Source organism: Dipteris shenzhenensis, chromosome 14, assembly GCF_047967505.1.
Source record: "Dipteris shenzhenensis isolate YYH24624 ecotype China chromosome 14, Dip_SZ_1.0, whole genome shotgun sequence".
In the NCBI taxonomy this organism is placed as follows: domain Eukaryota; kingdom Viridiplantae; phylum Streptophyta; class Polypodiopsida; order Gleicheniales; family Dipteridaceae; genus Dipteris; species Dipteris shenzhenensis.
The window spans coordinates 43,146,610-43,218,698 of record NC_141609.1 but is presented as its reverse complement, the minus strand read 5'-3'; the positions used below and the strand labels follow the sequence as shown (position 1 = coordinate 43,218,698).

The 72,089-nt window shown below is 40.4% G+C and overlaps 1 pseudogene; it reads right to left on the bottom strand.

Moving 5' to 3' along the window:
* Positions 1-43,300: 43,300 nt before the first annotated feature.
* LOC147894672 (protein NRT1/ PTR FAMILY 8.3-like) lies at positions 43,301-70,302 on the bottom strand (annotated as a pseudogene).
* Positions 70,303-72,089: the final 1,787 nt, after the last annotated feature.

Here is a 72,089-nt window from a genome sequence, read left to right as displayed (position 1 = left end):
CTCAATAAAGCTAAATGTCTTAAAGTAGGTGGAGTCTACTAATCCTTTGGAGATCCCATTTAGCAAATGAGAAAGTATCTCCATTAGTTCTATTGTTGGATTGCCTAGCATGACGAGGGCATGATCATGGATCGATTGAACCAAGATCAATTGATATCAACCAATGAAGATGTTAAAACATTGAATTCGCAAAGCTATTTGTGGAGCATATTTATAGGTTGTATTGGCTACCAAGAGTGTTGTTAGAAAATTTAGCTGTCATTTCGAGAGGGGTGTTTTTATGTGGTTGGAAACTATCTTGAATATGAGCACTAAACACACTATTCAAAATTTTTGGACTCTCTCTCCCGGTTTGGACTTTTTTTTAGAGCATATCTTCTCCACTCAACTTCACTTAGTGAGCTAAAAAATTGGGTTTTTTAGAGCACTAAATGTGTCACTTATATACAAATATAGCCTTACTAAGCTAAAAAGCCAAGTGGTGACCTCTAATTTTTAAAACAATGGCTCAGTGAAGCTATAATTCCCAAACTCATGCATGGTGCCCCCATCCAATAACTATAATAATAATAATAGTAGTCTCCTAACTCTAGTTCAATTTTAACACTATGAAGTGAAAATATGACACCGTATGAAAAGAGTTTGTTGAATTCAACATATAAGTGGTGTATAGATACACCATTTTTTTGAAAAAAAAGAGTTTGTTGAATTCAATATATAAGTGGTGTATAGATACACCCTTTTTTTGAAAAGCAAACCATACAATAAATTATCTTATTGGTGGTGTATAGATACATCATTTGTATGGGGAAAAGCATACAAAACATTATCTTATGCATCTAAATCTTGTTCAAAGTCATCAAATTCATGTAATGTATTTGTGCTTGATGGGTCAAGTCTTGCCAAATGATGTTTAATATGGACACGACTTGGATTGTGATACATTTTTTAACATTGTATCCATGCTTCTTTTTAAAACTTCGTGTCCTCGACTTCCAACAATGAATAATGCTACTGACTTCCACCTCTGTTAATCCCTCATTATTTGGAACCCATTCATGTTTCTTTTGCAAGCATCCCTCATAGAGTTGTTTTATTGTATATCTTCTTGAGAGATTTTTCCATGGCTTTGGTTCATACCATAAAGCTATAAATGTTATAGGAGTTCCCTTGTCATCCCTTTCTATCTTAGCAACCTTTGCAACCCAAATTGGGCCACCTTGGTCATCCAACTTTGAACCTGGATCAGATGCCCAAACTACAACAAATAGACCCTCTTCAATCTCATTAGATGGTATAAACTCTGGTAAGGGTTTGTCTCCCTTCCTGCCACAATATTTTCAAGGTAAAAGGCAATCCTCTGCTTCCTCCATATCTACTAACATATTTATATCCAAAGGAAAACTTGGTGACCTAGCTTGTTTCGGCCAAAAGGATTCACAGTATTCAATGCTCATTAAGTTTTCTTGTCTTTCTAAAGATTGGATAAGTGCTTCAGTTGATTTAATTGTCTCCAAATTCTTAGTTGATTGCTTAGGATATTTTTGCATCATACTTTAAAGATGTTTAATGAAGGCTTTTAAGCCTTTCATTTCATCTATGTCAAGTGATTTGTTTTTTGCAAGAACAAATCTAGTTTCCTCCAATGGAATTATTCGTTGTAATAAAGCATATGACTCACTCCATAAATGATCTCCATCTACTGAGTAGTGCTTCCATTGCATCACTGGAATATTGTTATGCATGTGAAACTGAAAGTAGTGTGGATTTGTGTGTCCTATTAGGGCATCATCTCCTGTTTGTAAATGTGGCTCTATGAATGCTGTCCAATCTACCATCCTCTCTAAGATAGCCACTTCTGATTCTTCCTTGTGAGAACCTCCAATTTTTTTCCCAATTCGAAATAGCATATCCTCCATTGTCAAAACATCCATTGCCTTCAACTCACCAGAGATAACACTGAAGATTTGATCTATGTCTTCATGTGTATGGCCCACAAGAAGAAAGCCAGCTTCCACTTCTTCAAATATTTTCAAACCAACCAGCATAGAGCATAAAGCAAATATATATTTATTCTTGTTCTCTCTCCAACAATTATTAGCTTGTATTCGCAATGTGTTAGGTAAACATCCGTGAGCATCTCTGACCTTTCTTATTGCTTTCATGATTGATGTAACAACCTGGTTACTATCATGGTCATGCAAACTATCAATCCATACATCACAAAAGATTCGGTATCCATGTACTAATACTCCACACAAGTGTGTTTTTAGTCCATGTTTGCCCTCCAATGCCAGTCGGATATGTCTATATCATGGCAAAGTGATTGTATTCTGGTCCATGCCATCAATGGTGATGCACATGGACTTATTGACATGTGAAATAGCTTTCTCTCTCCAAGAAGCATACAACTTTCGAGCATCCTGCACATGACGTAAATGGATTGATCACAATTTAATATATCTTCCTCGCTGCTGCTCACATTTACTATGTTCAATGGCATTTTTTAATTCATCACATGTCTTACATTTTGACATCCTTTGCTTTGATGGTGTCTTGACATGGCAAAAATCTCTACGCCAAATTTTGTACAAGGTTGATCGCGAAATCATGCTCTCGTCTTTGTCTTGTAAAGTTTTATTGACAGTTTCTAGGACGACCTTCTTTGTCATTCCCAAAGGAAGATGTTGTTGGCATTCAACACATCCATCTAGCATTGTTTGTTGAAGATGAGGGTGTGGTAATGCATGGTCTTCGAGAACTTGCTTTAATGTTGCAGTTGCATTTATAGTGCTTCCATGGCATTTAAGCTTATAGGTATTTCCATGAATTGTATGAACCACTTTTTCTTTCACCTCTGTCTAGATGGTCCAGTATGTGCCATGTGATAGTCCAATTAACCATTGATATCCTCGATTGCAAATGGGTCTCCCATTAACCATGGGTTTCAATCTAGGTTTACAGTGTCTTGTGCTCAAATCTTGATTAGTGCCTTGATGAAGAAAGCATGAAAACTCTTGAAGAAGATAGTTATGTCTATTAGGTGCTCTGTCTTACTCCAAATACCAAGGCGTATGGCTGCACAATCATCTTTCCCAACTTTTCTAATGCAAAGTCTCGTGCAATAAACTCGCATAAGCATCCTTTCCATATTCTCCTCAGATAGCATTACATGTCTCTTTGGTTCTGGAATTGATGCCATGATTCTTCGCCTCTTCACACTCACATACTTTCTTTTTGTAAATAGTGTCTTGCGTTTTCTAATTGTAAGACCATCTAACCTCGAATCCATTTCCCTTGAATATTCATCTTTATAATCAAATGCTGTGTGGGCTTGAGAATTATTTGATACCTTATAATATCTTGGAAATGGCAATCTGGTAGACATGTTCATTGATGTCAATTTGTTGCCAATGCCTCTTGAATTTTGTGGTTGAACTATTTCTCCTTCGTAACTCAAGATTCTCCCATCTATATTCTCTGGCATGCTAGCAACAATATTACAAACATCATGACAAGTCTCAGATTCTTTACCCCTTTTGCCTTGTGTTCGAGTGGTAACATCATGATCATTGTCACTAATATCATCAATTCCTGTTATTGCATCACTTATCCCATCGATCTTTGCGTGTATTGTTCTTTGTGGTCCCATCTTATTATTCTCAACACAAGACAAGTCTTCTATATCAGTAAGCATGTTTGAGTCACTTGCAACACAAGACAAGTCTTCTATACCAGTGAGCCTGTTCGAGTCACTTGCAACACATGACAAGTCTTTTATACCAGTGAGCTTGTTCGAGTCACTTGCAACACATGACAAGTCTTCTATACCAGTGAGCCTATTCGAGTCACTTGCAACACAAGACAAGTCTTCTATACCAAGTATATTTGAGTCACTTGCAACACAAGAAACCTTTTCTACATCAACATCTATTATTATAATGTCCTCAACACCTGTGAGCATGCCACTATGATACTGTTGATCACTACTATAGCTTCTTATCAATTTGGATCCCATTTGTGTTATAGTATTTTTCTTCTGATAATATTATGTTGTGTCTTCCATGACATTGAAGGAAACTATCTTGGGCAAACTTGATTTCAAGAAAGCTAACCCCCATTTACAAGTACTATGAATTTGTAGTTGAGACGTAGTATTATGGACATCTAAATGTGAAGTACTATACATGGCATTTTGAATGACACCTGCACTATCAACTTAATTATCTCCACTATACAGAGAAAACTCTGAGCATAGCCCTTAAACTTGCCAATTGCTAAAACTTCTCTGGAGCAAGATAACATCTCTACTTTTTTCCCCTCAAAATAAATTTTCTTGATATCTTGAAAGTATGTCTTTGGAACAATTTCGTCTTGGTCCCAGAGTGTTCTGTGTGCTTGCATATCAAATATGTCACATTGTAAGATATCTCCCAATGTTTCAAAGTCTCCATGTAGATATTTTAGATGTACTTCAGGATTTACAATGTTGGTGATTATCACTACACATCTTCTCTCACCACAACGTTGGAAATGACACACATTCATAGGATCAGGACCATGAATTCGTCCAAAATCCACCACTTCATTCTTCTTATATAACACCACATCCATACCCTCTGTTAGGGTGAATACCTGTTTTACGTACAAAAATAGATTAGCAACTCAAAATGAACATAATAAATAATCATTGAGCTTATTATTACTTAACAACTTCTATATCAAAACTAGCAGAGAAGGCATTAAACCTAAACCCTACATCCTAAACTTTAAATAATTAATACCAAAACATCTTAACCACCGTAAATCCTAAACTTTAAACATTTAATTCCTAAACCCTAAACTCCTAAACAATAAATCCTAAACCTTAAACCCTAAACTCTAAATCCTAAACCCTAAATCTTAAATCCTAAACCCTAACCCTAAAATACAACCAAAATTTAATGAATTTTTTTAATTTATGCAACAGGTTGGATATATCCCCCAACCTGTTGCTTGAGCAACAAGTTGGGGGATATATCCAAGCTATTGCACAAATCAAGAATTTTTCTTATTTGTGCAACAATTTGATATACAGTTGGGGAATATATCCAACCTATTGCACAACTCAAGAATTTTCCAAATTTGTGCAAGGTTGGATATACCCCCAACCTGTTGCTCAACAGGTTGGATATACCCCCAACCTGTTGCTCGAGCAACAGGTTGGGGGGTATATCCAACCTGTTGCACAAGTCAAGAACATTCTTGACTTGTGTAACAGGTTGGATATACCCACAGGTTGGGGGGTATATCCAACCTATTGCACAAGTCAAGAAAATTCTTGATTTGTGCAAGGTTGGATATACCCCCAACCTGTTGCTCGAGCAACAGGTTGGGGTCACCCCAACCAAGGCCTGTTGTTGGATATATCCCCCAACCTGTTGCTTGAGCAACAGGTTGGGGGGTATATCCAATCTGTTGCACAAATCAAGAAAATTCTCAATTTGTGCAACAGATTGGATATACCCCCTAAGCTATTGCTTGAGCAATAGGTTGGGGGGGTATATCCAACCTATTGCACAAATTAAGAAAATTCCTTGACTTTTGTAATAGTTTGAGTGCAACAGGTTGGGGGGTATATGCAATCTATTGCACAAATCAAGAAAATTCTCGATTTGTGTAACAGGTTGGATATACGAGCAACAGGTTGGGGGAGTATATCCAACCTGTTGCACAAATTAAGAAAATTCCTTGATTTTTGCAATAGGTTGAGTGCACCATTAAGAAAATTCTCGATTTGAGCAACAGGTTGGGGGAGTATATCCAACCTGTTGCACAAATTAAGAAAATTCCTTGATTTTTGCAATAGGTTGAGTGCACCATTAACCTATTTCACTTGCAACAGTTTGGGGGATATATCAAACCTATTGCACAAATTGAAAAAAATCATTAAATTTTGATTGTAGTTTAGGGTTAGGATTTAGGGTTTAGTATTTAGGATTAAGGATTTAGGGCTTAGGATTTAAGATTTAGTGTTAAGGGTTTCGGGTTTATGATTATGTTTTTACGGTTTAGGATTTAGGGTTTAGGGTTTAGGGTTTAGGATTTAGCATTTAGGGTTTATGATTATTGTTTTAGGGTTTAGGATTTAGGATTTAGGTTTTAGGTTTTAGGGTTTAGGGTTTAGTATATAAGATCATGAGCTTAGAGTCTAGAATCTAGGGTTTAGAATTGAAAATTAGGTTTTAGAATTTAAGTTATAGGGGTTAGGGTTTAAGTTTTAGGGTTTAGGGATAATAAATGTTATATAAGTTTAAGAGCTTAGATTGTATAACCTAAGATTTAGGGAACTTTAGGATTTAAGATTTAGGGTGTAAGATTTAAGGTATATAGACTATATAAAATATGCATTCCAAAGTATTTAGTTTAGAGATATATAGCCTATATGTTATATGCTTTCCAAAGTGTTTTGTTTATAGGTATGATCCTTTGCAAAGGCTTTACTTTAAGTAAGTATAGGTCTACCTAGTCAAAGTATCCTACTGATTAGGGACAAGCACATAGGCTAAAAGCACACCGATTCATATTTTCTTACATTCATGCTGCATGGTGTATCAGAAGGTACGATCCTTTGGAAAGGCTTTACTTTAAGTAATTATAAGTCTACCTAGTCAAAGTATCCTACTGATTAGGGACAAGTACATAGGCTAAAAGCACACCGATTCATATTTTCTTACATTCATGCTACATGGTGTATCAGAAGAAATGAAAAAGTATGTGATAAGAAATATTCAGAAGAAATCTGTATTCCATATCATGGATACCATGGATATCTGGTGGTTGCTAAAGTAAAAAAATCATATGGATGCAATGATATTGTAGTTTTGTGCAAAGCCTTAAACAAAATTTAAGGCTTTTGCAAAGTATTACACATAGTAACAAAGATAAGTAAGTATGCTAAACCTCTTCTAGATTCTATGGTTTTAAATACCTACCTTACAAATACATTATCTAATTTTTCATTCTTTGACTAACTAACAAGTATTATACACATGGAAGAAAAGCATACATGCTAAAAGGAAGTGTGTAAATGTTAATATTTTCTTATTTTTTAAATTAATTCAATTATTTAATTGACTACTTTTTAAAATTGAAAGGTTAATAGTATATAATCTACATAATTTTAAATGTTATTAATGTATAATATTAATAATTTATATACTTATTTAAATTTATATAATAATTAATTTATATTTATATTAGTTTTTAAGTTAATAATGTATAGAATAGCAATATATTCACTAATTCTTCATTGTTTTAAGAATAAGTATTATATAAAGCACATATGCTAGAAGACCTCCCTTTCAAGTTATATTCTTTTAATTAATGTATTTATATATTTATTTATATAATAGTTATATAATATTTATATTAATTTATAGATTAATAATATATATTCTTAGCAGAATTATATTTTAACATTAGTTAATAAAAATTTATTATATTATGGAGTAAAAATATTATAAATGGATTTCTTATATTAATAAAGTATCGTGAGAAGAGTTTTTTGGAAAGATTTATGATTAAATTTTGTTTTGAAGTTGTTGCATACGCAATAGGTAGAGAGGTTTGAGTGGTTTTGAGGTTGAGAGAGAAATTTATAATAAAGTGTCGTGAGAAGAGTTTTTTGGAGAGATTTATGATTAAATTTTGTTTTGAAGTTATTGCATACGCAATAGGTAGGGAGGTTTGAGTGGTTTTGAAGTTGAGATAGAAATTTGTAATAAATTGTTTTTTTAATAAAAGGAGTTTTTTGGAGAGATTTATGATTAAATTTTGTTTTGAAGTTGTTGTGTACGCAATAGGTAGGAAGGTTTGAGTGGTTTTGAGGTTGAGAGAGAAATTTGTAATAGATTGTTTTTTTTTGTTGAGGAGTTTTTTGGAGAGATTTATGATTAAATTTTGTTTTGAAGTTGTTGCATATGCAATAGGTAGGGTTTGAGTGGTTTTGAGATTGAGAGAGAAATCTATAATAGATTGTTTTTTTTTCATTGAGGAGTTTTTTGGAGAGATTTATGATTAAAATTTGTTTTAAAGTTGTTGCGTACGCAATAGGTGGGGAGGTTTGAGTGGTTTTGAGGTTGAGAGAGAAATTTGTAATAGACTTTTTCTTTTTGAAAAATTATTGCGTGCCCAATAGGCTAGGAGAGAAATTTTTGAAAATAGGTTGTGAGAGTTTGAGGTAAAGAGGAAAATTTATGGGAAAAAAGATTTAATGCAAAAATGGTTTTTTGAAGTTATTGCGTACACACAAGTTTTTGAGAAAAGAATTGGATTTGAAAAAAAATTCAAATTTACAAAAACTTGATTCTTAGCAGTTCTTGCATACGCAATAGGTTAGAAATGAACTCATCTCTTGCAACATTTTGAAAATTTTTGAGAATCTTGCAACAGGTTGATGAGAGGAGAGAAGCGTGGAGTGTAAAAGAACGATCTTCGAATGAAAGAGAGAATGAAGAATGCTCTACTTATAGTGAACCTAAAAGAACTAAAAAAACCTTAAAAACTAAAAAAAGCTGACTTGACCTAAAAGCTACCCATTTCCTATAAATCTCTACTTCTCCTCATTCTCTCTCACAACTTTCCTGGAGCTCCACCACCTCTCCACCCAGGTACTCCCTCCCTTCCTCTCATTCCTCCCCTCCTGCTTCCCATCCCCTCTCCTCCTGCTTCCTCTCTCCCCTCCCTTCCCCTCTCCTCCCTCCTGTCCCTTGCCCTCCCCTCCGCTTCCCTTCCCCTCTCCTCCCCCTTCTTCTCCTGCTTCCGCTCTCCCCCTCCCTTCCCCTCTCCTCTTGCTTCTCCCCTCCCTCCTCCCGCTTCCTCTCCCTCCCTTCCCCTCTCCTCCCCCTTCCCCTTCCCCTCTCCTCCATGCTCTCCCTTCCCCTCCCCTTCCTTGCCTCCCCCTCCCCCTCCCCGTCGGCCCCTCCCTTCCCCTCCTCTCCCTCCCCGTTCCCCTCCCCGCTGGCCCCCCCCTCTCCCTCCCCCTCCTCTCCCTCCCCCTCCCTGCCGGCCCCTCCCTCCCTGCCATCCCTCCCTTCCCTTCCCCGCCAGCCCCTCCCTCCCTGCCGTCCCTCCCTTCCCTTCCCTGCCGTCCCTCCCTTCCCCTCCCCCTCCCCCTCCCCGCCAGCCCCTCCCTTCCCTGCCTCCCCCTCCATCTCCCCTCCCCGTCGCAAGCGGGAGGGAGGGAGGGAGGGGAGGGGGCCAACGCGAGAGGGAGGCAGGGAAGGGGGAGGAGAGGGGGCTGACGGGAGGGTGGGGAAGGGGGAGGGGAGGCAGGGAGGGCAAAGGGAAGGGGGAGGGGAGGTGAGGAAGGGGGAGGGGGAAGGGAGGCGGGGAAGGGGGAGGGGAGGTGGGAGGGCACAGGGAGAGGAGGGAGGGGGGGTTAACCCCCCCACCTGTTGCGCACGCAACAAGTGGGGTGGGGGGGGTTAAGTATACCCCCCCACCCCACTTGTTGCAATGCACAACAGGTGGAGTGGGGGGCGAGGCAGGGAAGGGGGAGGGGAGGTGGGAGGGCGGGGGGATGAGAGGAGGGAGGGGGAGGGTTAAACCCCCCTGTTGTGCATGCAACAGGTGGGGTGGGGGTAATAATACCCCCCACCCCACCTGTTGTGCATGCAACAAGTGAGGGTAAACCCCCCTCCCTCCTCTCCTATAGCCCTCTCGCCCCCTCCCTACCTCCCCTCTCCCTTCCCCGACCATTAACCCCCCCTCCCTCCTCTCCTCTTGCCCTCCCCTTACCCCCTCCCCCTTCCTTGCCTCCCCTCCCATCGGCCCCCTCCCTTCCTCCCTCCGTCCCTTCCCCTCTCCTCTCGCTTCCCCTCCTCTTCTCCCTCTTTTTTAAGGCGGGGAGCGGTGAGGAGGACGGGAGGGGAGGGAGGAGGGAGAGGAGAGGGTAGTCGGGAGGGAGGAGGCAGGCGGGGAGGTGAGAGGGAGGAGGAGAGGAGGTAGGCGGGGAGGTGGGAGGGCGGAGAGAGAGGAGGGAGGCAAGGAGGCGAGAGGGCAGGGAGGGCACAAACGGGAGGGGGAGGCAGGAGGGAGGGGAGGGGGTCAAGGAGGAGGCAAAGAAAGAGTAAGGAAGAGGCAGACGGGAGGAGGAGGCAAAGAAAAAGGAAGGAAGAGGCGAGATAGGGGAGGCAGGAGGAGAGGAGGGGGTTAACCCCCAACCTATTGCGCACGCAATAGGTTGGGGGTTAATCCCTCCCCTACCCTAAGCCCCCAAAGGGCTTCAAATTTTTATTTTATTTTTAAAGACAAAAAAATTAATTTAATTTAATTTAAAGAAGGAAAAAAAAGACGAAAAAAATTAATTAACTTAATTTATTTTAAAAAAATAAAAAAAAGTTAAAATAAATAAAACTTAAAAAATTTTTTAAAAATTAAATTAAATTTTAGATATAAAAATAAATTAATTAAATAAAATAAAATAATTTAAAAAAAGATGAAAAAAAATAAATTTACTTATTTTATCTTAAAAATTAAAAATAAATAAAACTTAAAATAATATTTAATTAGAAATTTATTTAAGATTTTGAGTTTGAAAATCATTGTAATTCTCATTTTTATTTTTGATTGTTTTTCAGAAAACTATGGCTTCCAGTTTTGGTTCCAAGGTGTCTTTCAAATACCTTGAACATGCTTGGTATTTCATGGAGCACAAATCAAAGTATTTTTTGGTGATCACTGCAGAGACTGTGTCAAGCATGAAATATTCTCCAGAGGTAGTAAGAAATGGTGGCATGGTCTCAAACATCAACATTAAAGAAAACAATTTGATAGAAGTTGTGTGCAAAGGAACGAATGACTAGGTGGTTTACAAGTTACGAGTTATGCACAAGCACTTCTTGAAGCCCTTACCAGATTCAATTGAGGGATCCCAAGAATTACTTAGTGCCTTAGAAGCATTGAAGAAAATGTGGGATGCATTTCCAAGTGGTGGTGTTGTACCTTCAGCAGCAGTAAGTGCAGCAGTAAGTACACCATCTATAACATGTAACCCTCAAGTTGTATCGCCAATATTTGTGGCGATAACTATAGTAACTCTGGCAAGAGTAACTACAATATCTATGATAGTAACTATAGTATCTCCAACTTTACCTACACCATCGATTGCTGCAACTACAGGAATAAGAAGGAGTGATCGTGGAGCAGATTCAAGTTCTACAACTATTCCTAGAAAGAGAGCAAAAATAACTCCTACTCCACATGCAGATCGTTCAAGAGCAGGTTATTTAAAACCAGGTGAAAAATTGGATAGCGATGAACAAGAGAATCCGCAAGAAGAAGAAACAAGTCTCGAAGACTTTTCTATAAGTGTGGTAGACTTACATCCTCCAGAGGATGAGGGGTACATTTGGGGATTTTCACAATTCAGTGTGGCCACAATGCTTATTGATCGAGCTTCATTGTTCACAAATCAAAGAAAGCTAGATAAGACATTTGCACAAAAATTGTATGAAGATACGAGGAAAACAAGAACTCCAATTGCCACTAATATCACTCTTCGTCCTATGGCATTTAAGAGACTTCAAGAAGATGATCCTACATTGCCTGATGTCACATTTCAAAAGCGTGTGGACTTTCTTGATGCTTTTGAGAACTTTAGAAGGAGTGACTTGTTCGTGGAGAGGCTTTGTACCAAAGCCGGGACTGACATCGAGAAGAGATACATGCTGGCAAAGAATAGATTCTTGGAAAGATGTAGGTTTGAGCCCATTGATGGGCAACACTTTTGTGAAGCTTGCGGGATCGCCCTTGATGAGGGAAGAAAAGGAAACTTGCCACAGATTGAGTGGATGGAAAAGTTTCAATGGGTCATTTGTCATATATGCATATTTAATGATGACTCGAAGTACATTCTAGAATCAAAAAGGCTGAATTCTGCTCCATTTAGGTTGAAAAAAGGCTCTTCTCTTTCTGAGATCTTGATAAAGGCAAGGGAGTTATGGATGGGCTATGGAAAGCCACAAACAGTGAAGGGCAGGAGACCTACATCTGAGTACATGGCAAAGAGGACTCGGTTCTATAGATTCTTGAAAGGTGTTGTAAGCAATATGCAAGGCATACCAAGTAATAAGGTGGAGGCAAAGGATTTGAACACCGCCGTTGCAAGATACAGGGATGTTACTTGCATTGTCTTCCGCAAGGACTCAGTGTTTCAAAGCATGGTGGATGTTTGCCAAGCATATGAAATAGGGAAGATATCCTTTGAGGCACCAGAGCACACTGCAACTCAGAGGAAAGAAATAAAGAAACCGATGTCTATTGTTTGGTGGAGAGCATTAAGGTTTGTTCCAGATGCAATAACAAAAGAAGTATGCAAGAAGATCCTAAGTGGTGACTACTTCTTTGGAAAGAAGAGCAAGCATAGCAACTTGGATGAAGTGGTCACTCGAATGATTCAAAGTGAGCTGCTCTCTTGGCACTATTATTTTTATTGAAATCTGATGATGAGTTAGCTAGCAAGTCAATCCTTGTGCCAACCCTCCACTTGTCCTCCTAAAGATTTGAACGTATTATAAAATTGGGAAGAGACCAAGGGAGTATCATAGACTTGAGATATGGGGCTTGATTTATGTGGAAAAATGAGGCAAAGGGTTGTCGCACACAATTGAGAGTGCGTAACTACCTAGCCCACATGGGAGACTTTTCCACACACACCATGCATGTGGGAGGATGCATTTATTGGGAGAGACCCCCTCTCTTGGCTATAAAAGGAGGGGGCTATTCCTTGATGGGACACGCTCATTCTTGTAAAGCCACCTAGCTAGTACTTTGATTTCCCCCCCATCTTTCCAATAAAGCATGACTCTCTTCCCTTGATGTCTCCATCTCTACATTCCACCTCCCATCATGTACATGCTCCTCTTCCCTCTCTTCCTTCCCCCTTGTGCCATAGTCCCCCTCTTCATTCCCACCCCTCTTAATCTTTTTCCCCACCTATGTTAACGCTTCTTCCCTCATGTTCCCTTTTCCTCCATGGCCCTCGAGCGTCGCCATGCCTAGCGTGTAGCCTCATGCATTGAATTCTTTTCTAGTTAATAGTATATATGGCATTTGATATTTTAAAAGGGGTCTTTTTTGTTCTAATAATGATGTAGGGAATGCTTTGTGTATGGACATCACAACTTTAATTCTTTTATGTGGCATTAAATCTTTTTCCTTTTTTGCATCGATTCATGCTTCAGTGACATACATATAATAGGGCCTAAATATGCACATGTAACATGGAATTAACATGCTTTTGAATACAAAAACAAGAGACATTGACACACATACAATAACAATGAAATGTAGGAATAGAATAAATAAATAGTCTTGCATATGCACATGCACATGCAAAAATGGTAAGTCATGGGCATGCAATAGTTTTGTAGATGCATAAGCAAAATGGTTAGTCATGGACATGATCATTAGCTATATTATATAATATAATGAGTTAAAATAATAATAGAGTTAATCAAAACACAAGGCCCATGTCTATTCACACACAAAGTATACTAGCATACATATCTTGTGTCTTGCTGTATGGAGTACGTACATTTAATTTGCAACCTTCTATGCCCAAGTGGCATAATATGCCATAACTTGTAAAGATGGGCTCTAATATTGAGATGGTCGAGCCTAAGTGCAAGGCTTGGAGCAAAGTCCAAAACTTCAGAATGCAACTTGTAAGATAATTATGAACAACCTTTGACAATAGTGTTTTGCAAATATAGATATCATTAGTACAGGTGAGATACACTCTTCATAAGGAGAGGCCGATTAATATCAATAATAAAGTGCTTATGAAAACAAAGCATAATTTATATTTGGAGGAATAGAATGATCTAGAAAACTCGATGCCATGAAATATAGCTAGGAACTTTTGGTTAGAGAGCATGCAAGGAGCATGACAGGAAATGCCAAGACACAATCTATTAATGCATATGTAGGAAACTAAGTGCATTTGATGCTGCCAAAGATGTGAATGTATATGGTAACAACAATGGAGTTGACCATTTTGTCAATTATAGGGCAATTATGCCAATACGGATTTGGCTAAGGCATGTTGAATAAAAAATTTATTCTTTGTGACATATCATCGAGAGTGAAATCGAGTTTGGCTTTAGAACTTATAGAATATCTACAAATTTTAATCTATAAGTTCTTTGTGGCACATTTTTTGTGCTATAAAACACTAAAGGAAAACAATGGAGCTCACATCTCGAAGGCAAGGAGAAACATAGTGATGTAAATTTTTATGTAATGCTTATAGTGACATTTCTAAGAGAGTCCTTGTGGACAATCACACCATGGTGGAGGGGAGGTTCATGTGGTGCTAGGTTGAGATACTTTTGAAGGAAGTCAATTGTTTCAACTTGAATACACCAAGCATAACACAAAATAAACTATAGGTTCAAAGCAGAGGATTACATAGGTTTAAAATAACTATAGGTTCAAAGCATAGGATTACATCGATGAGTTTCTCACAATCCTCTTGGATGACTTCTAAGTCTATAGCACAAAACAAGCACACCTAGAGTACCTCCAAAAGGTATTCCAAAAATATAGGGAAACAGGGATTCTCTTAACTCATACAAGTGTGTTTTCTAGGTGTTATCAGGAGTCTTACTGGGCACATGATTTACAATGAAGGAATAATGACTAAAATGTCCAAGATAGAGGCCTTCCAAAAGATGAACCTAATAACATCAACCAAGTATGCTCATTCATGGGATACCTAAGCTTATTGAAGGCCAACACTTTAAAAGAATCAAGAAAAGAAATAATTTGCTACTACACAGGAGATAGGATAGCATATATTAGCATATATCTAGAGGAGATCAACTAAAAAAAACCAACTGACCCCTAGCCCTAACTCAGCCTACTGTTTCCTATCAAAGTTATATCTTTCACACATGTGTGGTTTCATACTCATCACATTTGTGAAACTCGAGCACCTATAGAATAGTGAGTAGACTTCATGGAAGATAGAGACTTTGGCATAGTATTAGTGGGTAGATTGTAGCTTGTTTATCTTGCACTACACATGCCTTCATTGTAAAGCCTTATTGTCTATTTTTATAGCATATCGTGCACATTTTCAGCCTTGCAAATCCTTTGTAGAATATTCTCAAAATATTCCTAACATCTTTTACCGTATTAAGCCTTCTAACAAGTTTGAAATGGATTGTAGTTTATAACTTCACCAAGACATCATGGTTTACAAAGGTAGCATTTTTGCAGGTATTTTGAGTACACTTGTATCATGTCTACATCATAAAACTTGAATTTTGAGGCATACAAAACTTCAACTATGGTACTTGGAAGTATTACATGGAGACCATCTTGTACTATAAGACAAATAGGAGTATGTAGATGGGTCTATCCTAGATCATCTAGTGATCCCACTAGAGATCTTTCCATATGAACAAACACAATAAGAATGAGATCTTTCCATCACTTGAATAATTACAATACATTCAAGTAAATAAAATCATTGAAAATGACATGCATTTATAGCCTCAAATAGAGGTATAGGAATAGGTAAATAATCATCTCAAAGATGTTGAAATTAGCATCATCAGCATTCAAGTCAACCATGGAATAAGAATCATGGAAAAAATCAACATCAACATTCAAGAGATAATTATTGAATAATAGAGATGACTCTTTAGGTAGAGGAAAGTTTCAAGGAAAAGGAAATTCATCAGCAAGTCAAACATATCAGTTGACTGCTACCATAAGTCTAGAAATTATGAGATAGATTGCCACAAGAAGAAATATGACCAAGGAGGTCATTCCGACCAAAATCAAAGGATTTTTTGTGAAAGAGGAACACATCATGGAGGACACAAAGTCATAGTTATTATGCAATCTTACACAATGTACCTTGTTAATGAGAGATGCAATTGATAGTGCTTCCATAGGCAAGTGCAATTATCATGTTGACAATGTAATAGGTGTTATCATGTTGACAATGTAATAGGTGCATATTAGGATCAATGGTACATTGGTAGTGGTACATTATGGATAATATATCAAAGCCTATTAAAGGGAGCCCTATGGATAATTAATTGGAAAGAAAGGATTGGCCAATGATGTACTCTATTTTCCTAAAAGTAAAAAATAATCTCTTGCTAATTAAATACATAATGGTACATTGGTAGTGGTGCATGATCACATATGAAAGGTCCCCAAGAATGGTTTACATAAATCAACCATTAGAAGGATCTCAAAATGGTATCTACACTAAGGATAATATATCAAAGCCTATCAAAGGGGACCCTAAGGATAATTTTACTGGAAAGAAAGGATTGGTAAAAAATAATCTCTTGCCAATTAAATACATAATAATTGGGTCATCTTTTATGGAGATGAGTGTACAATCTAAGACAAATTCAAATGAGGTTAGCTAGTTGGAAAAGTGGTAAAATGAGGGTACTTATTCAAAATGATGTCTTTTTTACCTAAGTTTGCATGCCATGTCAGCTGAGTATCAACATATGCCCTTGTTTGCAATATGGAACAAGAGATATGGACATATCAAATTCAAGGGTTTCATGCAATTGAGAAATCAAAATATGGTCATTAATATTCCAAAACTTACATTTCTTGGAAAAGTTTGTGAAGCATACTGCTTTAGCAAACAATCAAGAGAGAGCTTTCGAAGAAGCACCTCTAAGGAAAGAGAGAATCATGATTTGATTCATTCAATTGTTTAGTGTTATGCACAAACCTGTAGCATAAATGGCTCAGTATCCTATTTGACTTTCTTCAATGACTCTAATAGATATTGTTGGGTCTATTTCCTCAAAGAGAAATTTGATCAAATCAAATCAAGGAGGTGAATACATGTCTTTTTCATTCATGAACTTTTGCAAGAGTTAAGGTAATTACATGATTAAATTCTCCTCAATATAATGCAATTATTTGTTGCGGAAAGGAAGAGTAGAAATTTTGCTAATGTGTAAGAGAAATGCTCCTTCCAAGTTAATATTGGGCCAAAGCAATCAACACTACCAATTTCTTTCTTAATTGAATTTTGACCAAACCATTCAAGATATAGCACCTTTTGAGGAATTCTAGATATAATCCAAGGAATCACCATCTCCAAATTTTTGGATGCATAGCATACGCTCACATACATGGTGATCATCATAGAAAGCTACCCTACACAATTTTAAAGATCAAGTAGAGAACTGGCCATCCAATCCTTTCCTATCCCAATCCAAAGATTTATTAGAGTAGCCATGACACAATGGAGACCATATATCAAGGAGGAAGACTCTAGGATGATCAAGTTCAGATAACCCAATGACACGTAGGCTCAACATAGCATGCAACCCCACAACTTAATAGAAGGAGATGAAAGAGAAAAAGCCTCACCTTCAAATAACATTGATGATGAAAATCGACAAATAATTTTGTCCACAAGGGATGAGCCAATTGGAATTAGCCATGTGGTAGATAATGGTTAGGTTTGGTTAGCTAGATTTGGGTAAGTTTACCATAGAGTAGGTTAGATCAAGTGTGGGTAGAATTGGTCAACTTTGTCATGTGAGCATGCCATGTGGCACACAAGCCACATCATTAGCACATGTGGCAATCCATGTCAACATTACCACATCATCTTACCACCTCATCATTGCCAGGTGACAGATAGTGTCACCTAAGCACTATTTCCCCTAAAATAGATACACTATGAACTTGTATGGGCGCACACACACACACACACACACACCACATCATCACTATGGTCTACAAGGACACATCTTCATAGGCACATATTGCATGTGCACCTAAGTGCTACATCACCTATTTGACCCCTCTTTTTTATCAAAGGTTGGCAAGCCATAACTTTTGATTCAAGAAGAATTTCGAGGTGGTTCAAAAATGAAAAGTGATAGCTTTTCAAGATATAAGTGCTTGTTACGTTACATGCAAGTTTTGGCAAGTGCATATGACCTTGAGAAAAGATTTGATGCATCAAAGGAAGCTTCTGAAATTTGGTACAATAGACTTGATTTTTTTTTAAAAAAAATTGGTATACATCAAGTCCAATGCAATCATACACTCTACTACAAAGTTCAAGAGAAAGACATTCGCACTTTAGTATGTAAATAATTGAATTGTGATAGGAAGCCATGAAAACTACATCATCGATCTAAAACAAGACTTATTTTTTGAGTTTGATGTGGAATTGTTGTTGACCAATCACTCTATCGATGATTCATAGTAACACACTATTCAAAATTTTTGGACTTGTGTAAAGTCCAATTTGAGAAATGGACTGAAAAACGGTCCAAAAATTTTGAATATACTAGTAATGTTATTTTTTGAACTAGATTTGACAACTCAAAACAAAAGATTTGATGATTAAGTACTAAGAACATCAATGCATAACCAAATCTCTTACAAAGGTGGTCTACATAAACATCTTCATAACTTCACAAAAATCTCTTACAAAGGTGGTCTACATAAACATCTTCATAACTTCTTGTGAATTGAGCTACTATCACCTAAGAACATCAATAGATGACCAATTCTCTTAGAAAGGTAGTGTAAATAAACACCTTTATGTATAAGTGGTGTGCACACACCTTTATGACCATTTCTTTTAGAAAGGTGGTGTACATAAACCCCTTAGAAAGGTAGTGTAGATAAATCCTTTCATGTGTAAGTGGTGCCTATTGCGTGTGCAACAAGTGGATGGGGGGAATTTTCCACTTAACCCCCCTCCCCTCCCTTCCCCCTCCGGCCTTCCCTGCCCCTTACCCTCCCGTGCCCCCGCCCCTCCTCCCTCCTGTTGCACACGCAACAGGTGGATGGGGGGTTAACCCCCCACCCCGGCTGCTCCCCCTCCCCCGTGCCCTTGCCCCCCTCCCTTCTACCTCCCCGTGTCCCTCACCCTCCCCTCTCCCACCTGTTGCGTGCGCAACAGGTAGGGCCCCCCTCCCCACTTGTTGCGTGCCCTTCTTGCCTCCGCTCCCCCTCCCCCGCGCCCCTCTGCTCCCCCCCTCCTCGTCGGATCCCCCTCCCCTGGGGTGAGAGGGAGGGAAAGGGGCGGGGGGAGGGGGAAGGCGTGGGGAGCGAGAGGGGGCGGGGGCGGGGAGGGGGGGAGCCCCCCCACCTGTTGCAACAGGTGGGGGGATCCCCCCCTCCCCCTCCCCTTGCCCCTGCCCTCGCCCCGCCCCCAGCCCCTCCCCCTGCCCCTCTCAACGAGGAGGGGCGAGGGAGGGGGGCAGGGTGAGGGGCGCGGGGGAGGGAAAGGGACGGGGGGAGGGGGAGGGCACGGGGAGCAAGAGGGGGTGGGGCGGGGAGGGGAGGGGGAGGGGGAGGGGGGCCCCCCTGTTGCGTGCGCAACAGGTGGGGGGATCCCCCCCCGCTCCCCTGCCCCGCCCCCTCCCCCTCCCCCCGCCCCCTCCCCCACCCCTCCCCTGCCCCCTTCCCTTCGAAGCCCTGCCTCTGCCCCTCCCCTCCCCCGCCTTGCCCCCTCCCCCTCCCCTCGCCCCCGCCCCCACCCCACCCCCTCCCCCTCCCCCGCGCCCCTCCCCTCCCCTCCCCCCCTGTTGCGCATGTAACAGGTGGGGGGGGGATCCCCCCGCTCCCCCTCCCCGCCCCCGCCCCCGCCCCCGCCCCCTCCCCTGCCCCTGCCCCCTCCCCCTCACCTCACCCCCGGCCCACTCCCGCCCCCTCCCCTTCCCCTCCCTCGTGCCCCTCCCCTCCCCTACCCTCCCCGTCGGCTCGACGGGGAGGGGGGGGAGGGGAGGGGAAGGGGGGGCGCGGGGGAGGGAAAGGGGGCGCGGCGGGGGAGGGGGGGCAAGGGGGAGGGGAAGGGGGCGCGGTGGGGGGGGAAGGGAGGGACGGTGGGGGAGGGGAGGAATGGATGGACGGCGAGGAGGGAGGGGCCTGCGGGGAGGCGGAGGGAGAGGAAGGGAGGGGAAAGGGCCGATGGGGAGGAAGAGGAGGGGAAGCGGAAGGGAAGGCAGGGAGGAGAGGGGAAGGGGGAATGGAGGAGAGGGGAAGGGAGGGGAGGAGAGGAAGCCGGAGGAGGGAGGGGAGAAGCGAGAGGAGAGGGGAAGGGAGGGGGAGAGAGGAAGCGGGAGAAGAAGGGAAAGGAGAGGGGAAGGGAGAGGGAGAGGAGGGCAAGGGAGGGGAGAGAGGAAGCAGGAGAAGAGGGGATGGGAGGGACGAGAGGGAGGGAGGGAGTACCTGGGTGGAGAGGTGGTGGAGCTCCAGGAAAGTTATTAGAGAGAATGAGGAGAAGTAGAGTTTTATAGGAAATGGGTAGCTTTTAGGTCAAGTCATCTTTTTTTAGTTTTTAAGGTTTTTTTAGTTCTTTTAGGTTCATTATAAGTATAACATTTTTCATTCTCTCTTTCATTCAAAGATCATTCGTTTACACTCCATGCTTCTCTCCTCTCATCAACCTGTTGTAGGATTTTGAAAAATTTTCAAAATATTGCAAGAGGTGATTGCGTACGCAAGGACTTCTAAGAATCAAGTTTTTATAAATTTGAAATTTTTTTCAAATCCGATCCTTTTCTCAAAAACTTGTGTGTATGCAACAACTTAAAAAACCATTTTTGCATTAAAACTTTTTTCCCACAAATTTTCCTCTTTATCTCAAACTCTCAGAACCTATTTTCAGAAATTTCTCTCCTAACCTATTCTATTACAAATTTCTCTCTCAACCTCAAAACCACTCAAACCTCCCTACCTATTGCATACGCAACAACTTCAAAACAAAATTTAATCATAAATCTCTCCAAAAACCTCCTTTTAAAAAAAAAACAATCTATTACAAATTTCTCTCTCAACCTTAAAACCACTCAAACCCTACCTATTACGTATGCAACAATTTCAAAACAAAATTTAATCATAAATCTCTCAAAAAAACTCATCAACAAAAAAAAACAATCTATTACAAATTTCTCTCTCAACCTCAAAACCACTCAAACCTCCCTACCTATTGCGTATGCAACAACTTTAAAACAAAATTTAATCATAAATCTCTCCAAAAAACTCCTTTAAAAAAAAAACAATCTATTACACATTTCTCTCTCAACCTCAAAACCACTCAAACCTCCCTACTTATTGCGTACGCAACAACTTCAAAACAAAAATTAATCATAAATCTCTCCAAAAAACTCTTCTCACGACACTTTATTACAAATTTCTCTCTCAACCTCAAAACCACTCAAATGTCCTTACCTATTACGTACGCAACAACTTCAAAATAAAATTTAATCATAAATCTTTCCAAAAAACTCTTCTCACGACACTTTATTAATATAAGAAATCCATTTATAATATTTTTACTCCATAATATAATAAATTTTTATTAACTAATGTTAAAATATAATTTTGCTAAAAATATATATTATTAAACTATAAATTAATATAAATATTATATAATTATTATATAAATAAATACATAAATACATTAATTAAAAAAATATAACTTAAAAGGGAGGTCTTCTAGCATATGTGCTTTATATAATACTTACTCTTAAAGCAATGAAGAATTAGTAAATATATTGCTATTCTATACATTGTTAACTTAAAAACTAATATAAATATAAATTAATTATTATATAAATTTAAATAAATATATAAATAATTAATATTATACATTAATAACATTTAAAATTATGTAGATTATATACTAATAATCTTTCAATTTTAAAAAGAAGTCAATAAAAGAATTGAATTAATTTAAAAAATAAGAAAATATTAAAATTTACACACTTACTTTTAGCATGTATGCTTTTATTCCATGTGTATAATACTTGTTAGTTAGTCGAATAATGAAAAATTAGATAATGTATTTGTAAGGTAGGTATTTAAAACCATAGAATCTAGAAGACTACAGTATCATTGCATCCATATCATTTTTTTACTTTAGCAACCACCAGATGTCCATGGTATCCATGATATGGAATACATATTTCTTCTGAATATTTCTTATCACATACTTTTTCATTTCTTCTGATACACCATGCAGCATGAATGTAAGAAAATATGAATCGGTGTGCTTTTAGCCTATGTACTTGTCCCTAATCAGTAGGATACTTTGACTAGGTAGACTTATAACTACTTAAAGTAAAGCCTTTGCAAAGGATCATACCTTCTGATACACCATGCAGCATGAATGTAAGAAAATATGAATCGGTGTGCTTTTAGCCTATGTGCTTATCCCTAATCAATAGGATACTTTGACTAGGTAGACTTATACTTACTTAAAGTAAAGCCTTTGCAATGGATCGTACCTATAAACAAAACACTTTGGAAAGCATATAACATATAGTCTATATATATCTAAACTAAATACTTTAGAATGCATATTTTATATAGTCTATATATCTTAAATCTTACATCCTAAATCTTAAATCCTAAAGTTTCCTAAATCTTAGGTTATACAATCTAAGCTCTTAAACTTATATAAAAATTATAAGCCCTAAACCTTAAACCCTAATCCCTATAACTTAAATTCTAAAACCTAAATTTTAATTCTAAACCCTAGATTCTAAACTCTAAGCTCATGATCTTATATACTAAACCCTAAAACCTAAAACCTAAACCCTAAAACAATAATCATAAACCCTAAATGCTAAACCCTAAACCCTAGATTTTAAACCCTAAACCCTAGATTTTAAACCCTAAACCCTAAACCCTAAACCCTAAATCCTAAACCCTAAACCCTAAAAACATAATCATAAACACGAAACCCTAAACACTGAATCTTAAATCCTAAGCCCTAAATCCTTAACCCTAAATACTAAACCCTAAACCCTAACCCTAAAATACAATCAAAATTTTATGATTTTTTTCAATTTGTGCAATAGGTTTGATATATCCTCCAAATTGTTGCAAGTCGAATAGGTTAATGGTGCACTCAATCTATTGCAAATATCAAGGAATTTTCTTGATTTGTGCAACAGTTTGGATATACCCCCCAACCTATTGCTTGAGCAATAGGTTGGGGGGTATATCCAACCTGTAGCACAAATTGAGAATTTTCTTGATTTGTGCAACAGATTGGATATACCCCCCAACCTGTTGCTCAATTCTCGATTTGTGCAACAGTTGGATATACCTCCCAACCTATTGCTTGAGCAACAGGTTGGGGGTATATCCAACCTGTTGCACAAATCGAGAATTTTCTTTGATTTATGCAATAGATTGGATATACCCCCTAACCTGTTGCTCAAGCAACAGGTTGGGGGATATATCCAACAACCGGCCTCCAACTTGGACCCCCAACCTGTTGCACAAATTAAGAAAATTCTTGATTTGTGCAACAGGTTGGATATACCTCCCAACCTGTTGCTCGAGCAACAGGTTGGGGGTATATCCAACCTTGCACAAATCAAGAAAATTTTTGAGTTGTAGGTTGGATATATTCCCCAACTGTATATCAAATTGTTGCATAAATAAGAAAAATTCTTGATTTGTGCAACAGGTTGGATATATCCCCCAACCTGTTGCTTGATATATCCAACCTATTGCGCAAGCAACAAGTTGGGGGATATATCCAACCTATTGCACAAATTAAAAAAATTCATTAAATTTTGGTTGTATTTTAGGGTTAAGGTTTAGGGTTTAAGATTTAAGATTTAGGGTTTAGGATTTAAGATTTAGGGTTTAGGATTTAGAGTTTAGGGTTTAAGGTTTACAATTTATTGTTTAGGAGTTTAGGATTTAGGCTTTAGGAATTAAATGTTTAAAGTTTAGGATTTACGGTGGTTAAGATGTTTTGGTATTAATTATTTAAAGTTTAGGATGTAGGGTTTAGGTTTAATGCCTTCTCTGCTAGTTTTGATATAGAAGTTATGCAGTAATAATAAGCTCAATGATTATTTATTATGTTCATTTTGAGTTGCTAATCTATTTTTGTACATAAAACAGGTATTCACCCTAACAGAGGGTATGGATGTGGTGTTATATAAGAAGAATGAAGTGGTGGCTTTTGGACGAATTCATTGTCTTGATCCTATGAATGTGTGTCATTTCCAACGTTGTGGTGAGAGAAGATGTGTAGCGATAATCACCAACATTGTAAATCCTGAAGTACATTTAAAATATCCACATGGAGACTTTGAAACATTGGGAGATTACAATGTGACATATTTGATATGCAAGCACACAGAACACTCTAGGACCAAGACGAAATTGTTCCAAATACATACTTTCAAGATATCAAGAAAACTTATTTTCCGAGGGAAAAAGTAGAGATGTTATCTTACTCCGGAGAAGTTTTAGCAATTGGCAAATTTAAGGGCTATGCTCAGAGTTTTCTCTGTATAGTGGAGATAATTAAGTTGACTAGTGTAAGTGTCATTCAAAATGCAATGGGTAGTACTTCACAATTAGATGTCGATAATACTACGTCTCAACTACAAGTTCATAGTACTTGTAAATGGGGGTTAGCTTTTTTGAAATCAAGTTTGCCCAAGACAGTTTCCTTCAATGTCATGGAAGACACAACGGAATCTTATCAGAAGAAAAAGACTATAACACAAATGGGATCCCAATTGATAAGAAGCTATAGTAGTAATCAAGAGTATCAGAGTGGCATGCTCACAGGTATTGAGGGCATTATAGTAACAAATGTTGATGTAGAAAAGGTTTCTTGTGTTGCAAGTGACTCAAATATACTCACTGGTATAGAAGACTTGTCTTGTGTTGCAAGTGACTCGAACAGGCTCACTGGTATAGAAGACTTGTCATGTGTTGCAAGTGACTCGAACAGGCTCACTGGTATAGAAGACTTGTCATGTGTTGCAAGTGACTCGAACAGACTCACTGGTATAGAAGACTTGTCTTGTGTTGCAAGTGACTCGAACAGGCTCACTGGTATAGAAGACTTGTCTTGTGCTGCAAGTGACTCAAACATGCTTATTGATATAGAAAACTTGTCTTGTGTTGAGAATAATAAGATGGGACCACAAAGAAAAATAAACGCAAAGATCGATGGGATAAGTGATGCAATAACAGGAATTGATGATATTAGTGACAATGATCATGATGTTACCACTCGAACACAAGGCAAAAGGGGTAGAGAATCTGAGACTTGTCATGTTGTTCGTAATATTGTTGCCAGCATGCCAGAGAATATAGATGGGAGAATCTTGAGTTACGAAGGAGAAACAATTCAATCACAAAATTCAAGAGGCATTGGCAACAAATTGACATCAATGACCATGTCTACCAGATTGCCATTTCCAAGATATTATAAGGTATCAAATAATTCTCAAGCCCACACATCACATTTGATTATAAAGATGAAGATTCAAGGGAAATGGATTCGAGATTTGATGGTCTTATAACTAGAAAATGCAAGACACTATTTACAAAAAGAAAGTATGTGTGTGAAGAGGCGAAGAATCATGGCATCAATTCCAGAACCAAAGAGACATGTGATGCTATCCGAGGAGAATATGGAAAGGATGCTTATGCGAGTTTGTTGCAAGAGACTTTGCATTAGAAAAGTTGGAAAAGATGATTGTGCAGCCATACGCCTTGGTATTTGGAGTAAGACAATGCCTAATAGACATAACTATCTTCTTCAAGAGTTTTCATGCTTTCTTCATCAAGGCACTAATCAAGGTTTGAGCACAAGACACTGTAAACCAAGATTGAAACCCATGGTTAATGGGAGACCCATTTGCAATCGAGGATATCAATGGTTAACTGGACTATCACATGGCACATACTGGACCATTTGGGCAGAGGTGAAAGAAAAAGTTATTCATACAATTCATGGAAATACCTACAAGCTTAAATGCCATGGAAGCACTATAAATGCAACCGCAACATTAAAGCAAGTTCTCGAAGACCATGCATTACCGTAGAGGTCGTCCTAGAAACTATCAATAAAACTTTACAAGACAGAGATGAGAGCATGATTTCACAATCAACCTTGTACAAAATTTGGCGTAGAGATTTTTGCCATGTCAAGACACCATCAAAGCAAAGGATGTCAAAATGTAAGACATGTGATGAATTAAAAAATGCCATTGAACATAGTAAATGTGAGCAGTAGCGAGGAAGATATATTAAATGGCGATCAATTCATTTACGTCATGTGCAGGATGCTCGAAAGTTGTATGCTTCTTGGAGAGAGGAAGCTATTTCACATGTCGATAAGTCCATGTGCATCACCATTGATGGCATGGACCAGAATACAACCACTTTGCCATGATATAGATGTATCCCACCGGCATTAGAGGGCAAACGTGGACTAAAAACACACTTGTGTGGAGTATTAGTACATGGATACCGAATCTTTTGTGATGTATGGATTGATAGTTTGCATGACCATGATAGTAACCAGGTTGTTTCATCAATCATGAAAGCAATAAGAAAGGTTAGAGATGCTCATGGATGTTTGCCTAACACATTGCGAATACAAGCTGATAATTGTTGGAGAGAGAACAAGAATAAATATATATTTGCTTTATGCTCTATGCTGGTTGGTTTGAAAATATTTGAAGAAGTGGAAGTTGGCTTTCTTCTTGTCGGCCATACACATGAAGACATAGATCAAATCTTCAGTGTTATCTCTGGTGAGTTGAAGGCAATGGATGTTTTGACAATGGAGGATATGCTATTTCGAATTGGGAAAAAAATTGGAGGTTCTCGCAAGAAAGAATGAGAAGTGGATATCTTAGAGAGGATGGTAGATTGGAGAGCATTCATAGAGCCACATTTACAAACAGGAGATGATGCCATAATAGGACACACAAGTCCACACTACTTTCAGTTTCACATGCATAACAATATTCCAGTGATGCAATGGAAGCACTACTCAGTAGATGGAGATCATTTATGGAGTGAGTCATATGCTTTATTACAACGAATAATTCCATTGGAGGAAACTAGATTTGTTCTTGCAAAAAACAAATCACTTGACATAGATGAAATGAAAGGCTTGAAAGCCTTCATCAAACATCTTCAAAGTATGATGCAGAAATATCCTGAGCAATCAACTAAGAATTTGGAGACAATTAAATCAACTAAAGCACTTATCCAATCTTTAGAAAGACAAGAAAACTTAATGAGCATTGAATACTGTGAATTCTTTTGGCCGGAACAAGCTAGGTCACCAAGTTTTCCTTTGGATATAAATATGTTAGTAGATATGGAGGAAGCAGAGGAATGCCTTTTACCTCGAAAATATTGTGGCAGGAAGGGAGACAAACCCTTACCAGAGTTTATACCATCTAATGAGATTGAAGAGGGTCTATTTGTTGCAGTTTGGGCATCTGATCCAGGTTCAGAGTTGGATGACCAAGGTGGCCCAATTTGGGTTGCAAAGGTTGCTAAGCTAGAAAGGGATGACAAAGGAACTCCTATAACATTTACAGCTTTATGGTATGAACCAAAGCCATTGAAAAATCTCCCGAGAAGATATACAATAAAATAACTCTATGAGGGATGCTTGCAAAAGAAATGTGAATGGGTTCCAAATAATGAGGGATTAACAGAGGTGGAAGTCAGTAGCATTATTCATTGCTGGAAATCGAGGACACGAAGTTTTAAAAAGAAGCATGGATAAAATGTTGAAAAATGTATCACAATCCTTGATCCAAGTCATGTCCATATTAAACATCATTTGGCAAGACTTCACCCATCAAGCGCAAATACATTACATGAATTTGATGACTCTAAACGAGATTCAGATGCATAAGATAATGTTTTATATGCTTTTTTCCATACAAATGGTGTATCTATACACCACCAATAAGATAATTTATTGTATGGTTTGTTTTTCAAAAAAAGGGTGTATCTATATACCACTTATATATTGAATTCAACAAACTCTTTTTTTTCAAAAAAATGGTGTATCTATACACTACTTATATGTTGAATTCAACAAACTCTTTTCATATGGTGTCATATTTTCACTTCATAGTGTTAAAATTGAACTTGAGTTAAGAGACTACTTTTATTATTATTATAGTTATTAGATGGGGGGACCATGCACGAGTTTGGGAATTATAGCTTCACTGAGCCATTTTTTTTAAAATTAGAGGTTACCACTTTACTTTTTAGCTTAATAAGGCCATATTTGTATATAAGTGACCCATTTAGTGCTCTAAAAAACCCAATTTTTTAGCTCACTAAGTGAAGTTGAGTGGAGAGGATATGCTCCAAAAAAAAGTCCAAACCAGAGAAAGTCCAAAAATTTTGAATAGTGTGTTTTCTTGGATTGTTTCAACACCACTCTAATAGCCTTATACCACCTAAGACAAGGGTCCAATACTCACTAGTCTCCTGCAACCACACCTCTTTATCTCCTCAACCACACCTCTTTATCTCCTCACAAGAAGGTCAAGAACCCACTCTAATAGCCTTATCCCACCTAAGACAAGGGTCTAATACTCACTAGCCTCCTACAACCACACCTCTTTATCTCCTCACAAGAAGGTCAAGAACCCAACAAACACTTATCAAACTTAAACTGAATATCAAAAGACCAACCAACCTCACCCGGGATAGAAAAAGACCACTCCACAAGACAATGATCCGACATACTTGAATTTAGAATGACTCTCCTCCCCACAGATGCACTCACCCACCACCATTCCTTAGAAAGATAGAATCTATCAATTCGACTCCCCCTAAATCCCTCCACCTTTCTCTTGTTATTCCAAGTAAGCCCATTCAACCCGTCTCGATCAATATCACAACAATCAATTCAAACATGACGCACATCAAGTCTACATAAGCCGCTTCAGGCAATGCCATACATCATCGCACTTTGGCCATTCTTGCTCGAGTCCTTTTTTTTCTTGCGCACGCGTCTTCTTGCTCGAGCACTTCCACCGTTTTTGTCTTTCTCTCCCATTCACTTTCCTTCATGGTATCCGATGACTAGCTCTTGCTGATCAATACTTGTTCCTTCCTTCCTTCTGATCCTGCTCTCTACTCATATTTACACGTGTTTTGCCATACCGTGTCATCCTTTCTTTTTCCCTTCCCTTCCATGGCTTCCGCTTCTAGCTCTTCGTGCACCTACAAGCTAGAGAAGCTCTCCAATACGAATTATCATATTTGGGCCATCAAAATGGAAATGGTCCTTCGTCGGGAAGAGCTATGGGATGTGGTAAATGGATCACGCCCACATCCTACTTCTCCTACTGCGCTCGCTGCTCAAGTAGCCGCAACAATTGCCGCCATCCTTGTTGGACCTTCTGCTCCAACTGGAGCAGCTCCGGCTTTAGTTCCACCTACCCAAGCCGAGATACAGGCATGGCTACTGTCTGACTCGAAGGGCCGATATCATCCTTAATTGTGGTGATCTTCAAATCCAATTGGTCCATAATCTTGCGACCTCTCAAGCCGTTTGGGAAATCTTATGTGCTACGTATGATCATGTTGATCTTTCAACACGGATTCAAGTTCAACAACGGTTAATGCTTCATCAGTTGAAAGACAGTGATTCCGTCCCTGACTTCATTGATCAGTGGCAAGGTCTCCTTGATGAGACAGTGAGTGCTGGCTTAACAATCCCTGACCTTCAATAGGTCACAATACTTCTGTCGGCTCTCCCTTCCTCATGGCGTCCCTTTGTCACGACGCAAAGCAACTTAACGGGCCTCACCCTTCCTTTCCTCATTGGTCGTATCTTGCAAGAAGATACAATGAGATGAAATTCTTCCAACGAAACGTACGGCTCCTTCTCCTCAGGCTTTCTATATGTGTATAAGGGTTGACAAGATCCACATTAGAATAAGAGATGTCTTTTTCAGTAGGGCGATCTTCAGGAAATGAGCATCCCACGATGGTGTCACATAGTTGTTTATGTCTCAGGACAATGTCCCATGTAGTGGTTTTGAAGTTGGTTCGTGTGTCTTTGGATGCAGTAAGACATGATTTTCTTGGTTGGAATCTGTGCAACATTTTGCTCAATATTGGTTCACATACCACTTCTAAGACATCGTCAATCCTTCAAGAATCATCTTATTCCAGTTTACGCTTAAGGGTCGGAATTCACCTCAAATTTTCTATGTCCAGAAGGAGGAAGGCTTTGCCCATAAGGACATTTCCTTCCTACACCTAATCATACGACTGCCTCTGAAGGAAATTCTCTGCAACACCGAAGGCCTCAAAAGATCTCACAATGGTCACGCCCAAGAGGACGTGGAGGTTCTTGGAATTCATCCAACTCCTCCCGGACACCACCTTCATCAAACACCAGCTCGTCATTACATCTTTTCTGCACTTCAACGATCCCTCCCACATCATTGGATTAGAATGACGATGTTTGGTACCTCGATACGGCAGCTTCTCAACATATGACCTGTCAAAGGTCTTGGTTTATTGACTATACTCCGTTTCCGACACCACTACCAGTCTATCTAGGCGAGCACTCCAAACTGCAGGTAAATGGTAAGGGTAGCATAAATATACAGTTCTTTAATGGTCAATGCTATACCTTAAAAGATGCTTATTTTGTGACTCGCCTTCGAAAGAATCTATTTTCTGTAGCCTCAGCAGCCCTCCTCGGCGCTGATATACGTCTCCTAGGAACTCTTGCTCCATCCGTATGTTAGATATCAACTGTGTGTGCCCACAATACAATAGATTGTATCCGATCGACGGTACCAACTCCAACCCACCATCACAGTTACATGCCTCAGCAGTGTCCACACAGTCGAGAGATGCCCACCTTTGGCATGAGCGACTAGGTCATCCTAACTATCAACAGCTTCGACGGCTCCTACAAAATTTTGATGTTGACAGTCTCCCAGGATTTTTGACAATTATCGATCCATTCTATGAACACTGTGTACTGGGTAAACATGAACGAGCCTCTTTCCGTAAACACAAAGGTCATCGGGCCCCCGAACTCCTTGGCCTTGTACACACAGACATCTGTGGTCCAATGCAGACACCATCCTTGGGGGGAGCTACATATTTCCTGATGTTCATAGAAGACTTTAGCATGTTCACAGTCGTCTACTTTCTTCACCACAAAAGTCAGGCCTTTGGTTTCTTTCAGCAGTACCACAGACTAGCTGAGCGACAGACGGGCAAACTCCTTAAAGTCCTCCAATCAGATATCGGAGGTGAATATTGCTCCCATGAGTTTAAGCAATATCGGCATCATCCATCAATTCACTACGCCACACACACCTGAGCAAAATCCCATAGCCGAACGGAAGAACCGCACTACGGTCGAGCAATGATGTTCGCTGCTTCCCTACCCACACGTTTTTGGGGAGAGGCTATCGCGACTGCCATGCACCTTCAAAATATAGCCACATTTGCGCGCATGCAGTTGGTCACAACCCATCAGTTATGGACCAATCGGCGACCCACACTTCCTCTTCTACGTGTTTTCGGCTGTCAAGCGTTCGCTCAGATTCCAGATGCCACAAGGCGGAAATTTGATCCCAAGTCGCAACATTGCATATTCATTGGCTATGGTCACGCGCAAGGTGTAAAAGCCTATCGATTATATAACACGCGGGCATCGGGTAATTTACTCACATAGAGAAACTAAGCGTGGCTGTAATATACTCACATAGTGTCATCTTCAGAGAAACTAAGCGTGGCTGTCTCTCTGATAAACTTGCAGAGGATCCATTCACGATTGATGACATTGTCACACTGCTCGATGAAGATCAGAAGCCATCCAAGGTACTCCTTACCCATTGGCCCAACCTCCACGTGTGCCATCGCCACCATGACAACCAATGCATGCCTTTGGCACTCTAGTTCCACCAGCAACTCCACATGCAACCCAATTTGATGAACGTCAACTACTCATGGACGACTACCTCCCTTCGTCAAGCAACGACTATTTCATGCTGATCAGGAAGGCTCCTCCTCGATGGAAATGGTGGACTCACTTCAGCCCTTCCCCTCCGCTTCCCCTCTCTTAGCCGAGTGCACTCCCCCACCTCCTCAGCATATGGACCTACCTCATCCTTGAAGGTCCTCACGAGCCACATGAGGTGTTCCCCTAGCTCGACTAAGAGACCCCAAATTTTCCCTCACCGTTACAATCACTCCGCCCTTCTTGGATTCACCAGAATTTGCCTCACCTAACCAGTAGATGATCATATCCCTGTCTCAATTATGCTCAGCTCACCTGATGCGCCTCACTGGCAAACCGCTATACAGGACGAGTTTGACTCTCTACAGAAGAACAAAGCCTGGCAATTGGTCAACTGTCCGGCTGCCCATAAGATCGTTGGCTCTAAATGGCTCCTCAAGCGCAAGTTCAATGCAGATGGAAGCTTGGCACGCTTCAAAGCTCGGTTGGTTGCTCGTGGTTTCACCCAAATACAAAGCATCGACTACACTGAGACATATGCCCCAGTCGTCAAAATGAAGTCCTTTTGAATGATTATAGCTCTAGCAGCCCAGTACCACTTACTGTTACACCAGATGGATGTGAAAACCGCATTCCTAAATGGTGTCCTAGCTTCTCATGAAAGGGTATACATGCAACAACCTCAAGGATTCGTTGCACCTGGCGAAGAACACAAGGTATGCATGTTGCTCAAGAGTCTCTACGGCCATCCTATCTTTCATTCTTCCCCAATCGCCCCTCTTTGCCTATCGTGCATGTTGAAGTGTGCCTCTCTACCTCCACCCTTTGTAATAGCCATTTGTGGGCCATCTCTTGGATGTCTTTACATCCTACTCTATCTAGTCATGGGAGTTTTTCTTTGGCTAGCAGCTCCTTGAAGGGTCCTTCTTGGGGGTTGTCCTTTGGACTAGGGGCCTTAGTGGTGGAGCTTTCTTTTGATCCAACCCACCATCTAGGCCTCTTTGTGGGGTTCCTACCACTTTGGGTCCCCCTTTTATCCTTTTTCCTCCTTAATTACACTTTGCAGATCCCACCGATTGTTCTTTCTTCCCTAGTTGCACTTTGCAAATCCCACCAATTATTATTTCATTTCCTTTTCCCACCCTTTGATGTCTTTTCCTCATTTGATAGTAGCAAGATAAGCTCTTTCATTTGCACTTTGAGGATCACAATCCTGATGGTGACCTTTCTTTGGTCTCGCTAGAGGGTCTCTCATGGTAACTCCCTCGACTCCCATAGCCATTTAGATTATTCTTTCCCCAGAAGATAAACAATAAGTGAAAACAACCCTTCACTCCCTCTAGGATAGGCCATATCATTGGGCTCACACCCATGAGGAGCTAGGCCTCTATTGGATCTAGGTGAGTTGGCCTAGTGAGTGACCATATACAAGAGCTCACTATCTATGAGAGAGTAGTATTTCTTGCTCTTCATCTCTTAATACCATGGGTTCACAGTCGATGACCTAGATACAATGCACCATGTGCCACGATTTCCAATGGCACCACTTTTTGAGGATCTCGAAAGAGTATTAGCTCATCTTGTCCTTAGTTAGAGGATATCTTGGCACAGTCCTTGAGCCCTCGCTGACGCCAGTAGCATCAATTTTGATAGATGATGGGGTCCCTTATCTCAGGGTGATCATTGAGTAGTCTGAGACTCTACTGAAGGAGATCTTCCTTGAGACACGAGACAAAGGAGAAATTTGGTAGAGGGTTGAGCTTTGGCCTCCGGAGTTAGTGCCTCTTGAGTTAGTGCCTTCATTACATGCTCTGGGCCACTTGGTGAGGGTGGGCCTTAGGGGGGATGATAGGAATCCCCTCTCTCACAGCCTCATCCAGGAGAAGTAGTAAGTGGACATAGATCATCCAAGCAAAGAGTCTAGGTGGAGCCTTGCAAGTGGGCCTAGAATAGGGTGGACCAAAATAAGCCTAACAAGAGAGTGGCAAAGAACCATAGCTCTAGAGCCAATCATGCAGGGAAAGCAACTAGCAAAAGCCCCTTCAGCACATCCTAAACTCCTAAGGGAGAGATATTCTTTGAGCTCCTTATAAACTCACTCAAGTTTCACCATCGACATCATCACCCTATCATAGAAGATCCATGGACAAAGCATCCTTTGGATCAAGGTATAGGATGCGACTCCCCCTTCTTGATAGTGTCTAGTTTCCTCTCTCGAGGTCAAGTTTTGAGAGATGATGTCCATCATCACTGCTTGGAAAATATGGGTCAGCAGCTTTGTGATGGGAGGTCACCAAGTTTTGCATCTAGGAAACCTCAAAAGGTGGGAGAAATTTTGCAAGCTTGTTATGTATTTATAGAGCGAGGTATTTGCTGGAGGTATAATCTTCCACTTTAGCTATTAGCCCCTATTCCAAAGATTCCCTAGGCAATGAACTAGGTTCTATGGATATAGGCTTTTTTTAAAAAAACATTAATTTTCTCTTTATCTCCCATGATTTGTGCCTCTTGGATTGTTGATTTATATAGTTGGTTCTCTTTATTTCTCTTTATTTCCCATATTGATTCTTTAAAAGGAGTGGAATTGATTTGGCTAGATGTATTGAATTTGGGTAACAATCCTTTCTAAGATAAGTATCTTTCATTCTTTACAAGGGGTGGAATGGATTTGGCTAGACTATTTAACTTTGGCAAGAATACTTTCTAAGATAAGTAATCTTCTTAATTAATGAAATTCTTAAGGAGATGGGTAAATGATTACAATTGCTTATCTTGCAGGCATGTGGTGACCATAGCAATGAATCTTGATGCCATTGTGGACACCTAACAAACCATCTATAAAGTAGATGAATTTTGGGGATCCTAGGATCCTTAGTCAAGGATGTGTGTAAAAGTAGAATTTTCCTAGTAGATTAAGATGGATTTGAAAATCCAAGATCTCCTAACAAAATGAATGCTAAAACTAGTGTAAATTGTCTTGCACTGAAGCCCTAATAACATGATGGAAAATGGTTTTTATAGGAAAAATTAGTTCCCCATATTAAATAGCATAATGTTTGCTGAAAATGTGGATTGATCTCATTTTCAACCATCAAATGCTTCACAAAGTCTTATTTACCACTTTGATGCAATTGCAAAGTATGTTAGATGTTGTGAATACTAGAAGGGAAAGAACGAAAGTGCTACATGAGGTGGTTGATGCAAGTGATTAAGGGTGGTGGTGCTTGGTAGCAGCCTCCTATGGATGATAAAATAGTGGTATGTGAGTGATGAATTCATACAGATTGTGAAGGGTCAAGTGGTCAATGACTTGGGCTTGTTTGCAAGATGTGGAAAGGGAAACAAGGAGGTGGATGGGGGGAGAGGGTAGGCCTTCCAATTGGTGTGGTCACTCTTTGAAACACCATATAATACGTGCAAGAAAGCACACATTTACATTACCCCTAGCACACATTTGCATTACCCCTACATTAAAAATTTCCCCCCCTTTCTTGCATAATTGTTTACTGCTCTTTTGTACATCTACATGTTATTTTTATCCTCTTCTGTACTTCTATATTTAAAATTTCCCCCTTTCTTGCATAATTGTTTACCTCTCTTTTGTACTTCTACATGTTGTAATTTTGACTTTAAAAGTATCCTCCATATGTGTACAATCCATAATTATATTAGATAAGTATTTTTATAAACCACTTCCATTTGTAAACAGCCTAGAAGTCCCCCAAATTAAAAATCCCCTTCGATCATGAACCTACTATGGAGCTATTATGCTACAACTATTTTATCGTATCAAATAAGCAATCACCTAGAGTATATTTTATAATTTCTCACACAACATAGCCATAGTAGGCGCAAGAAAATATCAATTGATGTAGCCTCATTTATTTGAAAGAAATATATCTATTGAGCTTACTGTATTGTTTGTCCCTTTCCAATCCTACACTTGTCTTCTTAGATCTATGATGGGGAGGGTGGCAATGACAAAGCCTTTGTTGCATAAGGCAAAAGCAAGGGCACAAGAAAGAGCAAGCTTGTTAATGACAAGCCCAAATAATGAGGAGGACTCTCTAGTAGAGGAAGCACGAAAGAAAGAAAGAAAGAAAGAAAGACATTATGCAAGGGACTACAAAAAGAAGACGGCCTATCAGGAGGAGAGTCTAAGCAAGAAATAGAGGATAAAACACGACAAATGTGGTAACAAAAATACGAGAGCTCTTCTTGGCAACAACTCTGCATTGCTAAGATCAAGGATGTTGATTTTTAAGGAGCTATTCTTATGTTTGACATTGACTGATAGTTTGATGAGTCAAAGGGATGAGGCATTTGTGAAGCTGGATGACAACAATGGTTGATTAGATTGTTGTTATGAGAACAAGATTGACCCCCCCACTGGCACAAGAGATGTGTCTCTAGAGAGACATCTAGGATCAGAGTTAGAGGAGATGGCAATATAGGCTTACACATCAAGCTGTGGATGCCTCTGGGAGGTGCATCATTTATTGAAAGTAGACAATCAAATGGGTGGATCCAATGATATGTATATTCTTAGTGCATATCTATAGACTTTAATAGCATGCTTTAGGCAAAGTGTTTGTCTTGTGTTTGTCAATGCTTAAGAAATGGCAGTGGAAGACTTTTTGGCAAGCAAATATGCTTGCTATATGACTTTTGTCAAAGGCAATGTGATTGCTTTGGGAAGCATGGCTTGCTGATAGGGACGAGTTTCGAAGGCTTCTTCAAAGCTTAGTTATAGAAGACTAGAAGAAAAACAAGGTGAACTTCTTAAAGCCAATAGAGATCATACATCAGTTATAGATTGAGGTTCTGTTGGTTTTGCTTTGCAGTCTTTGATCAATGCCTTACCGTCTCAATAGACAGCCCATTTGTCTTCTTTTCTAGTCACCTTTACCTTTGCAAGATCTGAGACTTTACTAGAAGTCCTTTCATCTTGTTGGGCTGTCTAAGAATCCATGCTCTTTCCTCTCATGTGTTTAAAGTAAAAAGTCCATAAGCTCCTTGACCTAGAACATATCTTGAAAGTATTCTTCTAACAAACAAACTTTCTTTTTACTTTGAAGTGATTGGAACAAACCTCAAAAACTTATGCTTGTTTCTTTGCCTATAAAAAAACCTCTATGCACAAAGGGAATGATTGAAATTTGAATTAAGTACTATTTGTTTCCTAGGCTACATTTCTATACACAATCGTCCACCTGCAAGACTTTGGTACATCAAGCAACCTCCATCTTGGTTTTCTAACAAAGCTAGGCCATGCAAGGAGTATTGTGATATCGGCATGCAAACAACAGATAGATCAGTAACTACTTTTCTCAACAAGACATGCATTTACAATTTAGTCGAGTCACTTTATTTTCCTGCTTCTTTATGATATTATTGCCATGGTTAAAGGATTGTATAAATGGAATTATATTATTGAACTTCGCATTTGGAGGAGAAGAAGAAGAAGAAGAAGAAGAATGTATTACCGTCCTGTGGGGGCCGAGAGGGGGGAGAGAACACAAAAATTCACTACAATGGCTTTGCTACAGATTTATACACTAGTATAGCTCAAACAGGCAACATGAAATGAAGCAACAGAGTAAGGTAGGTTGAGGTGAGTACGAACCTAGGCAACATGAGTAGTAAAGTGATAGCGGCATGCAAACCATAGATAGAGCAGTAGGTTTCCGGCACTCAGCAATGCCAGCAGCCAGAAGAAATAGTCGAGGTGCCCACGGTTGAGATTGTCCTCTGGAATCCATTCATGCCCAAAAGTTTCCCAATTCACCATAATGACCAGCATCGTGCTTGTGTAGTTCCCTAGTGCTGAGCTCAGCCCAAAGAAGGTCGCTGCCAAGCTCTTCACAGCATCCGACGCTTCCTCATAGAAGAATTCCATCTACCCTATAAATGTGAATATCTCTGATGCCCCCACTATCATATACTGAGGCACCTGCCGAAATACGCTCACCCCACTAGTGTTGGGGTATTCACTCTCAGTTGCAATGGCAACTTTGTCTAGGAACCTGTTCAAATGAAAATAAAGATGAAAGGACCCATTAAAGAGGAAATACATTACAGTTCATCATACATCACTCCTTGTTTCGCTTAATATAGTCACTAAAAGCATTCACCACAAAAGCTGTTGATGGTAGGTCCCATTAAAGAGGAAAGACATTACAGTTCATCATATATCACTACTTGTTTCACTTAATATAGTCACTAATAGTATTCACCACAAATCAATTGCACACATAAAAGGAAGGCGGACTATATAAAACTGCTTAAAAGTGCAAAAGTTGCCTGCATGCATCAGGGGATACAGACTATACAGTGGACTGGCCATTGCACCAGTGGCTGAAGATTCACTTGAAGGCGAATTGTTGCAAACGCCCAAGTTGCTACAATGCAAAACAGATATACATGAATGCATGTAGAATTGAGAAAAAAAGAAGCTCATTAGGAAAAATTTCTACATCAAAGTTTGGTTCCCTAAAGTCACTGATGGAACAAGTCCATACTGCTAACATGAACAACTATGATATGGCAAAGTAAGTTCCTATTTCCTCCCAACGAACATGACCATCTTGTCTTTTGCCCCTACTCAAGTTGGATTGCCTTTTCACAGTTATTCCGACTACTTCGAATCACGTTGTTGAACATGTCTTTGCTTAATATATCGTCACATCTTCCACAGCTCCAATTTGTGGGCAAGTACTGTAGGCTTTTCTTTCCCTCTTTTACATCTTTCCTTCCTCAGTTTTCACATAGACAAGCTTTTCCTTTGTTGTCATGTATTGAATTTCCAGAATACTATTCAACCTCATTATCGTCGTAGACGTGCCCAAGTTCTTCAAATAATATATCGACCAGTCTTTATCTTTTATTGCATCCTGGTGGCAAGCCACTCTGATCTCATAATGCAACAGACTCCTATGTCCCATTGTGCTACAGTAATGTTCCCTCTGCAAGTAGAAACAAAAGCCCTAAGATAGAATTTTCAATTGCCATGGTCTTCTCCCTAATGTGTGGCATCCTAGCCCCAAAAAACAATAAGAGTTTATCCATTTTTCCCCTGTATCTCAGCTACTTGTATACAAATCTCCAATGTTCATTTTGCATTTAGCCACTTGATATACTACTTCAATATATTTCTTTCGATACATTACAACTATTCTCCTCTTCAAGGCTGTACTCTATTACCTTGGATGTCATCTTAAGCTCAAGATGAATATATATACATGTATACTTCCATCTCCTATGCACATTTTGAAGCATGCTTCTCAAGATAGACCATTCGACATCATACCGTGCTCTCACCGTGCTTTGGGAATTTGTAAAGATACCATAAAGCACTTGACGAGAACAAGACAAAGACAGTACAAAGGGACAAGGCTTCTTGAATGAGGATGCAAGGATGGAAATCTTTCACCAACTTTGGCCACATCCACCCCAGAAAAAATTCCTTGTAAATCCTGCTCCACAAAGCTTAGTCCGCTGCATTCTTGAAGAGAGTATTGATCTTTTTTAATGAGCTGGAAAAGGAGAAAAATAGAGCACTTACTGAGAACCCCACGGGCTGTCCATATGTGGCTGGCTATGGCAGCATATCCAAGCCTGCATGTGATGTTCTGCACCCAATGCTGTGCTTTAGCTGCTGCTTAAGAGATGCTCCACAATGAGGCTTACCCACCCCCCCTCCTTTCCTATTCTTCTCTAAAGCGTTTGCTAATTACTGGGTGTTATAGAGGGGGGAAAATTAGGGGTGGTCTAGGGGCGCAGTTAAGAGGGATAAAAAGGAGATAATATGGGGGATTATATAGGTCCTATTTCCCTTGTGTGGGTAAGTTTTAATTTGAGCTCTCGTATCTAATCCACAGCACCCTTACCTCAATCTCTCACTCTCTCAAACACCAACCCGCCCCTCCCCCCCCCCCCTCTCTCTCTCTCTCTCTCTCTCTCTCTCCCCCCTACTGTCTACACCTGGTGCTTCCCACTTTCCTACGTTGGTATCAGAGCCTGAACTTGGCCTCTATATCGCTTTAAAACTCTATACTCTCCATTGATGTCAGACACATCACTAGCTTGATAGATTTTGAGTGCTCACTATAACATAAGAGAACTTCGTCACTGGGCAATCATCACTAAGAATCGAAGCCCAAAAGTTGCATGTGGGCTATTTGAGGTATACCCAACAATTGTTCAGAGCTCAATTATCCAACACGAAGGCCCAAGACTTCTAGTTACCACTGCCTAGTGCTTGCAGCATATTCTGCAAATGCAAGACCAAGATCGATCGTCTTCCCTTCCTCAACTGGAGTAACCTTTGCTCCCAAATTCAGCATATTGGAATTGTTTGATCTTACAGGTCTTAGCTGCTTCTACCGAAGCATAGGTTGTTGCATACACCCCTGGGAACTTGGTAGTGATGATGGAGACACCCAATACCATGGATACACATGCAACTCATCTCCATTCCGCTTGCTTCCTCCTTGGCAACTACAGCAAGCCCTCTTCGGCCTCTTCTCTAGCATTGAAGTGCATAGTGATGCCTGGATCCTCTACAATGATGCCTTTGGTATGCAAGTGATTGACCATCAAGTCTTTGAGGGGAGCACTCAAGACGTCTGCAGATGCGGTTAGAGAAGGGACCGGGGTATTGACGGCCCTGTTGAGCCGAGCAACAAGGTGAGTACATCAGATATATAGGCGACTACCTAAGGCGTAAAAATGGATGCCACTATCATAAGGCTCACATTTCCGCCACAAAAATCACGGCATTGTGCCATCCCTTGAACCTGAATAATTTTAAAAAAAAAATTTCCAATCCATTGAGGTTTTTGAGCCAAAGTATACAAGCAAACTGTGGGCAATGCTTATGAGATTGCATTAAAGTCTAAAAAGAAGCCCAGAATGTTTGAGTGGCATGACGAAAAGGCTGTAACAACCCCATTTCCCAGGTTTCCGATTGTATTGAGCAGCATAAAGTATGCAAGAACTTTAGACAGCCAGATGCCCGTTTTACACACAAAGGCAATAATGCAATGGTGTTGCAAGTTGTAACAACCCCAAAAACGCAGCTGATTTTAGCAAGACAACTGATCAAGGAACTCAACAGAGAAATTGCCATATATGAGTTGCATGTGACTACACCTCAGATAGGGAGTGGGAGTACCACTCAGGTGGAGGATGTTGACATGCAACAATTACTTTCATAATTTGCTGACGTGCCAAATCAGCTACCTCCGAAGGAAATGTTGCCCACACTATAGACTTGGAGCTTGGCAGCAAGCCCATAAATAAGGCTCCATGTTTTCTCTCTAATGTGAAATGGGAGAAAGTAGCAAAGCCTGAAAAGGAGTTGCTCTAGAAGAACTACATTTCTCATAGTTCTACAACTCCTTGTGAAAAAGAAAGATGGTTCATATAGCATGTATATTGATTACACAATTCTAAATGAGACAACTATTAGAAACAAATTTCCAATCCTCGATGACTTGTTGGATGAACTCAAGGGTGCTCTGTTCTTCGCTAAGAGATATATGTGAGGTCAGGATACCACAAGATCAGAGTGAAAGAGGGTTGTGATTTCCAAATAGAAAGCAGCCCGTATCAGTTCAAAATGATGCCATTCTGCTTGACCAATATGTCGGCCACCTTTTAGGCATTAATGAATAAGATATTGCAGCCACTTCTATATACTTAGATGAATCCAGGAACATTTCCAAACTCATCCTCTCTAAACACAACATATTGCAGTTTCAATCTCACAATAGTCACTCATAAGATTGAAAACCATAAACTTCATCATGCATAGCAGGGACTAGCTACTATGACATCCCATTGACATCATCAGCGCCCAACAGTGGGTGTAGACCATAGTATAAAAAGATACTCTCACACGTACACATCCACACAGCCACGCATACTTGAGCATCCATTTATACAAAGTCTTCATACTGAGTTTCTATTGGCACTCCAGAGATGAAGGGCAGACTCATTAGCCATGACGAAGGCTAGCACTAAAGGAGAAGGCTAATCAAAAAGTAGTCCAAAAACTCTTCATTCAAGCTACAATTGCTTGTGAAGTCTAAAAGATTTCATTTTAGTCTCTCCCAAACAAGCATCTAAATCTAGCTAATAGGGCAACGCACCATTTAAGATAATAAGAATTATCGCAATACCAGCAGGCCACAACTTGGCACTTCTATTTTGTTATGTGCTCGGTTTGTTTAATGGCATCCTCATTTACACCACAAGCAAACAGGAGCACATTGGATATGCCATGAAATTTTGAGGCTGCATCAACTCTATGCTAAGGGGCTCCCCTCTAGAAAGAGAGGATGGGACAGCATCTATGTGTTGGCTGACAGGCTCACCATTTCATCCCTACCACAACATGGTATTCAGCATCTCAGGTTGCATGGTAGTTCATTGATCATGCGTTCAAGCATCATGGCTTTCCGCAAAAGATTGTCAGTGATAGAGATGCAAAATTGATGGGTCAATTTAGGAAGGAACTATCTAAAGTAGTGGGCACCATACTCACTCCCAGCACAACATACTATCCCGAGACTGATGGCTAGTTTGAGAGGGTGAACATATGGGTGGAGGAATACCTGAGACACTTCTGCCATGACACTCAAAGGTCTTGGGTTCATGAGCTTGGACTTGATGACTTTTGCTACAATAATACCAAGCATTTATCTATTTGGGATGAGCCTGTTTTAAGTAATGTATGGATGCAAACTAAGGCTGCCTTCCACAATTTCAGACATGACTCAAAAATCAGCAAGCACAAGATGACTTGGAAAGGATGAAGGCTCTGTTATGATTGACCAAAAAGAACATGCAGGATGCCATTGTTCATCCTCTGGTAATCTCTTCCACTTGATGAAATACTCAATGCATCTCTCTAAAACCCACAATGCGCTCACGGATGGTGGCAACTCGAAGAGGCCATGCACGTTCTGGCCCACATGTGGTTTCAACAATGATACATGGAACACATTGCGGATCTTGGAGGAGGGTGGTAGCTTCAATCGTTAAGCGACTTACCAGCCCCGTGGATGATTCCGTAAGGGCCATGGTAACGATCAGCTCATGTGTTGGTGTTACCCTTGAGAGAGGCATATAGCTTTTTGTTGAGATGTAAATGCACAAATTCCCCTTCTTGCAAAACCTATGTTCATCCACATGCTTATGCTGCTTGGCTTGCGTGGCAGCCAGAGAACATTGTGTAGGAGCACCCCCATCTTTGCCAAGCTGATCAACAGTTTGCTGTTCTAGTACTTGCCACATCATGAAATTCTGAGGGCAAGATTCTATGGCAAGGGACGATTATATTAAGGGAACAAATCTGCCTCCTGTGTGACAGGCGCTCTAACAACCATCATGTGGACTCAGGTCCAATTAACCAACTAATGATCATTATTTGGACTTGTTTGCTCTTCTAAGTTCCAACTCCCGCATCTTCAAATCCGCTTAAATGGAGTCCAGAGTGCAGTTTCTGTACCTGAACGTATTTGTATGGACAAGTTTGCGGCTTCCCTTGATTGTTGACCCTTTATCTAAAAGTTCATATAGATTGTTGTCGTCTGCAGGCACCTTCATCTTCCATTTCCTTACAATTGCGACTATCACCTATAAACCTCGAGGGATCGGATTACCTCTGGATCTCCTATGCCTGTAGCATCGAGTTCCTGAAACAAGTAGGAGCATGGATGCAGCCATTGCTGAATGGCAATTCCAAATCCCAGACCCCAAATTATGCTCTCCTCTACATAGACTAACATGGTGCCGTGCCCGAAATCATAGCCCCAACGTTGATTGAGAGGTAAAACCAATTGAAGAAAGAGCTCTGCTGCTTCTTTTCTCCTGGCTCTTCCTCGTCAAACTGATCCGCTCCCAATGCCGTCAGGCATGGCTGATACGTGCTAGCTCCAAGACTCATCACATACAATGCAAAATAAAAAATACCAAACTGTAGTGCATAAGCTTGAGTGCAATTAACAATATCTGCACTTGCAGGGCACCTCTAGAGGCTGCAAGGCGGGCAACGAGGCTGGTATTGTTAACAGACCATCCCCTGGCCAATGAAAAAGATCAAAAGCACAGAGGGGATGTTATGCTCTTTGAACTTAGCCATCTGTGCCAAACGAGACTGCGGTCAGAGATCACTCACCATGAACATGACACCGGAAAAGATTACGCTTGTCCAATATCTACCCCAATAGGCATCGCCAAGAAAGGTGCCGATTGAGGGGAACAAAGATGAAGTTCTACTCCAGGTGCTGACGTTGTTAGTAGCCGTGGTGTTTCCTTGATGGAGCACGTCTGTAAAGTATACCACCAAATTGATGGCAGCCCCATAGAACGAGAAACTATTGAGAGCCAGATTTCCTGCAGTGCAGCAAGGCGCACATCACAAGAGGTGCAAAATTAAGCGGTTATGGAAGTAGTGCAAAGTTCAACAAATGGCAATTTGGGGAGGGAGTCCAAACCGATGATGAATTTTGCAACCTTCCAGCCACCCGTTTTGGCTCGAATGGCAGGTCTTCCATGCATATCTACCGATCCATCTTGCGTGTGCTCGTCAGGATCTTCGATGTCATCGTTATCGTGTATGTTTTGAATCTCGAGCTGGTGGTTTTGATCCAAAGAAGCAACTGGGTGAATGCTTGTGTCATAGAGAAAAGTCCCATCTCCACTGTGGTGGACAAGGGGAGATGCTCTTCATTGGCCTGTGATACTCCAAGCAACCCATGTGAGCATCTCACCGAGACATTGATTTTCCGGAATGCACAAGCTCGAGAAATTAGCTAAGGAGGGATACCAACCATGATATGATGAGAAGTGGCTACAGACGCCGTTGAGCTCAATTCATAAGCTGTTGCTGCAGTTTCCTCTTCTTCTTCTTCTTTATCACCTTCCAAAGCTCAAGCCTGCCATAGCTAGTGATTTGCGAGCGCTACCGATGATTCTCGGGGACATGCAATGCTCTATTGCTGTATAGCTCGGGGACATGCAATCTTAGCTTTTACCTTCACCAATCCTCTACTAGCACTTGCATCTTTGCAGCTCTTGTATTTGTTTAGAGTTTTCTGCCCACAAACGAGCTCACTACAATCTTCTTCGAAGGGGCGAGGGTCGGCCTTTCCCGGAGGAAAATCCTCGAAAAATGCCGGCGATGGTCGGGAATGCCCGACAACTTTTCGACTCATCAGACGTTCCCACAATAGGACCCTCACCGGTAATGAGCCATTTTTCGAGGACTTTCCTCTCGGGAACATCCGACCCTTGACTGTGAGCCATTTTCTGTCTCAAGAAAGTTCGACCCTCGCCCTTTCCCCCACGTGAAGGGCCCACGAGAGCGGTTGCAAAATGACACTTGGAAGGTTTTTATTGGTCTATGTGGAAATGGGGGCTGATTTTGTCTTATTCAAAATGTTGTCTTATTGAAAATTCCCTCCATGAAAGGTGCTCGATCGGACGGTGGAGATTCATCCTCCATCGACTCGGACCTCTACGGATCCATAGACTCTCCAGCCACAGAGCACTCCCATGGAGGAGGAAATAGAATTGGAGGTTCCCCGCCGCATGTGGTGGTTCACACCAACCCATAGTCACATCATGCTTACTTGATTGGTGTTGCGGTTGCACGAGATAGAATGGGACCAATCAGTGTAGTAGTTGCACGAGTTGGTCATGGAAGCCTTCATGGGCTCGACACAAATCTTTTGTGTCAGTGTCCCCACCCAGTCCCTCCTATTGGGCCAACTAGGATGGCATCCCTTCACGCCACCTTTTTTAGGTGGTGTGAACCCAACGTAAGGTGCAGACAATTGCATAGACATTCGGAATAGCGGTCCCTGCACTCTTTTCATCCAATGAGGTTAAGCCGTGCATTTTGGTGCTACAAACTTTTAAATGGTCAAGCTACCGGTGGTTCTTTCATTGTTATGATTTTGGATTATTCATCCTTTATCCACATTGATCACTTGCCCCAACCTTCGACTCCTTAAGGCTATGTTCCTAGATACTAATGAAGAGAGTGCCCTTATGCACTCCACACCTTATCGCCAGCAGGTCGTAGGTGCTTCTTCGGTATCTGGTAGCTTGTACTCGCCTTGATCTGACCTATTCTACCATGCAAGTATCTCAATACATGCAAAACCCTAGCCCTACTCACTAGTTGATAGTCAAACGAATTTTTCAATATCTTGCAGCTACAACGAATGTTGGCATACTTTATCAAGTAGGTTGTCCAGGCCGCTCCACGGTTGGTCGATTCGGACTAGGCAAGTGATCCAGACACTCATCGCTCCACCACTGGATATGTTTCTATTTTTGCAGGTGCACCAATAGCATGGTATAGCAAGAAGCAAGTGACAGTAACACTGTCCACTGCTGAAGCTGAATATGTGGCAATTGCAAGTGCAGCCACGGAAGGAATTTGGCTTCACAACTTACTCAAAGACTTGGTTCTAAACCACTTCTCATCTATTGTGACCACCATCAGTCAACAATAGCTATTGTGAAGAACAATAGCCAGCCTAAGCGTCTTAAGCACATTGACCTCCGTTACCACTTCATCAAGGACGAAGTTGAGCGTGGCAGGTTGCAGCTGTAATATGTTCCAACTCTTTAGATGGCTGCAGATGTCTCAACCAATCCCCTGCCATAGACACCCCACTGGACCTACTACTCGACCATTGGCGTTACTATCCCTACCGGATTAGTACAATAATAGTTTTCTTTCATTTTGTACCTTGGAGTTAAGGGGGGGTATTATTACATTGTAACTCCAAGGTTTAGATTAGTTTTATTTAATCATCAGTTCCATTTCTTATAACAGACTGATCTGTTATTTCAGTTGTGAACATCAAGTCTACATAAGCCGCTTCAGGCAATGCAATACATCAACACACTTTGGCCATTCTTGCTCTAGTCCTTTTTTTTCTTGCGCACACGTCTTCTTGCCCGAGCACTTCCACAGTTTTTGTCTTTCTCTCCCCTTCACTTTCCTATAGCTATCGCTAGAGCTAACTTCTCCACCTCCAGTTTGATAGCCTCAAACTCTAAGCTGCAAACATTGCCATGCTTAGCACTATCTTCCCTCAAATCCCTATTGCTCCTAGCTATAGCCAAACAACTTCCTCCCTACCATTTTGGTTGATACGAACCTTTCACCCCCTTTGCACCTGACTTGTTTCTCTCCCGGCCACTCTTTTGCTCAACATGCAATGGAAGTTCCTTCCGAATGATGTCCAGCTAGAACCTCGCAAACCAGCTCCCTCTCCTTGATCAAGCCACTATTCATCAGGCTCTATACCATCCAAGCATCACTCAACTCTTTACACCTCCTCCCTTCCCCCCTCACATCATGCACCACCCCTTCTATGTGGCACGTCAAGCATGCAACACGTAATCAGCATTACCCTCCATCTAGGACAACTCCATTCTCTCACATGCACTTGCTCAGCACTCACTTGTTTTTGCCCCAATAGCTAGATATTTAAACCAACTCATCAATTCTATACATTTCCTTCACGTGTGAGCAACCTATCGGATTAAATGAGTCCAAGAAATTGCTTTTGGCCTCGTAGTGATTGGGTTGTTTCCTCCAACCTTTTGGAATTAAACATGCAATTTTGCGGTAGTATTTCTTCGAAATTCAAAGTATGGACCCTAGTCTTTTTTATAGTAGTAATTCCCCTTGTTGGAATTCAATTGTTTGTAGAAATTGAAAGAGATCTACATGGCAGGTCATTTCTTCAAGTGCTATATGAGTATGAGAAGGATTAGCAATTGACATCCAGGTAAAATGTCACTATTTTATGCATCCACTATTTTTTCACTCAAGACTTCTTCAAGACTATAATATACTTGATATTCTCAAACATGACGCCTAGGGAAGGACCCGTTTCCTCTTATTATAATTCTTTGGGAAAGGAAGGGCGCCGCCTCCTCGCCTGTGCGGTTATAATATAATTATGTTATATATTATTATATGATATGCTACATATTATTATTAAAATAGATTTGATTGCTTGTTCTAAGGAAACTTTGTTCTCTTTCCTTCCCCAAGGTATATTTACTCAATCTAAATTCTTACAACGTGATGATTAAAATAAAATAAAATAAAAATAAAAAGCTAGCTTATATTAAAGAGGGGGGTTAGTCCTCTGGGATAGAGCTATACAAAAGGGTGGCCACCAACAAGGGGGCAAAGCCCAAGGTCCCAACGCTAGGAAAGTAGGAATAGACACCGACAAGGTAAAAAATTACACAATCAAAACAGCAACCACATCAGGTAGACTCTAGCCAAGGACACCATCGCGTTTGGCTACCACCTTGGATGCATCTGTAATGAGAGCTTTTGCTGCACCAATGATCAGAGATTCTTTGCAAGCCACATTCGAAGAGTCCCTAAAAACTGTTTGATTTCTCACTACCTACATTGCATTGCAGACAGGACCCCGAAAATAAGGCCAGCAAAACTTTAACAGTCGATGAGAACCTAAGGCATTTCCAAATTCCAAGCAGAATTCATTTCCAATTATTCCCAATAGAAAAACGGGACATCAAACCTGAGTCTCTAATGGAACTCAATCTTGAACCAAACCCATTTGTGGGTTAGGCAGCGCCACATCAAATGCTATAAGGATTCCAGAGTTCTCCCACAGAGAGGGCAGCATGGATTTACTTGAAATTTTTTAGCCAACCTGGTTCTAAGTCGGAGCCATTGATGGATCATTTTCCATAAAATGAAACCAAACTTCCCAATAATGCACCCTTTCCAAATATTTTCAAGCCTCCTCTACTTTAAAAGGGATCCCTATGGCCTTTAATTTTGGACCCTTGATGTGAATGACTTTGAGGTCTAACTAAAATCGAAGGGTAATGAGGTAGTTAGACATTGGTGTGGTTAAGTAATCTTTAACATTAGGTTAGTTGAAATGATCCTTGATCTTAAGTCAGTAGGTCAACTGCAAGAGCTCACTGGTTTTATTTTTAAAAAAAGGCAAAAAAAGGTGGGTGCCCACTTGCCACCTTGGCATTCAATTTCCCATCTCCCACAAAACTATGACAATGTCATAGCTTAAAAATCAATAATTGAATGAATGGAATAGATATTGCATAGTATTATGTGCTTAAGTGTTAGCCAATCCAAAAAATTTAAATTTGTACTCTATAATAATTAGATCCTTTAACTTATAGTGATTTTCTTTTGCAAAGTCAATTTAATCTCCATGGTAACTATTAAAGGATTATTCCATAAAAATGTGAAAGAGGGCATAAACTAGTCTAGCCAAAGCATCCTCCATGTAATTACTTGAAGAAGTATGCGAAATTGGGGATGGTGGTTACGAGTTATTCATGAATGCCATTTGGAAAAATTGTAATGATGACTTTGAAAATGAGGTCGACGTTAAAGTGTCTCAAAATACATGTTTGGTAGACTTATCTAGGAGAGGATCTCTAATTTAAAGTGAAGGCTTCTTCTTCCAAACTTAAAAGGGCATGAATTTTTTGAGGGGCCGATGGATGTTGCATGCCCCACTAACCATGGATTACCGTTAGTTAGTCCTAGGGTTAGGGGATGGGTGAGGCTATAGGGTGGATGGCCCTAGGGCTATAGATAAAGAATGTCATTTTGAATAGGGGATTAAGGGGTAAAAAGAATTCACTATATACGAAGCCATGGTTGAAGGCTATATATTGGCATGAGTGATTGGGACATGGGCATTCATTCTTTAGTATATGGATCATGGACCTTGGCCATAGGCACAAGCCAACAAGCTAGTTCAATGCCTCCCTTACAAAAGGGGTAGAATGTTGTATTGCATGTTTGATTCATGGTAAAATCCTAGACTTGATTATCACTACATATTGTTATGGTTGAATAAGCTAATACAAAAGTCTTATGTGATTTATGTGTAGCAAAAAGCATTGATAAGTGGATGAATGCTGTAGAGTTGTTTACAATAGTAGTGAAAGGATTATGCATCTAAATAAGAAGGGGCCTATTGTAAATTGAACCTGTGTTTTTTTAAAAGGAGGATTAAGCGTGAAGTGGGTTAGGAATTAATGAGATGTAAATTATAAGTATCTGGAGATCGTAGTAAGTTATATTGATTAGTAATTTCATACTAACCTGCAAGCAGTCTTTAGACTCACTCTTACACTGAAGAGCCATTATGAATTGTTTTGCAGGTGTTTCAAAAAAAATGGTAATGACTCAAGTTGTGAAAATAGACAAAACTTAGGTGGGACATGGATACACATGATACACCCATAGTAATTGATTTCGAGTCAAATCAATATTTGTTTCAAGTTTTTTATTGCTTTCCTATGATGTTCTATTGCCATAGACTTCCAAAAGCTCAAAAATAGATATCCCAAAGGTCAAAAATTCAAGTCCAAAAGCTACTACAACTAATATGGAGTTGGAGGATGAACTATGAATTATGAAATATGAACCCATGAAGCTGAAAAATTGTTGATGTTGGAGAACTATATATGGAAATTTCAAAGTTGAAATACATTATTGACTTTTCAAGTACGAAAAGGTGATTTACACATTTTGAAGCTTAAAAAATGCAGAGCATATCTAATAAAATCGAGCTGTGAGAACACAAAAAATTTAAATGGTACATGGATACACATGATATATCCATAATGATTGATTTTATGTTAAATCAATATTTGTTTTAAGCTTTTATTCTTTTCCTATGATGTTCTATTGCTGACATCCAAAAGTTCAAAAATTGAAGCCCAAAAGCTACAAAAGCTACAAAAACTACTATGAACTATGAACCATGAAGCTGAGAAATTATTGATAATGACTTTGATGTTGGCGAACTCTATATGGACATTTCAAAGCTGAAATACTACATTAAATGTTCAAGTAAGAAACTGTGATGTATAGATTTTGAAGCTGGAAAAATGTGAAGCGTATCTAAATGCACATGAAATTTTTCAAAGTAATAAAATTGATAATACGATTTCGAATCTAATACTAAAATGTTGTCAAATACCTAAAGAAAGGAAAAACATCTAATAATGTAGCCAAACTACTAATGATATATTATTATATATGTTAAAGCATCATTTAATCATTTCATTACTTGATTGCTACTCGTTTATACTAGATGATAACTTTCCATATGTATTTTATTTGAATTAACATTAGATACCAATTTATCCCTACCTCACTAGAGACTAGTAGTCATCTAGTATAAGTATTGAAAAATTGTCACATATGTTTTTCAAAATAAAAGTTTTCTTTTAGTGAAATGTATTGTCAAGATAAAACTTTATATCCTAGACTTATCTTTTGAAGGATTTTCTCATATAATTTATTGGGACTTCACACAGGCACACATGCACGCACATACACACACACAAATGTACGCACGCACAAGCACATGCATGCGCGCCCGCGCGCACACACACACACACACACTTTTTCACTTGATCATCCCTTCACACACACACACACACAGACATACACACACACACACACACATACACACAAACTCCCTTCCTCACATTTTTAAATCTTTGATAACCCCCCTAACTTGGTTCTCCCCCTCATTTTTCTTTTTGGAAAATTGTCTATAGAAGATACACTCACCCTCTTCTTATACTCGAACGTAACCATTTAGCTCAAAACAAATGGACCAAACCTAAAACAAACCCACTTGGGCCATTTCCCACCGTGACCTTGATTGTTATACAACAACTTTGTTCTCTTTGTATTTTCCTGCCACTTTTAAAGTTCTCTATACCTTCTAATTCCCGCTTGTTTTCCCCCCTACTTATTGATGGATTTTTTTGGTCTCTCTCTCTCCTCTCTCAACCCTCTTTTCTTGGACTAATAAAACCAACCTTCCCCCCTTGGTTTCTATGCTTACTACTTGTATAACACAAACCCTGTTTCCCCCCCCCCCCCCTTTTTTTTAATCCCTAAGTAAAATTTCCCCTTTATATCTGCTAAACCCTGTCACCTAACCCCATTCCCTAAACCTAGAACCAACCCTCCCAACCCTATTGTGAGCTAGTCTAACCATCATGCTACTAAAACCCCTTGACAATGCTCTCTAACCACCAATTAGTGCCATTTGGCACCACCCCTCACAGCCAACCCATGCTTTTATGCACCGTCTCTCACTGCCATCTCCTTGTGAATGGTCTTCATTAATCTTAGCATCTGCCAGCTCCCTACGTATCTATTTCAATTACTACATGTAATGTTTCAACTACCAATCTCTCTCTTTGTCTGGGCCTTACCTACCTTTGCAACTCCTCGGTGTGCTTTACTCCTACTTCTTACTACTTCTACTCCTACTTCTTGCTTCGCACCATGGTCTATTTCTCACTTTGCCCCACCACCCCTCCTCCCAGCTTCAACTATCCCTTGTACTTCGCCTTGTTGCCAACCGTGCTTGCTTTGGCAAGTATATCCTATGACTACTGTGCTCCTTCTCTCCCTCGTCATGGTGAGTTAAAGGTAACACAGTGTTTACCTTCCCTCATTGGTCTCTTTGGCAATCGTAGTTCTCTGTAGTGCGCCTTACCTTCTCTCTTCAACCCTCTTTATCTTACAACCAAGGGACTTTGATAGCAAAGAGAAACATCTTGGTAATGTTTCATGTAATACCATGTAGCTCTACACTGTGGCTACTCCTACTTCTGCTTGTACTTCCACATTTTAAACATTGTAGGCTCACGGTTGGCACGCTGCTTCTATGATGCGGCTCGTACCCCCTCAGATACATTATCACTTATGAGCTTAACTAGTTTTACTGGCTTCTACTAGCCAACTTTTTTGAGCAGGCACTGTGGGCTAGCTCTTGCTGTCTTCTTACTTTTGCTCTATATTGCTTTTTATCTCTACTAAGTATAGCATTACCAATTTAATTTTCTCCACCTTCGTTAGTCATTGCTTTAGTTCTTTGATTTGTGTGTTTCTTTCATTCCTGACTTAGTGGATGTGCTATTATCTATCATGCTGAGTCCGCCATCACTTGTTAGTCATCTAGAATTGCAGGCGTTCTTCTACATGCTCGCACTTTTGCTCCGTACTTTCTAGCACTCTGCCAAGCTTTCATGATCAGTGAGCTCGTTTCTCTCTTGACGACCAGTCTCCTCTCTAATTCCTTTTAAGCACTTCATTACAGTCTCGGTTGCACAAAAGACTGCATGAAATTCCATTTTGGCTTCTCCATCCTCTCAATTGCCTCTGTGAAAGAGCAAAATGTGCATAAAAAGACTTGATGCTAAGATGTGAGTGGTGGTCTTTCTTTGGCATGCTTTTGACTATAATGTTGAACTTCATAGGTAAATTTTTCCATAGGTATAATGATTTGGTATGGCCCAATACACTTCGCAAGGAATTTTTTTTGCAAGTCCCATTTTGTTAATTTAATAGTACACCACACCATTAGAGAAAACAACTAATTTGTGTCTCTTGTTGTAGACTGTCCATTGTCATCCTTACATAGGTTGCTTGGATGCATTTGGTCTCAAAAAGGACAACAAATCTTGGAGATATTCATCCCACTATATGGCCTCCTTTTGCTTTATCTAGCCTCTTTCAATCATCCAATCTTCTACCAAAAAAATAGAGCTTCAAATGGGTTGATGGTGGTGGATTCTTAAATAGCCATAATGTATAGTTCTAGCACATAAGAAAATAAAACGTCCTAACTAGTGTGGTTTAGGTCGATGTGCATGACCAATATGAGCTCAATTGTCCAGTTGAGGCATTTTGTGAGCCCATTATAGTCAGGCTAATAAGTACTAGTGAATTATTGCTTAATATTCAATTGATCTTAGTAGCTGAAATGTGGATGACTTCTAACTTGAAAATTTTTCATTGGTTTGAGAGAATCTATTGTGGACACCCATGTGTTAGGATGAGTTTTTCCATAAAAAATTTGGCCACTTCATCTACTATCTTGGCCTTCAGAGGTTGGGCGATTGATCACCCACCTTATGAGGTAGTCAGTCATGACAATGACATACTTGCTTCTCAATGAAGAAGTTGGAAAAGGTCCCATCATGTCGTATGTGAGTAACTCACATGGCCTACTAGGTGAGATGGAATTCATGTCTCCTAAAGGCTTTGTAGTCGGTGTTTTGAATGATTGGCACATCAGGCAGAACTATAGAAAATGGTGTAGATTATTTCATAGCTTGGGCCAAAATAATATTTTTTGAACTTTGGTCAAGACTTTTAGAAAGCCTAGATGACCATAAAAGTTGCCATCATGGAAAGCATGAAGGTATGGTTGGTGGCAGAGTGAGGGGACATAGATATGTGGTCGAGGTGGTGGCCTATGGTAAGAGATTAATCCATCAACCAAGTATTTAACATTGACAATTCACAAGGCCTTGATTCTTCCAAGAGGCCCAAGGATTTATGTTTCGGGTCTTTAAAAATGTTAAAAATAAGCATCATATATATATATATATATATATATAGGCCTAACGCTACAAGCAATAGCTCCTAGTTATGGGTTAATTGATAGCTTGCAAAAGGCTTAAGCATTTCTTGCAATTATAGGCCTCTTTTATGAAGGTGAGGTAATCATGAGAGCTTATAGAGAATTAAATAAATAACATCCAAGCTAGTGAATTGATGGCTTTATGGAACAAAACTCAGTTGCAACAACAACACCCACTTGGCAAGTCATCCATTGATTTTTCTTGATCAACCTGATCAAGGTTGCATGGTCTGTTCAACCTAGAAATGGGTTCCATGCACATATGGGTGAAGCTCGCAAATTGCCCATATGATTGCTAGACACTCCAGCTCTGTGGTCGCATATTTTCATTCTAGTGGAGATATTGCTTTGCTGAGGTAGATGATGGGTTGCAAATTTTGATGATCATCATGTTGGAGAAACCATATTTTGATGCTCACAAAAGGTTTTGGGAGTCTTGGATGATGGAGAGAGCATCTTCAAATTGTAAGTATCTTGTCACTATTGGCTTTCAGATTTCCAAGGCAGATTTCTCACTCTATGTGAGAAAAACAGAGAAAGGGATTATGCTGCTGGTCATTTATGTTGATGATTTGATCATCACAGGTGATAGTGATGAAGATATCCTTCATGTGAAAATGCTATTGAGGCAGAAGTTTGAGATGAAGGATTTGGCAGAGCTGCATTATTTCTTGGGCATTGAGGTGATTAGATCACCAAGTGGGATACAGCTCTTGCAGAGGCAGTATGGATTGGACATGCTGTCCAAATATGGGATGACAGGCTGTAAGCCTATTTCAGTTCCTTTGGAGCAGAATGTGAAGCTGAGCGCAGATGCAGGTGAGCTTCTGGAGGACCCTACTATGTACAGACGCATAGTAGGAAGTTTGATTTGCATGACTATTACCAGGCCAGATTTGAGTTATGCTGTTGGGTTGGTAAGTCAGTTTATGCAGGCTCCAAGGAAACCGCATTTGGATGCGGCTAGACGCATACTCAGGTATGTGAAGTCCACATTGCAGTATGGACTATTTTATGATGCTGGGGTTCAGATACAGTTGCATGGATACACTGATGCTGATTGGGCTGGTAGCATTTCAGATAGACGATCTACCAGTGGATATGTGTTCTCTTTTGGGAGTGCTGCAGTCACTTGGAGCAGCAAGAAACAGCCTACAGTTGCCTTGTCGAGCACAGAGGCTGAGTACAGGGGGGTGCAGCAATGGCTGCATGTGAGGTAGCTTGGTTGCATAAGCTACTTTATGATATGCATCAGTCTACAGATGGGCCAGTTGTCATTTATTGTGACAACATGAGCAGCATACACTTGGCAAAGAACCCAGTCTTTCATGCTAGAACAAAGCACATTGAGGTGCATTATCACTATGTGCGGGAGAAGGTTTTACTAGGTCTTATTGATCTAGTTTATGTCAGCACAGAGGATCAAGTAGCTGACATATTCACGAAAGCATTGGGCGCAGAGAAGCTGCGCAAGTTCAGAGACCTGCTTGGTGTGCAGGAATTGGGATTGAGCTCGAGGGGGAGTGTTGAGATATCGAGCTCCACTCGCGATATGCCAGGGTGACCGTTGTGTATTTATGTCACCGACTTGTTAGCTGGAGATGCAGTTGGTACACCGCCCACGAATAATAGCTGGATGACAGCTATCCTTATCTACACTAGTTCGTGGCTCAGTTAGTATGCCACCTTAGTTAGTTGAGTTTGGTTTGAGACCCACATATAGGGTTCTTCTATTTCTTTGTACTAGAGTTCTTTTGGCTTTCACAACTAAGAAGAGGAAAACTGTTTTCAGCCTCCACCTTTGTGTGTATTCCCCCATTGTGATTGTGAGAAAGCCTCAAGTGAGACTCCTTCCCTCTCTTCCCAATCTTCACAAATAGTACGGTAAACATTTGACAAGTGGAGAATGGCAATGGTGCCAATCTCTTATTAGTCCCTAAGAAATGGCATTGAGAAGCCTAAACTCACATGTGCATTCTTCTATATAGTGATCACTATCTCCGCTGTGTAGAGATCATATGAAATTGTGTCAATCTCTATGGAGAATGCCCTAGTGGAGAATGGCAGTGGTGCCAATCTCATACCATGACCTGAAAACATGCACAAGGAATCCTAAACTCATATGTGCATTGGCACTACCACTAGTGGAGAATGGCAGTGATGCCAATCTCATGCTAGCAACTACATAATGACACAGAGATCATCAAACTCACATGTGGATTGGAATCAAACACCATTCTCCTATGATCACTGGAATACCCCTCCTAGAATAGTAGGGTAAACATTTGTAAAAGAGGAGAATGGCAGTGGTGCCAATCTCTTATTAGGCCCTAGAGAATGGCATTGAGAAGCCTAAACTCACCTGTGCATTCTTCTATGTAGTGATCATAGTCTCCGCTGTGTAGAGATCATATGGAATTGTGTCAATCTTTGTGGAGAATGTCACGAGTGGAGAATGGCAGTGGTGCCAATCTCTTATTAGCCCTGGAATGTCAATCTATAGGTTTAGTTTGTCTAGATTACCACTAATGGAGAATGGCAGTGATGCCAATCTCATGCTGGCAACTACATAATGACACTGAGATCGTCAAACTCACATTTGGATTGGAATCGGACAACATTCTCCTATGATCACTGGAATACCCCTCCTAGAATAGTAGGGTAAACATTTGTACAAGTGGAGAATGGCAGTGGTGCCAATCTCTTATTAGTCCCTAAGAAATGGCATTGAGAAGCCTAAACTCACATGTGCATTCTTCTATGTAGTGATCACTGTTTTCACTGTGTAGAGATCATATGGAATTGTGTCAATCTCTGTGGAGAATGCCACCAGTGGAGAATGGACATGGTGCCAATCTTATACCATGACCTAAAAACATGCACAAGGAATCCTAAACTCACATGTGCATTGGCACTTTTGCCATTATCCTATTGCAGCCAATAAAATTAGTGGAATGTCAATCTACAAGTTTAGTTTGTCTAGATTACCACTAGTGGAGAATGGTAGTGATGCCAAACTCATGTTGGCACCTACATAATGACACTGAGATCATCAAACTCACATGTGGAATGGAATCAGACACCACTCTCCTATGATCACTCAAATACCCCTCCTAGAATAGTACGGTAAATATTTGTACAAGTGGAGAATGGCAGTGGTGCCAATCTCTTATTAGGCCCTAAGAAATGGCATTGAGAAGCCTTAACTCACATGTGCATTCTTCTATGTAGTGATCATAGTCTCCGCTGTGTAGAGATCATATGGAATTGTGTTAATCTCTGTGGAGAATGCCACCAGTGGAGAATGGCAGTGGTGCCAATCTCATACCATGACCTGAAGACATGCACAAGGAATCCTAAACTCACATGTGCATTGGCACTTTTGCCATTATCCTACTGCAACCAATTAAATTAGTGGAATGTCAATCTACAGGTTTAGTTTGTGTAGATTACCACTAGTGGAGAATGGCAGTGATGCCAAACTCATGCTGGCACCTACATAATGACACTGAGATCATCAAACTCACATGTGGATTGGAATCGGACACCACTCTCCTATGATCACTGGAATACCCCTCCTAGAGTACTAGGGTAAACATTTGTACAAGTGGAGAATGGCAGTGGTGCCAATCTCTTATTAAGCCCTAGAAAATGGCATTGAGAAGCCTAAACTCACATGTGCATTCTTCTATGTAGTGATCACTATCTCCGCTGTGTAGAGATCATATGGAATTGTGTCAATCTTTGTGAAGAATGCCACCAGTGGAGAATGGCAGTGGTGCCAATCTCATACCATGACCTGAAAACATGCACAAGGAATCCTAAACTCACATGTGCATTGGCACTTTTGCCATTATCCTACTGCAGCCAATAAAATTAGTGGAATGTCAATCTATAGGTTTAGTTTGTCTAGATTACCACTAATGGAGAATGGCAGTGATGCCAAACTCATGCTAAAACCTACATAATGACACATGTGGATTGGAATTAGACACCACTCTCCTATGATCACTGGAAAACCTCTCCTAGAATAGAAGGGTAAACATTTGTACAAGTGGAGAATGGCCGTGGTGCCAATCTCTTATTAGGACCTAGAAAATGGCTTTGAGAAGCCTAAACTCACATGTGCATTCTTCTATGTAGTGATCACAGTCTCCACTGTGTAGAGATCATATGGAATTATGTCAATCTCTGTGGAGAATGCCACTAGTGGAGAATGGTAGTGGTACCAATCTCATACCATGACCTGAAAACATGCACAAGGAATCCTAAACTCACATGTGCATTGGCACTTTTGCCATTATCCTACTGCAGCCAATAAAATTACTAGAATGTCAATCTACAGGTTTAGTATTTCTAGACTACCACTAGTGGAGAATGGCAGTGATGCCAATCTCATGCTGGCCCTAAGAAATGGCATTGAGAAGCCTAAACTCACATGTGCATTCTTCTATGTAGTGATCACTGTCTGTGCTGTGTAGAGATCATATGGAATTGTGTCAATCTCTTATTAGGCCCTGGAATGTCAATCTATAGGTTTAGTTTGTCTAGACTACCATAGTGGAGAATGGCAGTGATGCCAATCTCATGTTGGCAACTATATAATGACACTGAGTTCATCAAACTGGTGGGAGGCCACACATCTTTGTTTTTCTTTCACCTTTTTTATTTGCATTTTAATCTTCTGGCACAACCAAACCATTTTTGTATATACTATAATATATATTATATATTATGTAGACAAAGAGAGAGAGAGAGAGAGAGAGAGAGAGAGAGGACATAGAAGAGAGATAAATATTGAGAGATGAGAGAGAAGTAAGAGAGAAGAGAGAGAGGACATAGAAGAGAGATGAGAGAAGTGAGTGAGAGAGAGAGAGAGAGAGAGGCTCATTCCATCACTTTGTAATTTTTGTAGACCTGTTTGTTGACCCATTTGTTCTACATCCACTTAGTTTTTCCTTCCAATCCATGACTCCGCACCTACGATTGTGAGCCCCTAGGAAGGGTTTTTTTGGCATTTCTATGAAGCAAGAGAGGTGAGGTTAAGTTTGGACAAGGACAAGAATCAGAAGGAGGAGGAGGTAAGTAGGGCATAAAATCAAGGAAATTATAAAGGTATGTTGTGGCATTGATGTTATTATCAATCTCTATGGAGAATGCCACCAATGGAGAATGGCAGTGGTGCCAATCTCATACCATGACCTGAAAACATGCACAAGGAATCCTAAACTCACATGTGCATTGGTACTACCACTAGTGGAGAATGGCAGTGATGCCAATCTCATGCTGGCAACTACATAATGACACTGAGATCATCAAACTCACATTAGGCCAATCTCTTATTAGGCCCTAGAATGTCAATCTATAGGTTTAGTTTGTCTAGACTACCACTAGTGGAGAATGGCAGTGATGCCAATCTCATGCTGGCAACTACATAATGACATTGAGATCATCAAACTCACATTTGAATTGGAATCGGACACCATTCTCCTATGATCACTGGAATACCCCTCCTAGAATAGTAGGGTAAACATTTGTACAAGTGGAGAATGGCAGTGGTGCCAATCTCTTATTAGGCCCTAAGAAATGGCATTGAGAAGCCTAAACTCACATGTGCATTCTTCTATGTAGTGATCACTGTCTCCGCTGTGTAGAGATCATATGGAATTGTGTCAATCTCTTTGGAGGGCATGGACTTCAATTCCTTGAATGGTTTTTGTGAAATAACATGATAAAGAAAAGTGTTTGCAGGGCGATTGACCAGCGAGGAACTACTTAAAGAAATGACAGAGATATGGAAACAAAGATTTAAATGTGAAATGGTGGTATGTATATGTCACTATACTTTTTTTAGTAGAACACTCGTTAAATGTATCTGGCACTCTAGTAATCAATTAACATGAAGAGAACTATTTCATAGCCAGATGTTCCTCATCCAAGTGAATGTTTCTCACTACTTTCCATCATTCTGAATGGAACAATCTTCTCACTCGTAGCTACTACTCAAACATGAGAAAGACGAGAATTTGACTTCCTGGAAAAGATCTTGACACATAGAACTAAATTAAATGCATCAAGAGAGAAACCTAGTGAGGTGCAAATGGTAACATATTTGGAAGCAAAAGGCTATCCAATCCTAAAAGCAAGAATTGTCATAGATATCTTGTTTACACTACCAAATGTTGTTCTAATTCTTGCCTACTAAACACTTTAGTTCTCCAAACTATGTCCATAAGTATGAGATAATAGCTATTGTGCTGCTTGCTTTCAAGAAATCTTGCAAAGTCAATGGACAATCATTCACAAATCCACAAGCCTCTGCAAACTATGTTCCTAATTATGGGGTAACATTGGTGCTTACCTTCAAGAAATCTTGCAATGTCAATGGACAATCATTGGCAAATCCAAAATCTTTTGATGCCTAGTTTATGACTTGTTGTTGCCTAGCACAAGCCCTCCATCAAAGAATCTCGTTCATTACCCCTGAATTTTGTTAGTTTTCATTTTAGTTTCCCAGCCATGTAAATACTAGTCTACAAGCTCCTTAGCACCTTTTTGTAGTTGTTTTATGGAACTCTAAAAACGTCCTTGCAAACTCGAAACCCACAATATGACATATTCTCCTCTTTACATCGTCTCTACAGTCGCTCCACCCCAAAATGTTGAGATAAATCTCTTAGATAGCAAGACAAAGAAAAAAGCCTTGGGTTGGTATGCATGACGGGCAATGCATATTTCGGTCCTAGGTTTGGAAGGATCCATTTTTGCTTTCATGGCTTTGACTATTGGTTGCTTCTTTTGACATTGTGCTTTGCGATTTGTTAGCACTGGCTCTCTTAGAGACAATGCTTAAGGATCCAGTTGGGGCGAAGTTTTGTGATTATTTTAAAAATTTTGGGAATTTTTGAATATAAAAGCTCTATTTTGGGTGAGTGAACTTCCATTTTAGCAATGGACACATGGGAGGGGTAGTATTGGAGGTTGTTTTCATTCTAGCATGCCCTCCCCCCTCTATCGCTTCTCTGTCTTGGTTGGCCTGGCCATAGGAAAGGCTATAGTGATCGGTTGGAATTGGTGGAGATGATAAAATGCTATTTTTGGCGTTGTAATTTTGTCCTCATCCAATTGGCTCTTGCTATTTTTATCCCCATTTTTTTCTCCCCCTTTCTCTCTCTCCTCTTCTTCTTCTTCTTCTTCTTCTTCTTCTTCTTCTTCTTCTTCTAGGGCAGCTATTTGTGTCCTCATCCAATTGGTGCTTCCTATTTTTGTCCCCATTTTTTTCTCCCCCTTTCTCTCTCTCTCTCTCTCTCTCTCTCTCTCTCTCTCTCTCTCTCTCTCTCTCTATCTATCTATCTATCTATCTATCTATCTATCTATCTCTCTTCTTCTTCTTCTTCTTCTTCTTCTTCTCTCTCTCTCTTAGCTTCCAGGGTAGGCATTTTGAATGTATTCAACTTGTTTCTTCCTCCCACAGCACACATCGCCGGATTTGCAGGCCCCCATTATAGAAATTTCTTGCTTCGAGAGATTCCAGTTGAGTGGAAGTTGTATATTTCATAGTCAAAAGGTCACTTGCCTAGCTCCAACTGAACACAGCATTACTCTTATTATCGAATTGCCTAAACCTTACCCAACGGAAGGTCAGCAAGCTTCTCATGATCGGTTTTATCTTGATGGGAAAAATATAGCACAAAATGGTGGATCCAATTAAGGATTTTATCTACCCCTCTTACTCCATCATATTTTGGGAATTCTATTCTCTCTCAGGGATGGAAATTGGCTCTCCTCAAGTGGGTACTTCAAATCTTCATCCCCAAAATTCAATACTCTCTTAGTCCCTAATTTTGTCATTATGGTTTTTTCAATCATATTACTAAGCTACAAAATTGGCTTATTAATGGGAGACTCCTCTCCCTCTTGCACTTGGATTATAATCCATGTACTTTTATAGGCTCATTTGATTGTTCTAGAAATTCTTCTTTCTTTGTGAATATTTAGATGAGGAGAAAATTATCTCTTATGAAGTTTATGATTTCTAGTTTGACTCCAGCAAATACTACATCTCTTGACTAAGTGTTTCTTAATCAATTGTTTGTTACATCCAACAATAAGAATTCTTTTTGTGATCATCACATGTATGTGCGTATGCTATGTATCAAAAGATTCAAATGTGATGAATCCTTTGCTCATATCGAAAGATTCAAATGCAATGAATCTTTTCTTGTATCCTATAAGTGATTCATAAGGGAGCAAAGGATTCATCGCATTTGAATCTTTTGATACATAGCATCCGCACATACACGTGATGATCACAAAAGAAATCTAGATGTCAAATCCAAGAAATGCATTATTGTAATGAATTGAATGATTAATTTAAAAAAATTTATCTCAAGCATGGATGTCTTTATTGAAGGTATATATATATATATATAAAATCTGGCAAAATTTTATTGAGCTATTTTTTTAAGTTTCACAATATTGATAGCATACAGCACAATTTTGTATATTTCTTTTGAATTTTGAAGTAAAATGTGTAAATCCTAGTGAAACTTCTAAATTTTTCACATAAAAGTTTCAAATCTTGGCGAATGTTTCAAACATGTATTTTTAATAGGGCATACAAACTTTTGACACCAATATAAAAGTTTTTCTTCTTAATGAAACTAACATGAAAAAATCATCCCTGATCTCTAGAGATGTAGTATTTGGTGGAGTCAAAATGGAAATCATGAACTTCACAAAATGGAAATCATGAATTTCATAAGGATCATTCCTTATATTATTTTGGTTGGTAGATTGTTTAATGAGTAGCTTGCTGCATTGATGGTTTCAACTTGATACTAAATCAAAAAATATTTTTCATTGAGCATGGATCTTGTAGTGTCTCCTATGTTCTATCCTTTATTTCAAGTAAACTTTCTTCTGATCGCATGATTCTTTCAAAAATTCATGAATGCTAAAGACATGTATGCTTGTCCTTTATTTTATCCCAGCACTTTGATTTTTCTTTTTATCTAATTTTCAACCATGGATGTGAATCCTTAGAACTTAACAAAGACTTCAAAATTTTCTTCAACAAAGTAGAACTAATAACATATGATGTAGCCATCAATAAAATTCTAGTAGTACAATCCAACATGGATGCTTTTATTTTGTAAATAACCCCACCCCATATATTGGAGTGCATCATATCAAGAGAACCTTTTCCTCTTATGCTGCTTCTTTTGAATTTGGCTCTTGCTTGTTTATGAAAGCTACTAGAAGTTTCATAAAAAGATGGGTTATGGAAGACCAATAGTTATATTCTAATTTTTGAGCTATATCAAGATTTTGAAGTTCACATGTCCTTATTGTTTGTGGCATACTTCTAAAATTGGCATAAGTTGATACTCATCTAACATTGCATGTAGATTCGATACTAAGGCTATCATTCTAAATAATGTTCCTTCTTTAAGACCTTTTCCCACAAGTTGCATCCTTTTGACTTTCTTTGATTTTGTATTCATGTCCATCAAAGATTATAGATCTTCTTTATCAATTGTCCAATTTACAAGAGATTTTTGCTGAGTTTTAGAACTTAGAGTAAAGATCCTATCTAGTATAGTTGCCCATGGGTACTTGCCTTTGTCAAATACAATTTTGTGTATTGTTCTTTGTACAAATTACATTTCATTTTTGTGAACCACTCTTAATGGCTTATCATATGAGATGATGCACCATTGCTAATAATCATGGGACTTGACTTTCTTTTTCTTCTTTATGGACATCATAAGTAAGTTATCCTTGTGATTTTGAAATGGGCTAAATTTATTTTTCATCTAGCAAGCTCTCAATGGCAATGTGCATGTTTTTTTTGTTGTTTTTAGAACATTTTTCTTATTGATATGTCCTCTTTCTATGGAAAGTTTCCTTAACTATAGTTGTATTGGTTACCTTGGTCATAATACCTATTTTTGTATTCTCTTTCATATTGATGATTAAGTTTGTGATAATTGTTGCACGTTATGTGTCCCCATGAATTTCCTCTTCCTTTTGTAAATTTCCTCTATTTGAAGGATTTAAGGATTTCCTTGGTTTCGATGGTTTCCTATTTGAAGTTGTTGGATGGATTGATTTACATTTTGTTGTTGATGTGAATGTTGTTGAGGTTGAGGTCCACTGCTATGTAATTATCCACCTCTTCCTCTACTTTGGTTGGAGCTGGTGAATGCTTGCACACTTGTTTGGCCATTTCTGACTTGGGTTATTTATTCTCTCCATTCTTCATCAAGTAATACTATTTGTGACTTTTCAAGGATTGTTACTTGCTTTTGAATAGCAATACTCTAAACTTGGTTCTCATAACTTTCTCCGAGTTCATTAAGGAAATATTAGACTACTAGTTCGAATTTTATTATCCCGCCAGTGGGACAACGAGTTGAGTATTTATGTCTTTGAATTTTAATACATAAGCATTTGTGTAAAAAGATTTGATTGATTTGATTCCTCAGGGTTAGAACCTTGGAAGTGTTTTTTGACTCATACAAAGTGGAAAAATATCCCAACCCTCTTTTAATGTCTTTGTTTTTTTTTTTTGCAAGAAGAATTAAATTCTATTAATGCTTGAAAAAAACCATACAACCAGCTTCCAATAGGAGTTGTTGATGAAAATCAAGAAAAGAGCTGGTTGGCAGGCTATAATAACAACCCTTTGTTTTCGGATCTCATGGCTTATCACCTATAGAGAGTCTGAAATAGGAGCTAGCAACCATGCTGATGGTCTATATGCCCAATAAATACCCCTCATGGAAAGGGTGTAGAAAACTCCTACTGACCATGTTTGGTAGAAATGCTCCCATAGTCACTCTTGATCCTAGAGTACCACGCTCCCAAATAGCATGCAATGTGAAGATGATATCCTACCAGATGGCTACTAGAGTAGTCGTTTGATGTCTTTGTTGTATTCGAATAACCGTGATAACATCATGTATGTTTTTCATTATGAGATGGTAGTATATTTATCCTTTTAATCTTATTATAACTATGCTTTGGCAATAGCTCCTTTCAATGGATTATCAAACTAGGATTGGAAGTCTACTATCTATATATTTCCATCTATTGCTCCTGGAGATCTAGAAATGGTTAACGCTTTTGGTCTCAGTCTGGATGGCACGACATGCCAATGGTATAAGGGCCCTCAACCTGGAAGAGAAAGTCAACTGGGAGGCATTATGAAAAGCATTCATTGTAGGTCTTACCCCAGTGGCCATAAGCGGAGCCTGATTAATCAGTTGTATGAGGTGAAAAAAAATGACAAGGAATACCTCCGTGATTACATTACTAGGATCAAACACCTCAATTCCCACTGCAAACTGCATGAGAGGATGAGCGACAAACAATTATTACCATGCTTCCTCATTCGATTGGTAGACCTCGAGCTGCTTAATGGTTATGAATCCCACTTCCTTTAAACTTTGCAAGGTAGCCATGTGTATAAGTGATAATATGATGGATAAGGTTGTTCAGGACAAAACTACAACTTCATCTTAGGTATCATAATTGGTAAGGTCATCCAGTATAGAGCCGCCAAGAAGGAGAACAACGAACCTAAGGGTTTGAAGATGAGTAAGTTGGCCTCCAACCTACTGAGTCAACTAGGCCAGTAGTGGAAGTCAGTGACTTGACACGAGTAACCCCAACTTGTTTACCAGGAGAGACAATGTGTGGTGTGGGGTATGTAATTGCAATCACCCCTCTAATGAGTGCCCCCGCATTAGGGTAAGGTAAGCACTCTACTGTGCACACTGCTATAGATGGGGAAACCATGACACCTCCCAATGCCAATTCCCATGGTTCCTTCACCAACTGATATATCAAGCAAGAACCTTATTAGCCCTGATGGCCCCACCCAACCCAATGAGTGGACAAGGTGCCCCTTTAGCCAATTCAAGGCAATATAGGGCACAACAGGCTCCCTTATTGCCACCCATATCGGGTCCATAACCTCCCCCATGTAAACTCTAGTCAACCAAGTATTGGTAGAGAAATGATTAGGAGGAGCTAGAATAGGATCACGGACTCCTTGACTATTTCCCTTGCAAGGAGGGAAGTAGCATCATAAGTCACTACCTCCTACATGAGGATCAACATGTCCCACTATTCCACATAGCTCCCGTGGCCGCAAGGGCAAGAGACATGAACTTTGTGGCAAGAAGGCCCCCAATCCGATGCTATACTTACCAAGGTTCACACAGGGCAAGTGAATGACCGTATAAGGGCTCAACAAACCCTCCGGTGTCATGCTTTAAATGCCAAGGGATGCACTTTCTAAAGAATTTCCCATATGGTGGTTCCACCCACATCAGGCACCATGCCCTTGTGTGTTGGGTATGGAGTGGAGAATTTATCTAAGGATTGTTGCCCCCCCCAAGAGTACTAGCATCAATTTGCTGAGTATTGAATGGGGTCAACTAGCTGTACTGCCCTTGAAGGTCATCACGAGGCTGCAAGCTAGGGCCATAGGCAAGGAAATGAAGAAGGACAAAACGTCCATGCCGCAAAACCTCAATGCACCCCAACCCCCACAAAACAGGTCCAAGAAGGTCACTAGGGTGGGTGAAGGAACGAACCAAGTGCTCATCCAAGAAGGTTTAGATGAGCAGATAGCCACCTTTGCCACCTCCTCTACCTCCAGAGGGCTGAGCCCTCTCCTAGGATGACTCAAGTGTGCCTCTGTACTCGGATGTAAACAAGCCAGTGCGGTCCCAAGGCCTCACCTCTCCACCTTCGTATAAGGAAACATATCTAGACCCAGCCTTGGAAAAGAAACACTTAATAGATGCTCAGAACATGGTATGGGAATGTTAGAAGAAATTTGAGCATAGGCTCAAGGCTAACAGAGGGTTGGATACCATCCACTCGGACCACCTGACCACCCATAAAAGGGGAAAGGATCTTAGGGTGTCAGAGAGGGTGGAAGAAGAGGAACTATCTAACTCCAATAAATTAGAGGCTCCAGACTTGATGCAAAAAATGTTCCAAGAGGACCTAGTGCTACAGAATCTACGAGAGGAAGGTGACATCTATGGTCTCAAGGATCTGCTATCAGTAGCCTGAGAGACCTCTCAGGAATGATGCAATAGCACCAAGTTAGCAACCTTCCTCTCCATAGAGGTTAAGATGCCAATTGCATCTTTATTACGAGGGAATCCTACCCTATGGTGAGAGCTCTCAAACTGGATGAACATGCAATTTTTGTCCCAAGGTCCTAATATCCCCAATGTCAACCAACCGTAGGAGGAGAACCAGAACCTAACCAAGGTCCCCATTAATAAGTTGGGCCAATACTTCAAAGGGTATGATACTAATGTAGCTATCCCCATAACCTACTAGAACCAATTTGTTGATGCCATCCTGGATGGGGGAGCAGGTGTGAGTGTCTGCACCAAGGAATGTTGGGAGAGGTGGGGAAACTCCTACCTTGAGCAAACTCAAATGGTATTGAAGCTAGCCGATGGTGGAACTGTTGAACCCCTGGGACTCCTCACGTGGGTATTAACGTTAAAGTATTCTGCTTCACATACCCCATTAGATTTGTAGTCATGCACTTTGTCTAATAGCTTGGATATGAAGCCTGGATATGAAGCTTAGACATGAAGCCTAGATAGGCCCTTCTTGTGAATGTCTAGACTTGTACATGATTGTTGGTGTACCAACAACATCTATTTATGGCATGAGGAGCAAATTGTGTGAGTGGAGTTGTGCACATACAAGGCCCACCCTCTGTTAAGACAAGTATTTGCAAAGGAGTTCGACACAATCAACAAGACCGCATCCTTGAAATTACTCCAAACTTGTGAGAGAGAAGATGACAAGGAGGTAGATGAATTTCGGTATGCCCCTCTCCCTGAGCTAGAGTTCTCTCAGAATTGGATGCACATTCTGACAAACATCGATGTCCTAGAAAGAATAGGATTCCAAATAACAATCCCTGAGTGCAAAGAGTTGACATGGTGGTTCCCTTCAGAATGTTTAACATGATCAAACCCCACAAGGTGAGAAAAGGGACAGTAAGGGTCAAATCATACCTCCACTGGCTAGCATATGTGGGTGCCATGACTACTCAACATGATTTCTCCTCCAATTATGGATCATGGTTGAGCAAGGTTACCTCTCAAGTCAGCTCCATAAGTGCCATGAAGTAGCCCCCCTTATGCCCGAAGCTCCCAAGTCCCAAAAGCACAAAGGTCCCCACTAGGGCCAAGAGGGACACCACCCCAAGGGGAGTGGGGGAGGAGGATGAAGAAAAGAAGGACCTATGACAGGTACCTTCCCATTACAAGGCCTACACAATCAAGGGTATATAGGCCAAGAGAACCCAAGAAGAAGGGTGCTTCCAAGGATACAACGACCCAGGTAAAGTTAAGGAGGTAAATCTGCAGCCAAAAGGGGAGGACCCACAACCATAATTCATAGTAGATGACCTCACCCCCAATGAGGAGAGTGCTTTAATTGCCCTTCTTTGAGAGTACAAGGATTGCATGGCCTGGAAGTACATAGATATATGAAGGGTGTGCCCACTGAAGTTGTGCAACACATGATACCCATGCTAGATGATGCCAGGCCAGTGCACCAGCATCCCTATCTTATGAATCCCAAATATGTGCTTATAGTGAGGAAGGAGATCCAAAAACTCATAGATGTGGGATTCATCTATGAGATAGAGCATACAGACTGGGTATCACCCGTCATGATAGTCTTGAAAAAGAATGGAAAGATTTGAGTATGCATGGATATGAAGAAAGTCAATGCTGCCACCAGGCACAATCACTATCCCTTGCCTTTCATGGAACATGTTCTAGAAAGAATAGTAGGAAAGGAAGCTTACAGCTTCCTAGATGGATTCTCAAGATACAACCAGGTATCTATCACCCTGTTGAGAGTTCACGCTCAACATCATGTGATCATGTGTGCATAGCACCATCACGTGATCATATGTGCATAGCACTAACCTTATAGAGTGCTATAAAGGAAAGGGTTAGATCCCCTAACCCTAACCCTAAAAGGGTTTGTATATATTCTATTTTTTCAACTAATTCTAGTGTACAGTTAGTCATTTGTGGTGTGCTCTCTAGCTGTGCCCTCTCTCCTCATCTCCACTCTTCTCCTCTCCCCTCTTCATATTTTGTCATGGTATCAGAGCTCCCTTGTCTTCCGTTGAGACATTGAGATTCTTGAGAGTGTGAGAGAGATTGTGAGATTTGAGAGTTTTTTCTTGAGTGATCTTCTCTTCCGTTGAGAGAAACTTCCGTTCACTTGAGAGATTATTCCGTTCATTGTGAGATTTCATTCATCAAAGATTTCCGTTTGTTTGAAAGAACATCTGTTCTTTCCATTGTGATTTGAGAGTGAGAGAGGTGTTTTCTTCTTTAGAAGAGTTCTTTGTAAGGTTCATTTCGAGATCTCTGAGAGAGAGATAGATGGGAGGATCCATCCAAATGTGCACTCACAGCTCTCGCGGCCTCCACAGGCAAAACATTGCCTTCTTTCTTGCCAAAGATACCAGCGTTGAGGAAGCGAATGAGCTCCTTCTGAAGCTGCACTCTCTGCGAAGTTCTGCGATGGGAGTTCCGCGTCTGAATCGTCAGCATCTATGTTCTTAATTGCCAGTTTTTCCTCTGTCTCCCTTCTAGTCCCTCCATTCTCCAGATATGCAGCACTTCCTGGCAAACCTCTTCTCCTTTCACGATCATCGGCGTAGCTTCTGTCTTTTGATGAAAAATGCTTATGTTCGCGCTCGTCCAATTCTTCCCTGAGATTTCTTTTGCGTAGCTCCTCCTGAGTATCTTGGCCCTCTTTCCTGGATTTGAGATTGGTATGCGAGGCGAGGTCACGGGAGGAGAATTTCTGCGAGGGACCGAACATGCGAGTGCCACCTTGTTCCTGGCCACCTTTGGCGGGAGCCCAGGTAGGGCGAGCTGCGGTAGTCATGATGAAGGAGCGAGCTCTGTGTGGCTATGGCGAAAAAAGCAGGTATCGTAAACCCTTAGGTTGCCAAGAGCATTTAGAGAACTTCCCCACTTAGGCTAGTCGCTCTGCGGAAGCGCCTCTAGCACGCTCAAAGTGTGGCCCCATAGCCAGTCGTCATGAACCCACAAGGAGCTCTCGTCCACCCGCGCTTTGGCATTTTCAGCGTCAAGGGTGACGGTAACGTCCTTCCGGCGGGCAACAGCAGTGACCTGGGCGACGGTCACCTCTCCAAGCAGCCATCAAATGCACGATCTCCGCCATAGCTCGAGGACTCCTTCTACAGCGAGATTCAGACTCTCTAACGAAAACGACGACGGAATCTTCGAGATTCCGTCGGCATCTCCAAGATTCTGGCGGCCCACGAGGCGACACGTGGCATCCCACACTCAACCCAACCTTATCCTCAGGGTCACCACTCACCCCAGAAGTGGTCTGCAGGTTGACACGTGGCAGACCTTATCTGCCACGTCACCATCGGAGCCACGTCAGCAGCGCCACGTAAGTGTGCCACGTCATTAGTGACACGTCATTTGCCACGTCATCAGGCCATGTCATCTGTGCCACGTCATCTGCCATGTCATCAGGCCACGTCATCAGTGCCACGTCATCTGCCACGTCATCTGTGCCACGTCATCTGTGCCACATCATCTGCCACGTCATCTGTGCCACATCATCTGGCCACGTCATCAGTGACACCTCAGCAGTCCAGTCAGCACTGACCCCTGCAGGCACAGTCCCTTGCCAGGCACACTGTGCACACACTGCATGTGCACACTCCTGCCACCTCAGCACAGAGCTTCACTGGCACACCTCTTGCTAAGCACAGTGCCACATCATCACTGCATGTGACTCACAGTGACACATCATCACTAAGCACCATTTGCACTCCTTTTGCCCCTCCACCTAGATCAAGTCATATCTCTTGATCCAGGAAGAATTTGAGGGTGCTCCAAAAAGGAAAGTCGCTCGATTTTTTGTGCTCTACGCGCTCGTTACATCACGCGCACATTTCGGCGCAAGTTACACTCACATTTAAGCCTCGCCGACAAAACCACTTCCTTCACGCACATTTGCCTCTACATCGACGCATCTGACCCAGCACTTAAAAAGAACAAAGGAAAAGGAATTATTTGCTGCTCTTTCATCGATCGACGGTTGGTTTAGATCTAGATCAGAGTAGACTAGATCGCCATAGAGGGGACGCTTTGAATTCCCCAAGTTGCCAATCTAAGCCATGCCCGAAATTCCCGACTAGTACCTACTCGGAGTCAGTCCATACGCTCACATCCGATTTCACATCATTACATTACCTGAAACCTTACGTTCATCAGTTCAGTGAGCAGACTTCAGAGTTCAGAGGCATTGCAGATTGATTCAGTGGGCAGATAGCACTTGATTTCACACACACATGCCACCATTGTAAAGCTTATTTGGCTATCTCACGGCATCGTGCACATCATTTTTCAGCCTTGTAAAGCCTCTTGGCTATTCCCGGCATCATTGCCACAAGCCTTGTAACACAGGTCAGATCTTATTTACTGCAGTTCTATCTTCACCGACGGTACAGAGATTTCACTTGGCATCTTCAGTGTATTTGCAGTTGATTCATACAGAGTTTTTTCAGGACACTTTTGAGTACATTGTTTGCACCATGTCGACTAGCAACCTCAATCTGGAGGCATCTGCTAAGTTAGACAACTCCAATTACGGTACATGGAAATACCGAATGGAGACCATTCTTGTGCTTC